General features: G+C 47.5%; 3 protein-coding genes across 5 annotated transcripts; 2 read left to right on the top strand and 1 right to left on the bottom strand.

Annotated features, from left to right (window-relative positions):
* Nucleotides 1-893: 893 nt before the first annotated feature.
* On the bottom strand, nucleotides 894-25,670 carry LOC134401899 (probable flap endonuclease 1 homolog). 3 transcript variants are annotated; one of them, XM_063131239.1, is made up of 12 exons: nucleotides 25,640-25,670; nucleotides 21,183-21,273; nucleotides 20,716-20,818; nucleotides 13,310-13,355; nucleotides 13,089-13,174; nucleotides 11,238-11,371; nucleotides 9,754-9,814; nucleotides 8,531-8,662; nucleotides 7,659-7,810; nucleotides 5,572-5,722; nucleotides 3,824-3,998; nucleotides 894-2,186 (listed from the first exon to the last, which is right to left on the bottom strand). In XM_063131239.1, the coding sequence occupies exons 2-12, from the start codon at nucleotides 21,218-21,220 to the stop codon at nucleotides 2,098-2,100; spliced, it is 1,167 nt and encodes a 388-aa protein (XP_062987309.1). In that variant the 5' UTR covers nucleotides 21,221-21,273; nucleotides 25,640-25,670; the 3' UTR covers nucleotides 894-2,097. The 3 variants fall into 3 exon arrangements, with proteins under 3 accessions (XP_062987309.1, XP_062987308.1, XP_062987310.1); XM_063131238.1 differs by lacking the exon at nucleotides 25,640-25,670 and adding an exon at nucleotides 23,788-24,031; XM_063131240.1 differs by lacking the exon at nucleotides 25,640-25,670 and adding an exon at nucleotides 23,207-23,250.
* Nucleotides 25,671-27,010: 1,340 nt separating this feature from the next.
* TMEM276 (transmembrane protein 276) lies at nucleotides 27,011-30,824 on the top strand. Its single transcript, XM_063131376.1, has 4 exons — nucleotides 27,011-27,055; nucleotides 29,189-29,252; nucleotides 29,519-29,621; nucleotides 30,246-30,824. Exons 3-4 carry the CDS (start codon nucleotides 29,532-29,534, stop codon nucleotides 30,822-30,824), a joined length of 669 nt encoding a protein of 222 aa, XP_062987446.1. The 5' UTR covers nucleotides 27,011-27,055; nucleotides 29,189-29,252; nucleotides 29,519-29,531.
* Nucleotides 30,825-37,757: 6,933 nt separating this feature from the next.
* Nucleotides 37,758-54,221, top strand: LOC134401202 (ras-related protein Rab-26-like). Its single transcript, XM_063129945.1, has 4 exons — nucleotides 37,758-37,946; nucleotides 48,350-48,512; nucleotides 50,651-50,770; nucleotides 54,097-54,221. Exons 1-4 carry the CDS (start codon nucleotides 37,758-37,760, stop codon nucleotides 54,219-54,221), a joined length of 597 nt encoding a protein of 198 aa, XP_062986015.1.
* The last annotated feature ends 1,071 nt before the right edge of the window (nucleotides 54,222-55,292 follow it).

Here is a 55,292-nt window from a genome sequence, read left to right as displayed (position 1 = left end):
CAAACACGTGCTTTGCTTGAGCGGGGGGTGGTGGTGATGGGGGGGTTGTAGAGACCACCAAGGTAGAGACCCAGGGTGGTTTGGGTCTACCTCTCCCACCAGCCCTCACCATTAGGACTGCTGGCTAGAGCTGATGGTAGTTGTAGGCTAAACAGTCTGGAGGGCAGGGGCGGTGCCGGACTATTTTGCGCCCTAGGCAAGGTGAGCTACTTTCACCGCCCCCTCCCCCACGCCCCCCAAAGATGCCAACTTTGATTTTTAAGAACAGATGTTTCCTGGAAAAAATAAGAAGCACAAAACTTGAAACTGCTAAATTTATTTTAAAGTGCAAGAAATACGTCATGCCAATTATAGCAAACAAATTGGAAAGGAACGTCTATGGATCTAAAATGCATTATTTAATAGGAATATCACCTCCAAATCATCCCCCCAACTCACACACGTGCGCACGCACACACTCAGCATCACTGACTCCAAACAAACACGCATGAACACATGCCTTCACTCAAAGACCCCATGCATCCCATGCACCCATACATTCTCTCTCTCTCTCTCTCTCTTCCAGCGCCTTCCGAAGTCCAAACGTGGAGCTGCCCCACCCCCACCCCAGCATCTCGCCCACCCAGGCCCAGCTGAATCCTCAGGCCGGGCGGCTCACAGCCAACGCGCATGAGTGCTGCGCTGTGCCCGGCGCCCCTCGTAGCTTGGCGCTCTAGGCGGCCACCTGAGAGGCCTCTATGGCCCTGCTGGAGTGGCACAATTCCACACACACACACACACACACACACACACACACACACACCCCATAGACTCCTTTGCAGTCTCTCTGGGGCATTGCAAGGAATCTGTATACAGTGTGTGTGTGTGTGTGTGTGTGTGTGTGTGTGTGTGTGTAATTCCATGCTTCTGTGGTTTGCAACCCAGTATGCAGTCTCTGAGAGGGGCAGCCCACTATTTCTACTTGGCAGTAGAGCAGAGGCCGTTGCCACATCCTTGGCAACAGCTGCTCCTCCCATAGATGGGCACTTGTGCAAGGATGGAACTGGGCTGCCGGGAGAGATTCGTCAACTTAACAGTCTTCCAGAATTTAAGAAAGCCATAAAGACTGATCTCTTCCGGCAGGCCTATCCAGTTGAATTTTAAGATGCCTTTTTTTAATAGTGTGCTGCTTTTAATGATGCACTGGCTTTAAATGTTTGAATTAGTTGTATGTATTTTATGGTGTTTTTCTTTGTGTTGTACCCCGCCTTGATCCAGAGGCAGAGGCGGGAAACAAATTATTATTATTATTAATTATTATTATTATTATTATTATCCATCAGCCAGTGTGGCAAAGCTTCCCTTTGCTTGCACACAAAATGCACTTTCCTCCACCTGTGATATGTGGTCCCTATGCCCAAGCGATACCACACCACCAGAGCCCCATGGGAGCCACTACCAACTCCTGTCATTCAGGTGTTAAAAGGTGCAGGATCCCTGTGGGGAAAGAACTTGGCGATTCTGTGCATGGGATTAGCAGAATCCACCCAAAGGTCTCTTTCCTGCTAGAATTCATCCAGTCCAGCATGCGGCTTCCAACACTTCTTGGAAGGTGGCACATGGCACACAAAGAGGCCTGCAGCCAACACCCTCCCCATAGCTCCTTGCAATTCAGAGGTCTTCTGCCCTGGAGAGTATCTGTTGATGGGCCTTCTGGCATCCGACTGGGCCTTATTTAATTATTTATTTATTGCAGTTTTATATCCAAAGCTCTTTGGGCGGTTTACAAAAATTTAAACCATAAAAAACGTTCAAAATATAAAACCAACAGCATAAAAGCATAATATAAAATACAATATAATGACACAACCAAGATAAAATCAAGCAGCAATGCAGAAATTACTACAGATTTAAAATTAAAACAGCAAAGTTAAAATTAAATTGCTTAACTGTTAAAATGGTAAGAAGATAAAAAGGTCTTCACCTGGCGTCTAAAAGAATATAGTGTAGGTGCCAGGCGAACGTCCTTAGGGAGCTCATTCCACAGCCGGGGTGCCACAGCGGAGAAGGCCCTGCTCCTGGTAGCTACCTGACTTTAAAAGCCAGCTAAGTGACTGTTCATTTTGTGGAAGTAAGTCCCTTATTGCAACCCTCCCACTGCAAGGCCTCAGTTGTGATAGTGTTCTCCCCCAAACTGCAATTCTCCCCTGGAAAAGAAGAAAGGCAGGAACTTTATTGAGACAAGCTGGTTTTTAAAATTCTTTCAAGTAGGGTGACCCTATGAAAAGGAGTAATATATAAGGTGCCTGAAAGCATGCAACTACCCAACACACTAGTGAAGAGAGATGATCAACAAGAAACCCATTTATTTACAATTATACAAAAGTTATAAAAAGGCTGATGTATCTCATAGTAGTTTAACAATAGTGGCGTTGGGTACTATATTACAATAACACAATAATTGGAATGTTTTTAACTTTTGTAAACCACCCAGAGAGCTTTGGCTACGGGGCAGCATATAAATGTAATAAATAAATAAACAAACAAACAAATTGTTTCATAGAATCATAGAATAGTAGAGTTGGAAGGAACCTATAAGGCCATCGAGTCCAACCCCCGTCTCAATGCAAGAATCCACCCTAAAGCATCCCTGACAGATGGTTGTCCAGCTGCCTCTTGGAGGCCTCTGGTGTGGGAGAGCCCACAACCTCCCTAGGTAACTGGTTCCATTGTCGTACTGCTCTAACAGTCAGGAAGTTTTTCCTGATGTCCATCTGGAATCTGGCTTCCTTTAACTTGAGCCCGTTATTCCGTGTCCTGCACTCTGGGTGGATCGAGAAGGGATCCTGGTCCTCCTCTGTGTGACAACCTTTCAAGTCTTTGAAGAGTGCTATCATGTCTCCCCTCCATCTTCTCTTCTCCAGGCTAAACAGGCCCAGTTCTTTCAGTCTCTCTTCATAGGGCTTTGTTTCTAGACCCCTGATCATCCTGGTTGCCCTCCTCTGAACACGCTCCAGCTTGTTTGTGTCCTTCTTGAATTGTGGAGCCCAGAACTGAACGCAATACTCTAGATGAGGCCTAACCAGGGCCGAATAGAGAGGAACCAGTACCTCACGTGATTTGGAAGCTATACTTCTATTAATTCAGCCCAAAATAGCATTTGCCTTTCTTGCAGCCATATTGCACTATTGGCTCATATTCAGCTTGTGATCTACAACAATTCCAAGATCTTTCTCGTTTGTAGTATTGCTGAGCCAAGTGTCCCCCATCTTGTAACTGTGCATTTGGTTTCAAGATGGGGGATACTTGGCTCAGCAATACTACAAACGAGAAGGATCTTGGAATTGTTGTAGATTGCAAGCTACAACAGAGTCCAGCACTCTGTTCACACAGTGGCCGACCAGCTGTCAGCCAGGGACTCGCAAGCAAGAAGAAATGAGGACTTCAATAAATTAGGTTCAGCCTGGTGTTATGCAGGTTTCAGGTTATTCCTCGGAGTCTTGGGACAAAGAAGCATGTAATGGAAACCTGTTCTCCACATTTAAAAAAAATTAAAATCCAGTTGTTTTTCAGATTTGTCTCCAACCTTAGGCGAAATGCCCAGGCTGCTTGGTACGCAGAGAACGATGATAAAGAGAGACGTAGCAGTTTTTATATTAACAAAGCTGGAGGTTAATTTTGGGTAGCTCCTAGGGGTGGGGGGGAAGGAAAGAGAAACCAAATTGGGTGGAAGGAAACTATGCCTTTAAAACAAGCGCAGTCTTCTGTTGGCAGAAACACATCTGCCTCCAGTTGTAGGGTCCCACGCTTGAGTGGCTTGTCTTGAGGGACCCTCAGAACTCACAGGCTCCGCCCCCTTCATTAACTTCAGGTGCGTCATCCCTGCAGGCCGCTGTTTTGGGACCTGGGTGGGCTTGGATGTCCAGGGCCTGGCCAGCATGCAGAGGTTGCAAGCCACAGAGAAAGGACTGCTGCTGGGCTTTCTTCTGCCTCTTCCTGCGAGGCTGGGTACTGGGTGCCTGCAGAGAGGAATGGCCAGTCAAAATTAGGGGCACATAGCCCAGCTCAACTTTGCCAACAAGGCTTTCTGCAGGGAACAATTACATGGCTTGGGACCACAATACCTGACGGAACGCCTCTCCCGACATGAACCTACCCGTACACTGCGCTCAACATCTAAGGTCCTCTTCCAAGTGCCTACTCTGAAGAAACTCGGAAGATGGCACCAAGGGAGAGAGCCTTTTCAGTGGTGCCCCCCCCCAATTATGGAATGATCTCCCCGATGGGGCTCGCCTGGTGCCAACATTGTAATCTTTTCGGCACCAGGTCAAGACTTTTCTCCCAGGCATTTAACAATGCTAAGTTTGTTTGTTAATGGACCCCAGAACTGTTGTTTTTAAATGGATACTGTTATTTTTATACTGTTTATGTTTTTGATGGTATAAAATCTTGTATACTTTTTAAGGTTCATTGTTTTTAACTTTTGTAAACCGCCCAGAGAGCTTTGGCTATGGGGCAGCATATAAATGTAATAAATAAATAAATAAATAAATAAACAAACAAACAATTGTTTCATAGAATCATAGAATAGTAGAGTTGGAAGGGACCTATAAGGCCATTGAGTCCAACCCCCTGCTCAATGCAGGAATCCACCTTAAAGCATCCCTGACAGAGGGTTGTCCAGCTGCCTCTCGAATGCCTCTAGTGTGGGAGAGCCCACAACCTCCCTAGGTCAGGGGTTCCATTGCCGTACTTCTCTTACAGTCTGGAAGTTTTTCCTGATGTCCAGCTGGAATCTGGCTTCCTTTAACTTGAGCCCGTTATTCCGTGTCCTGCACTCTGGGAGGATTGAGAAGAGATCCTGGCCCTCCTCTGTATGACAACCTTTTAAGTATTTGAAGAGTGCTCTCATGTCTCCCCTCAATCTTCTCTTCTCCAGGCTAAACATGCCCAGTTCTTTCAGTCTCAAGACTTGGGGCCAGGTTATCTGCCTCCTCCCATATGTACCTGCCCGGACCCTAAGGTCATCCCCAGGGGTCCTTCTCCGGGAGCCCCTGACAAAGGAAGTGAGGCAGGTGGCTACTAGGAGGAGGGCCTTCTCTGCTGTGGCACCCCGGCTGTGGAATGAGCTCCCTAAGGAGTTCGCTTGGCACCTACATTATATGCTTTTAGACGCCAGGTGAAGACCTTTTTATTCTCCCAGCATTTTAACAGTCTATAAATAAATTTTAACTTTGTGTTTTAAATTTGTAATTTTGCATTGCTGCTGTTTTTCTCTGGTTGAGCTTTTATATTGTATTTTATGTTATGGTTTTATACTGTTATTTTATACTTTGAATGTTTTTAATTTTTGTGAACCACCCAGAGAGCTCCGGCTATTGGGCGGTATAGAAATGTAATAAATAAATAAATAAATAAAAATATTTTTTTTAAAAAAATACGCCATTACATGGGCAGTTAGGATATTCAGCCCCACCTTGTGCATTACTTTGCGCTGACACTGAATCCCATCTTCCATTCTCTTTCCCAACACCCAGTTTGGAAAAAAACTCTTTTGACTTGCAGAGGAGGAAAGACGCTCTCTTCTCTCACCTTGGCTTGACGTTTCTTGACCTGGAAGAAGTCAGTCACGCGCTGCTTCCGCCCTCGGCCGCCCTTCGTCACGGGGCCAGGCGACTGGGTTTGGGCTTGCTTCAGGCGGGTCTCTCGCCACTTTTTCATCCGGCCGCGAATCCGGCTCTCTCTGTGAAAGAGGGGCTCAGGTCAAAGGCTCAAGGCAGCAGCAAAACTAGCAAACAAGGGAAATGGATGGGAAAGCCAGGAGATGGAGCTTTTTCAAGGATTGGGCCACGTTGTGCAAAGACCTCCGTGTCCTATTTCAAGTGGTGGCTCCTGTCAAACGAGTCACATCCAAGCCACAGCAACGTGCACACTGCTCCTGTGGCACCAGAAGACGTGTGTTCTAGTGGCTGTTGCATTTCAAAGCATTCTGGAAGGAGACTGAACCCTCTTAAAAAGCAGGCCATTTTAAGGAAGAAGGAAAAGACGGGCTGGTTCGAGTCAAACTTTCATCAAGTCCAGCAGCTACATCATTTGGGGCAAATGCAGCCATGCAAGCCTCCCTGCCAGCCCCCAGCCCCCTGCTTTCTCCTGGGCTCCACCCATCTTTCTCAGCCCCGCCCCTCCACAGCCCCACTTCCCCCTGGCCAGCTGAACAACACAGATGGGTCAAGAGCAGCAGAGGTTTCAGCCTTTCCTCCCTGTGTTTGCAAGGAAGAGAGCGCCTGGGCTTTCAGAGAAGGGAAACTGGGTGCAACTTCCCCCACCAGAGGGGCTGTCAGGGAAGGGGGGCGGTTAAGACGCCATTGCCAAAATTCTCCCCTTTACTCTGTCCCCTGTTCACCACCAGCCAATTCACCACCAGCCTTCTCATCTCAGTTCCCCACTTTCCTCTCTCTGCCTTCTAGCCTGCGGCCTCCTCTGCCAGGGACAGCCGCCGCCTCCTGCTAGTCACAGCCGCCCCCCTCTTTTCAAGAACCTTCGAAGCCAGCCCAGGCAGGCAGCCGCACCTTGCTCCCAGCCGACCTCCCCCCCCCCCTTCCCGGCCCTCATTAGCCATGTTTTCATTCCTGAGCTTCTCGCCTTCATTCTCGCCTTGTCCATCTGACCTGCACCGTGAAGGACTCCGGGTCTGTGTGTCGAGGAAATGTGTGAATGGGCTATTTTATCTGTGCCCACCCTGTTTTGATGTAAGGCCTTTCTATTAGAAATTAAGTTCTATAGCAATTTGACCCAAACTGTAGCCGAAAATATATTGAGTAACACTTGCTCAACCAACAAATGTTGACATATTAGTCAGAGTGTGAGCCTCCGGCGAGGACAGGAAGGGTAGTAACCACAAAGGAACAGATGTTCCAGGATTGCAATACCCATCTACGTGTTGTTTTTCTAGTCTTAGAATTATCTGCACTCTGCAAATGCATAAATGCCTTGTCTATCATTGGTTACTGCATTGCAAAACTGTATTATGATTGGTTTATTATATGAGGAAGTTCTGTTGTTGCTTCTGAGGATGTTACCCTATAAGTATCTTAGCTTTGTCTGCAACTAGTGGGCAGTCCTTCAGATTCTCTAGGGCAGCCTTCCTCAACCTGGGGCGCTCCAGATGTGTTGGACTACAACTCCCAGAATGCCCCAGGCTGGGGCATTCTGGGAGTTGTAGTCCAACACATCTGGAGCGCCCCAGGTTGAGGAAGGCTGCCCTAGGGTTTGCCACCTTGCAGCACTGCAGGCTGCTCGTCATAAAACTTTTCCAAGATGAGAGAAATGGTGTCTTGGGAGTCTTTGACCGCCACTCAGCGAACCAAAGGAACCTGCCCTTTTGGGCTCCTCCACATGTGACACCCTCATTTATGCACAGCCCCTGGCACATGGCGAGTGCTAAATAAGTGATGCACTGGGAACAGGAGCAAGGCGGTCAGATGCAAATGGAGTCAAAAGTGCGGGGGGGAGGGAGGGGCGGCAGAGAAAGAATCCCCGCCGCGGCCTCCGTACTGAGAAGGTGTTGGCAAGACCAGCCGCGGCCTGGGCAAGGAAGCGACGGCCCACCCTGCCCAAAGCCACCCCAGCACCTGCCCAGGCCCCGCCTCACTGGCCAGGCCCAGGGAGGCCGCACTCACTTCATGTGCTTCTCGTGAGACAGGAACTGCACCAGCCCCTCCTCATCGGGCTCTCTCCATTCCAGCACCACCTGGCCCGGCTCGGCCACCTCTGGCTGCAGAAAGAGCCGTCGCGTCTCCTCCAGGGCCCACCTGTCCGGCAGCGGATGTTTCTGCCAAGAAGAACACCGTCAGGACTTGAACAGTCACCAGCGGGAGGGAACGATCCGCGTCCTTCACCCCTCCGCCTGCCTAGGGCCAGGAGTGGCTAAATTAGCCTTCCCCAACATGGTGCCCTCCAGCTGGGTGCCCTCCAGCTGGGTTGGACTGAAACGCCAATCGTTCCTGACTGCAATCCAACCTGGCTGGAGGGCAACAGGTTGGGCTAAATGACCACCTCAGGAACCTGTCAATTAAAACCAGCGACGAAGGCCCTTTTTCAGTTTCCCCCTTCCACATGTGAAGCTAGACAGGTGGCTACTAGAGGGAGGGCCTTTTCTGTGGTGGCCCCCCATTGCTTTAGAGCTTCCATCCTAGGAAGGTTTCTATGTCTGTCATTTAGACACCCTGATGCACAGCGATGGGTCCAGTGAAGCTTTTCCCATCATTTCATCTCCATGCTAGGAACAATCATAGAATCATAGAATAGTAGAGTTGGAAGGGGCCCATAAGGCCATCGAGTCCAACCCCCTGAGGTATTCACTGGCTTCACAAGGTGAAGTTCTGTGATTCGGGCTGTTAAAAGCATAGGAGTGGGGCTAATAAAGTGGGCCCGTGCCCCACAGACTTCTGCAAAAAAAAAAACCCCACATCCTTATCACAGCTGACACTGGCCAAGGGGGAGGATGGAGGTTGTGGGGCTTACGAGGAAGGAAAGACACGACCCCTGGTACCTCACGGCTGGTGTGCTGCAGAATCTCCTCGATGGTCCCGTGTTGCTGCATCAGCTTCAGGGCCTTTTTGGGGCCCAGTTTGGAGATCTTTCCACAGTAATCACAGCCCAGCAGGATGCAGAGGTCCACAAACTGCATTTGGGAAAGGGAAGCCGGGCGGGGAAGGGAGGGGAGGGGATGCCAGGCGCGAGGAGGGAGAATCATAGAATCATAGAATAGCAGAGTTGGAAGGGTCCTACAAGACCATTCAGTCCAACCCCCTGCTCAATGCAGGAATCCACCCTAAAGCATCCCTGACAGAGGGTTGTCCAGCTGCCTCTTGAAGGCCTCTAGTGTGGGAGAGCCCACAACCTCCCTAGGTCACTGATTCCATTGTTGTACTGCTCTAACAGTCAGGAAGTTTTTCCTGATGACCAACTGGAATCTAGCTTCATAGAATCATAGAATAGCAGAGTTGGAAGGGGCCTACAAGGCCATCGAGTCCAACCCCCTGCTCAATGCTGGAGGGAGAAGAGATCAGGTTATCGCCCAGTCCTAGTCCTGCCGTGACCCCCTCCCTGCACCCTGCTCCCAGTCTGTGGAATTCCAGGAGGAAACTGCAGGCGACAATGAAGCAACGCTGCAGATAAGGGCAGGTGACAAAGTGGGAGCAAAGCAACGTCATTGGGTGCCACGTGCGTAAATCTGAGGATTCATTTCAAAGGAACGGCTCAGCCGGCCCAGAGCGAGAACGTACAAAAGGGGGGACGTGAGAGGACCCGAGACGGAGCCTTGTGTCTGCTCCGGTCTCCCATCCACAAAGAGATGCACGGAAGGCCAGCCAACAAGGGGGATTCACCTCGTGAATCGTGGCCATTGTCGATCTCGGCCTGAGACATCCTGGACCAACCCGCCTCCCGAAAACCGGTGTTGGTGAGCTGCAACGCCAGCAGCTTGAAGCATTGACAAGGCCGGTCCTTGCACAAGGGGGAGGGTACATGTGGCCCTCCAGATGGTGTCGGACTGCATCTCCCGTCAGCCCTAGCCAGCATAGACAACCGTGAAGGATGATGGGAGTTGCAGTCCAATGACATCTGCAGAATGGCACACTTCGCATCCCTACCTTACATCAAAACATGTAGAGATGGAGAAACAACAGCCGGTCCAGGAGCGGAGAGGAACAAAGGGGCCATTTTGGGAGGGCGGGAGAAGAAAAGGAGTCCAGCACCCTGAGGCCCCCTCACCTGCTCCTGAGTCATGCTTAGTTTTTGCAGAACCACGGGCAAGGAGATCTCTTCCAAGTCACTAGAAAAAGCAGAACAAACCACAGAGGAGCGTTTTTTTATCTCGGGGAAAGCAGCAGAGACCCCCTGCGTGCCTCCCCTCTACCCTGCAACAGCCAGCCAAGGAAATCCCTATTCCGTGGCTTGTTCCAGAGGGTTGAGCCTTGGCTCAAGAGCCCAATTCCCTGTTGCATTCACCAGCTCAAGAGGAGATGTTACCAGAGGGGACCAGATCAAAACGCACCCCGTTTTGTCTCCACACTACCCCCTTGACGCAAAGGGCTTCCCCGTATTCAGCAGGCTTGGAGTCTTCCTCCCCCCTCCCCCCCCACTTGTTTTTGCTGGTTGCTTCACTTTTTTATTTATTTATTACACTTATATACCACTCCCATAGCCAGGGCTCTCTGGGCGGTTTACAGAAATTCTAAAATTGAGATAAAAACAAGTACACAAAATTTAAAATTTTAAAACACAGAACATATACACATAAAGCATTAAAAACTGTTTAAAAAGTAATCATGTGGGTGATTAAGATGTGCTGCCATATGCCTGGGCAAAGAGGAAAGTCTTAACCTGGCGCCAGAAAGATAGCAGCGTTGGCACCAGGCGAACCTCGTCAGGGAGATTTTTCCATAGTCTGGGGGCCACCACCGAAAAGGCCCTGTCCCTCGTTGCCACACTCCGAGCCTCTCTCGGAGTAGGCATCCGGAGGGGGACCTTAGATGGTGAACGTAGTGACCGGGTATATTCACATATGTTTCCATTTGATCTTCTTGCAGTCCAAGGCACTCCAACACCACAGTTCAAAAGCATCTATCTTCCTTCGCTCAGCTTTCCTTATGGTCCAGCTCTCGCAGCCATAGGTTACTACGGGGAATACCACTGCTTTAACTCTGCGGACCTTTGTTGTCAGTGTGGAGTCTCTGCTCTTAACTATTTTATCAAGATTTGTCATTGCTCTCCTCCCAAGAAGTAAACGTCTTCTGATTTCCTGGCTGCAGTCAGCGTCTGCAGTAATCTTTGCGCCCAGAAATACAAAGTCTGTCACTGCCTCCACGTTTTCTCCCTCCATTTGCCAGTTATCAATCAAGCTGATTGCCATAATCTTGGGTTTTTTGAGGTTTAACTGCAACCCAGCTTTTGCACTTTCTTCTTTCACCTTCGTCACCTCAGCTGTGTCCCCAACATGCCTTGACCGCTCACCTGTAACACCACCATGCTCAGTGATTTTCTCCTAAAATTAGAGATCCTGAGGCTGAAATGTGCTTGGAAGCTACACAATCTGATCTGGAAACCTCTCCCTCTTCCTCAGATCTGTGGGATCTGGTTGTGGTTACTCAGGCGTGAGAGAAAGGCACTCTGTACATGCCCAGGGATTATGTGATTTCTTCTCATGTTCCAAGGCTGAGCCTTGGAACAAATAAACTCATGTCTGGCAAGCTCACCCATTCTTAGCGTTGAGATGGCGGAGCAGCAGCACGCTCCCGAAAGGCAAGGCGTCCATGTCTTCTGTGGCTGTGCAGGACGCGTGCCCGGACTTCACCAGAGCTGCGCAAGTAGCTTCTGCCTCAGCTGGAGCCTAAGACCCAGACAAAAGGAGGGAAAGAAGCCCCCGGTAGTGCAAGTATAGGAACATACTTTATTAGACACACACAAAAGTTCTGTTTTTAATGCCCAATATTCTAACCCAGCAGGTGTCCTTTGCATGCATGCAGCACCTGGTGAAATTCCATCACAACAGTTAAAGCTGCAGGAGCTATACTAGAGTGACCAGATGCAATTGAGGGCAGGGCTCCTGCAGCTTTATTTATTTGTTTTATTTATTTATTACACTTATATACCGCCCCCATAGCTAGAGCTCTCTGGGCGGTTTACAGAAATTCTAAAATTAAGATAGAAACGAATATACAAAATTTAAAATTCTAAAATGCAGAACATACATACATAAAGCATTAAAAACCATTAAAAATAAACATGTGGGTGATTAAGATGTGCTGCCATATGCCTGGGCAAAGAGGAAAGTCTTAACCCGGCACTGGAAAGATAGCAGCGTTGGCGCCAGGTCAGCCTCGTCAGGGAGATCATTCCAGAGTCTGGGGGCCACCACTGAAAAGGCCCTGTCCCTCGTTGCTACACTCCAAGCCTCTCTTGGAGTAGGCACCCAGAGGAGGACCTTAGATGTTGAACGTAGTGACTGGGTATATTCACGTCAGGAGAGGCGTTCCGTCAGGTATTGTGGTCCCAAGCCGTGTAAGGCTTTATAGGTCAAAACCAGCACCTTGAATTGGGTTTGGAAACATACAGGCAGCCAGTGCAGGTGTTATACGGTCGAACCTTCTGGTTCCCGAAATCAATCTGGCCGCTGCATTTTGAACGAGCTGCAGCTTCCAAACCGTCTTCAAAGGCTGCCCCATGTAGAGGGCATTGCAGTAATCTAACTTGGAGGTTACCAGAGCATGAACAACTGAAGCCAGGTTATCCCTGTCCAGATAGGGGCGTAGCTGGGCCACCAACCAGAGTTTGTAAAAGGCACTCCATGCCACTGAGGTCACCTGAGCTTTAACTGTTGTGGTGAAGAAGGAACTTCACCAGGTGCTGCATGCATACTAAGGACGCCTGCTGAAATTCCCTTTTCTATACAACAGTTAAAGATACAGGAGCCCGGTCCTCCTTTCCATATGGTCACCCTAGGGCAGCACCAAAGGCAAAGTGGGTGGGACCAAGGTGTATTTATTACCATTTTTAAACCTACTCAGCAGTAAGGAGGGCTGTATCACTCAACAGGTCTTTCAAATAGAATCAAAACACCAAGACCTCGGCCTGTCTACTCAGAAGAAAGCATGAGCAGCATGTCTACTCACACATAAGCAGGGTAAGCCTCAGAAGCAACCAAGAATGAATCACTCAGCAGCTTGCTCCCTGGACCCTGGCAGGAAACGCTCTCCTCTCCAACAGCTGCTGACCCAGGAGAGCAAAGCCCTGGGAGTACTGCTGAAGCTGGACGCTGGCTTTTTCACAAACTGCCCTGACCACATGAAGGCTCCAGCATCAAAGAAGAGTGTTCTGCCACCAAGGCAGGAAACAGTCTGTTCCAGGCTTCCATCACTATTATTATTATTATTATTATTATTATTATTATTATTATTATTATTATTTTCTATACCATCCAATAGCTGAAGCTCTCTGGGTGGTGACTAACTTCTCCACATAGGAACCTACAAAAAGGGAAAACAGCCCTTCCTGGGGATGTGTTTGCCCCACCCTTCTCTGGCAGAAAAAGGACACCCAGTTGTTACCTGCACACAGGGAACCCCCAAATAACCCAGAAGGGTCTCACAGTCTCGTCTCGGGAGCCGATGTGTAGGCTCACCCGTGGCAGAATCTGAAAGGGAGCAGGAACAGGGTCAGGGGTGGGGTGGGGTGGGGTTGGGTCGTTGTCCCATCACAACACCTTCAATCGTTGAGACACAACAGCTCCCTCCGCAGAGGCACCTGGGAGAGTCCTGAACCCTCTTACCTGCAGCTCTTTTCCTGGCTCCAGAGACCGCTGCTCGTTTGGCCAACTGCAGAGGGAAACCAGCGTTAGAGAGCTCCTTTCCCACTGCCCCGGGGTTCTCAGTCCTTCTCTGCCTGTGTGGCCTGCTAGTCACTAGGGAACCCTGCGCCCTTTCCCGGAGAGACCTCTATCCCCCCAACCTTCCGCCATTGCTCCCCTGCCGGCTGCCACATTTTAACTTTTGTTTGTTTTTGTTTTTGTTTTTTGTTTTGTTATAATTTTTATTAACACAAATTAAAATACATCAACATCACATTAAAACAATCAATCGAAGAGAAAAAAAAGGAAAAAAGAAAAAAAATTACATAGATTTGCTCAACTGTTAACATTTGTAATTTATCATTATTCATAATCAAACATTACAATTGCTCCCCTTCACCCTTTGGGATCTATTCCTGCTTCCAAAATCTCATTACTTCTTCTGGTGGTGGTTTTCCACTTCCCTTAGAGAACACATATACCAGGAACTGTTTCCAAATTCCCTCAAATTCATTCGTATTTGTTATGCCTCTTCTTACTTTTATATTACATGTCAATTTATCATTAATGGCAATATCCCAGATTTCCTTATACCATTCTTCAGTACGATAATCTCCTTGAACCTTCCAGTTCCTAGATATAATTAATCTCGCTGCTGTCAGCAAATTTGTTATCAATTCTTTAATTTCTTTATTACACTTTAAATCTCCATATAATGATAGTAATGCCACACTAGGTGTCTCTTCAATCTCCATTCCAACAATTTCTTTTATCTCATTAAACACCATTTTCCACAATTTTTGTACATATTCACATTCCCACCACATATGTAAATACGTTCCTTTTTCCCCACAACCTCTCCAACAATTTGCTGAATACAGCTTATTTATTTTATTTAATCTCACTGGGGTTAGATACCACCTCCATATAATTTTATAATAATTTTCTTTAATTCTCACCGACATGTTTCTCAACACTCACCAACATGTTTCTCAACACTCAGCTGATGTCTCCATATTCCCTCCCAACTCTGTTGCCCTATCTGTACCATCAAATCTGTTTTAACTTTTGTTTTAATGAATTTTTAATATGGACCTATGATTTAGTACCATATTTCTTTGATTGTTTTTTTTTAAAATTTTTATTCATTTTCAACACTATATAAACATAGATAAACATTACCAAAATATAACTGAAACAAAACACAATAAGAAAAAGAAAAACATCAAATATCTGCTGCATACATATTGAATGATTGTTGAGTACAAATATCAAAAACTATTACATATACCTTATCATACTACAACATCTTCGTTCTTAACATAAAAGTGCACCCCCCACCTCGGGATCATTCTTGAGTCCAAAATCTAATCGTTTCTTCTGCTGGTGGTTTCCCACTTCCCTTAGTAAACACAAACACTAGGAACTGTTTCCAAATTCCTTCGAACTCATTTATTTTAGTTACGCCTTTTCTCCACTTAATATTACATGTCAGTTTATCATTAATGGCTATGTCCCATACTTCTTTGTACCATTCCTCAATAGTATATTCCCCTTGGACCTTCCAGTTCCTAGCTACCATCAGTCGTGCTGCAACCAACAAATTCGATATCAGCTCTATAGTTCCTTTTCCACACTTTATATCTTCAAATAGTGACAGCAATGCTATTTTTGGTGTTTGTTCTATTTTCATTCCCACTATTTCTTCAATTTCTGAGAACACCATCTTCCATAATCTTTGTACATATTTGCATTGCCACCACATATGTAAATACGTTCCTTTTTCCCCACAACCTCTCCAACAATTTGCTGAATGTTGATCACTTATCTTATTCAATCTAACCGGGGTTAGGTACCACCTCCATAGGATTTTAAAATAATTCTCCTTTATTCTTACTGATAAACTTCTCAACACTCTTTGTTTCCATAGTCCCTCCCAGCTCTGTCGCCCTATTTGTATCTTCAAATCTGATTCCCAAACCATTTTCTCTGTATTCTCTCTAAACTCCTTCTCTAACAATATTTTATATATTTCACTCATTAATCCTTTTGAAACTATACTCCCTCCTTTCCCTTCCTCCTTACTTACTACTAATTCTTCAAACCTCGTCATCTTTCTGCACATTCTATTATCTTTAATCCACTTTTTATTCCATTGCTCTAATTGACCATATTCTAGCCAAGATAGCTTCTTCTCCTTTAACAAATTTTCCATATCCTCTCTTGTTTTAATATCTCTTACCCAATCCTTTAATCTTATTTTATTTTTCTCTTTTAATATTTTACATAATCTACCCTTTAGATCCTCTGGGAAATTCTTTAACATTATTATCGGTGCTAAGGGAGAGTTGCTCGGAAGCAGCTTCCCTTTAAATTTACTCCAAATTTCCCATTGAGTCCTCAGGAGTGGATTATCTATACTTCCAACCCACTTTCTTCCTCCGTCTTTAAAAAAAACATTCTCCAAATTCATCTCTACCTTATTTATGGTTTTTTCTTCCATCCAATATAAATCTCCTACTCCCATAATTGCTTCTACAACATGTCTTAATCTATTTGCTACGTAGTATAATTTTATGTTTGGGAGACCCATTCCCCCCTTTTTTTGGCTTAGGTACCAATTATTTTTATTCACTCTTGCTCTCTTTTCTCCATTACAATATTTATTAATAATATTTTGCCAACTTTTTATCTCGGTTTCTGATATTTTTATAGGTAACATTCTAAATACAAAATTAATTTTAGCTAATATCTTCATTTTTATTAAGGCTATTCTTCCGAACCAAGATAAATTTAATCTTTTATATTTCTCCAATTTCTCTAATACCTCTTTCTTTAACCTCGTTAAATTTTCCTTTTCAAGATTCTCTAAATTTTTTGTAATTTTAATTCCCAAATATTTAATCTCATTCTTAACTTTCAATTCCATTCCCTTAAATTCCCAATCCTTTTCTTCCTTCTTGGTATAGTTAAACAACATCATCTCTGATTTAGACCAATTTATTTTTAACCCTGTAATTTCCTCAAATTCCCTCAACTGATATTTAATTCTTTCTAACTTTCTTAATGGATTCTTAATGGTCAATAAAGTGTCATCCGCAAACATGTTTAACTTTATTTCCCTTACCTCTCCAATTCCTTCTAACTCTTCATCCTCCCTTAGTGCCTTCGCCAAAACTTCCATAACCATTACAAACAGGACCGGCGAGAGCGGACATCCTTGTCTTGTTCCTCTGGCTAGTTGTATCTTTTCAGTAAGTCCGTCATTTACCACCACTACCGCCGTATTTTGGGAATATAGCTGTTCTATTACATTTTTAAATTTATTTCCAAATCCCAATTTATCTATAATACTCTTTAGTGCCTGCCAGCTCACACAATCAAAAGCTTTAAAAATATCTAATGCCATAATACCTGCCTTAATATTTGCTTTTTTAATTACATTTATTACATTTAAAACTCTACCCACTAAATTATGCATATGCCTTCCTACCACAAACCCACATTGATCTGCTCCTATATATTCTGCCAAAAATTTATTTAGCCGTTTGGCCATAATAGATGTAAAAATTTTAGCATCCTGATTTATTAAAGAAATAGGTCTATAAGAATCGGGATTAGTCAAATCTTTATCTGGTTTTGGGATCAGAATTATCACTGAATGTTCCCATGATTCAGGTATCTTCTCTCCTGATAATATCCTATTATAAAGTTCCATTAATTTTGGAACTAAACAGTCTTTGAAGACCTTATAATATTCTGGACCCAAACCATCTGCTCCCGGTGATTTACCAACTTTTAACTTATCAATAACCTCTTCAACTTCTCTTTGAGTTATTACTGACTCCATTAACTCCTTATATTCTAATTTTATTCCCTTCTTTATAAACCTTCCAATATACTCCTCCACCTTTTCTTGTTGACTTTCTTTACCCTTATACAATTCCTGATAGAATTCCTGAAAAATTTTTATTTTAGCTTTCATTGCATGACAATAATTCCCTCGGCTATCTTTCAACGTTTCTATCCCATTCCTCCCTTTTTCTTTTTGTGTGAGCTTGGCAAGCAACCTCGAGTTCTTATCACTGTTTTCAAAATATTCCCTTTTCATATACATTAAATTCTTTTGAATCTCTTCTATATTTAAATTTTCTAATTGTTTCTTCTTAGCTTGTATTTCCACTAATTTATATTTATCTTTAACTCGCCAATATCTTTCCTCCAAGTTTTTAATTTCTATCTCTAACTTTTCCTGTTCTGCACGTTGTTGTCTTTTTAAACTACATGTTTCTCTAATACAGATTCCTCTTGCTACAGCCTTCATGGTGTCCCAAATGACTGACCCAGCTGTTCCTCCTTTTTCATTAATTTCCCATGACTCCGACAGTTCCTTCCGAATTTTATCTACTATTTTATTATATTTCAATATCTTTGTATTCAGCTTCCATCTATATGCCTCTTTATAATCTTTCTTAACTGTAAATTCTAGACTTAACAAGGCATGATCAGTTACTTTTATTACCCCCATTTCCATTTTACAGATCCTCGTTGCAAAATCTTTTGAAACAAATATATAATCTATCCTGGAGTATGTATGATGAACTGGGGAAAAGTATGAAAATCCAGGCCTATTCCCGTTAAGTAAACGCCACGAATCTAAATAATCATTTTCTTTTACTAATTTATTCAATATAGTCATATTGTTCCTCTTTTCAGCATTAGTGGGATTTGACCTGTCCCGTTTATTATCCATAACCATATTAAAATCCCCAGCTAATATAGCATACCCCTCCTTAAATTCTTCTATTTCTTTAAACAACTTTATAAAAAACTCTCTATGCCTCTCATTTGGGGCATAAACATTAATCAAAGTATAGACCTTTCCCTCAATTTTACCTTTTAACATAAGATATCTGCCCTTATCATCCTTTTTTACTTCTTCTAATATAAACCCACTTTTTTTTGAAATCAAAGTGGCCACTCCATTTTTTTTCGATGTCCCTAATGACTTTTCATAATAGGCTAACCACTTTAATTTTATCATATTCGAATTCTCGGAGCCTTGGTGTGTCTCTTGGACCATTATAATATCTGATCCCTCTTTATTAAGCATTTGTTCTATTCTCTTCCTTTTCACGACTGCCCCCAAACCTTTAACATTGAGTGTTGATACCTTTATCTTTTTATCCATAATCACCCTTTTGAAATCTCTTCCGATCCCTTGTGCTCAGCAGTTCAAACTTGCTTACATAAAAAAACAAACTCCATACATAAAACCCCCACCCTCCTACCCCAATCCCTCCTCTCCTACCTTCCCCCCCTCCCCACCCCCCCACTCTAATCCCCCCCCCCATATCCCCGTGAGTCTAGTACTCCAGCCATCTACTTTAAAGGGGGGGGGAGGCAGTGCTGCGCCTGGCCGGCAGGTTTCTATATTAGCATTTCTATTTGCAATTATCTCCAAACATAATTAACAATTCTCTTACTCTCCAGATGTCCCAGCCTCATTCCCTCCCCCACCCACTCCAGCCCCATTTGCTTCCCCATCCAGACCCAGCCTCTTCAGCAATTCTTTACCTTGATCCAATGAGGTTACTCTGTGTTCCCTCCTCCCATATGTAAATCTTAAGAAAACCGGGTAACCCCATGCGTATGGAATTTTGTTCTGCATTAACATTCCAGTTATTGGTTTAATACTCCGTCTCCAATTTAATGTATGTTGAGAAAGATCATTATAAATTTGCACTGCTTTGCCTTTATATTGTAACTGGGTCAAAGATCTCAATTCTTTCATGATTTGCTCTTTTTTATAATAGTTACCAAATTTCACCAAAATATCTCTAGTCCCTTTGTAGTTTTGCCCCCCCACGCGGTGGACTCGGTCCAGATCCGATCCATCTATTGGTATGTCAGGCATCAGCTCTTTGAACCAGTTCAGAATGATTTCTCTAAGATCTTCTCCTTGTATCTGCTTCAGCTGCTTTATTCGAATTGAAGATCTACGAGATTGGTCTTCCAAGGCGATCAGACGTAATTCCCATTCCTTAAATTGAATATTTGTTGATTTTTCAAAAGCCTCTTGCTTCTTCTGGTCCAATTCCGCTTTTGCCTCTATCTCTTTGATCTTATCCGAGTTTTCTGCGGTCTTATCCGAAAGAACACGCATTTGTTGTCTAAATTCATTCATTTGCAGATCCATTTTTTTAAAAATGATGATATTATTCTCTACAATAACTGCCTTAATTTCTGCTAGGGAGGGAAAGTTGCTGTCCATTGCTTTTCCCCCTTCAGCCATATTCTTTTCTTTATTTGGTACTGTATCCAAAGAAACTGGGTCTATAACTTCGTCTTCCTGGTCTGTTCCAGGGGCTGTATCTTCCAGGTGGGAGAGGTGGGTTAAATTATGATTTGAAGGTTTCTTTTTTTGTATATTCAACTTTTCCCACTTCTTAATCTTTTTTTTAATGTTGGACATAGGACCCTTCTGAGTAGGGCATAAATCTTAGAGCCCCCACTTCCTTAGCAACTTTTACTGGCTTCTCTTCTATGTGCCAAACACACCACCTTCTTCCCGAGGGGGAGGAAATATATTCAGTTCACAACAGCATTCACTAGAGGGGATCAGATCCAATCATTCACAGTTTCTCAAAATCCCACATCTCCCTCACAGAATGCTGTTTCTTCCCCTTCACCCCCCCCCTTCTCGGCACACCGCAAACAGCTTCCACTTTCCACTTTACAAAGATTACAGCAAACAACTTCAAAGCCAGTATTTCAATCTTTCCAACTTAAGATAAAGGATGAGAAGTGAGGATCGCTGTAAATCAGATCAACGTCTAACAAGCATAAGTTCTTTCTTTTCAAACTGCGACATCAATCATGTTACTTTACTTTCGGTTTTGCCTCTGCAGTTTATAAAGACATTCCGTCAAGCTCACCTCATCCCATCGGCTCTTCTCAACACTTTCCAGCTCCGATAGCTTTTATAATCATTTCCTGTCGTTTGCTCAAAGATTTATGCCCATTAAAAAATAGATAATTGCTTTTTCCGGCAACGCCGCTCAGAGCCTCAGAAGAAACCTGCCACCGCCATGGCTGCCAAGCTCCGCCCCCCATATTTCTTTGATTGTAAGACGCCATCGATTGTAAGACACACACTAATTTCAGTATCACCAACAGGAAAAAAAGCTTTGATTCTAAGAATAATAATCACCCCTGCGATTCTAAGATGCACCCCATTTTTAGAGATGTTTATATGGGGAAAAAGTGTGTCTTAGAATCGAAGAAATACAGTAATGAAGGGCAGTCTATAAATATGATAAATCAGTCAATAGAACACCACCACCACCCCAGCCCTCCAGACAACCCAGGGATTCTCTCTTACGAACCACCGTCTGTTTGAGGTCCGGGGGCTTCCCGTCAAACACAAACAAGGGCTTGATGCCGTTTTCGAGGAGATGCATCGTCCGGTAAAACAGCCCTTGCAGAGCACTGAAATAGAATGCGGGACCATGAGCAGTGGGCCGTGGAGTAAGGCCGGGCAAAGTGGAGCCACGGGAGGAAGAGGGAACGCCAGGAGATGTGGGACGGAGGTCATGCAGGGTGTGGCGTGCAGGGAGAGCTGTGATGGACAAGCTCAGCTGATGTCCCCATGCTTCACTGCCGTGGGAATGGACCAGGCAAAGGGGCATGACGAGGCCTGCCCACCTTGTGGGCAAGGCCCCCGCTGTGGCCACCTTCAAAGCCACAACTGGACCACTAGCCTGGGGCAATGCGGATGGCCTTGGGAACCCCCCCCCCTGCTTAAAGCAACAGAGAGAGGAAGCTGCTCTACCCTCCCCTTGCAATTGCTCACCTGATATTTTCCCCGTGGCGGTTGGAGATCTTTGGCATCGCTGTGAGGAACTGGTAAATGGCCACGGAGGCATCTAGGGCCACCACTTGGCCTGAGCCAAGCGAGAGGGAAGAGAGAAGACAAAGGCCGTTGCCCTTCAAGCCATGCTCAAAGTAGGCTGGGACTGGGAGCCCCGACCCACCCCACGCCTTCTCAGGTGGACGTAACAGAGGCCACCCGGACCATCCCACTTCCTGTTTTATCCCTCCTGGAAGCCATCCAGCTTCCTTCAAAACCACCCCACTCCAGGAACTGCCCCAAAGTTAGAGGTGTACTCTCCATCTCTTCCTGCTGTCCCAAGGAAAGTGGCACGCACCTGCTCCCAGCTGTCCTGACCACTGTTTAGCCACCCAGCTGTGGATGGGACAGCATGGTTAAAAAATGGGGTGATCCATCTATGTTAAGTGATCCAGAGCTCTAGGCAAACAGTGGCCGCTATAACCTATACCAACGTCCATTGTCTTTAAGGCAGCCTCCCTCCAGCTGTGTCGGACTGCAACTCCCACAATTCCCAGCCATAAGAACATAAGAAGAGCCCTGATGCTGGATCAGACCAAGGGTCCATCTAGTCTAGAACTCTGTTCACATAGGGGCCAAAGAGCCATCAGCCAGGGATGAACAAGCAGTTGTTTTTTAAATAGTTTTTATATTGTATGAAATGTTATTTTAGAGAAAACAGCTTAGAGATGTTCTATGGAAGGGGCCATAGCTCAGGGTGACAGGGCCTCTGCTTTGCAGGCAGAAAGGTCCCCGGTTTGATCTGGGGCTTCTCCAGGCAGGGTGAGGAAAGATTCCTGCCTGAAACCCAGGGCAGCTGCTGCTAGTCAGTGTTGACAATACTGGGCTGGATGGTCCTTTGGCCTGACTCAATATAAGGCAACTTCCGATGTTCCTATATCATATTAAGCAATACAGAAGTATTGCAAGTAAGATACGACTGGTTCCTGTTTTTGCTGCCTTCACTTATTGGCCTTCACTTACAGATATTGTAGAGCAGGCTTATTACTGTATTACTGTTATCTGTATGCTTATTATCTGTGTGTGTATGCTTCTAAAAAGTGTTCCACATTTTACTCTTTCTAGATTGTTTTTGCTATAAGTTTATTGTTTCATTATTTCCTTAACTTTGTAGCCACTCACTGTTTAACTTCTGGTTAAGGCGAGCGCCTGTTGTTCATACGTTCCTGTTTTTGCTGCAACAGACTAAGGAGGCTGCTGACCTTCTGGAGAGGAGCCGCCCTGCCCAACTTGTGCCCCAAGAGGGTAAACAGCATTGGGGAAAGTGCAGATTTGGCTCCTTTTTCAATGTTCTGTTACGACTGGAATGGGGGTATTAGAAACCATGTTAGAAACAGGAAACCAAAGAGGGCAGGGTTTTGTTTGTTTGTTAGATGAATTCATCTGGATATTATTATCCTGGTTGCCCTCCTCTGAACAAGCTGGAGCGTGTTCAGAGGAGGGCAACCAGGATGATCAGGGATCTGGAAACAAAGCCCTATGAGGAGAGACTGAAAGAACTGGGCATGTTTAGCCTGGAGAAGAGAAGATGGAGGGGAGACATGAGAGCACTCTTCAAATACTTAAAAGGTTGTCCCACAGAGGAGGGCCAGGATCTCTTCTCCATCCTCCCAGAGTGCAGGACACGGAATAACGGGCTCAAGTTAAAGGAAGCCAGATTCCGGCTGGACATCAGGAAAAACTTCCTGACTGTTAGAGCACTACGACATTGGAACCAGTTACCTAGGGAGGTTGTGGGCTCTCCCACACTAGAGGCCTTCAAGAGGCAGCTGGACAGCCATCTGTCAGGTATGCTTTAGGATGGATTCCTGCATTGAGCAGGGGGTTGGACTCGATGGCCTTATAGGCCCCTTCCAACTCTGCTATTCTATCATTTTTAAGTGTAGTTTTGTAGTACTGAAGCACCGCAATCTTGACCCTGTGCACGTTTAGGTGGAAGTAAGTCCTATGGGGTTCAGTGGGCTTACTCCTAGGCAGTCCTGCAGAGGCCTCCGCTTGCACATCCCTGGGAGCTGTGCTGTCCTCTCTTCCCAACCCTCCCAGGGACGGCTGCTGGAGATGCCTCGCCCTACTCAGGGCTCCCTCCTCATCCAGGCTGCACGTCCTGCGCCCGGCTCCCAGGCAGACCCACTTCCTCAGCGCTCACCCAGATACTTCATTCCCGTCCCCCCCAAATTCGGGCAGCGCACCCACCCGGGACGCGCAGCACAGCTCCCCCCCCCGCACCCCGCACCCCGCGGCCAGAGCCGGGCGTGCTTTGCGCATGTGGGGAAGGGACCTATAGGAACGGCTAGAAAGAAAGGCGCTCTGTATATGCTCAGAGAGGCCGCCCCCTCGTCGCGCATCTGCGCCTTCCTCCAGGAAAAAACGCGAGTTGCCAGCGTAGATCGGCCAGCTCGACGCTTTTGACACGAGTGGGGGCTACTCGCTTGGACCCCCCCTCGCCCTCCCTCCCTGGGGCTGCGATGGGCGCGCCCCTCCCGCTGGGTCGCAGCGGGCGCCTCCCCACCCACGGGTTGGGGCCGCCGGGGGCGTGCAGGGCGCTCACCGCGGTACTTCTCCAGGCGGACGGAGCTCACGGCGTCCGGCGCCTCGTCCTTGAGCAGTTCGGCCAGCCTGACGATCCCCATGGCCGCCCGGGGGCGGCGGCGGAGCGGCCGAAGGAGCAGCCGAGCCGGAGGGCTGCTGGAGCCGGGAGCGCACGGGCGGAGCCCACGAAGCGGCTCGCCCAAGAGGAACCTGCGCAGCGGGTTTCGGTTGCGCAAGGCGCGCCGGAGTGCCTCTGAGCATGGGCAAAGTGCCGCTCGCTCGCTCCACTCCAGCACCCAGCCAGCCTGCGCGTTCTCCCGTGTTGCCCCGTGGCAGGCAGCCAATTCCGACTGTCAGGATGGGGCAGAGCAGCTGAAGGCAGGCAGGGAAGTCTCTGCCCTGACGCGCTTGCCATTATTTATTTATTGCATTTCTGCACCGCCCCATAGCCGAAGCTCTCTGGGCGGTTTACAAAAGTTAAAAACAGTGTTGAAAAACATAAAAAAGCAGAAAAACAACAGGATTGAAATTCATTGCTGTGGTGTCTGCCTTCTGTGAATACATTTATGTTGATAAAGGTTAGGAAGCTTTTTCCACACTCCGTACACAGAAATGGTTTTTCACCTCTGTGAATTCTTTGATGCAAAGTAAGGGTGAACCTACCACTGAAGCTTTTCCCACACTCCACACATTTGTATGGCTTCTCCCCTGTGTGGTTTCTTTCATGCGCGAAGAGAGTCCCTCCATCACAGAAGATTTTACCACACTCAGAACATTTATATGGCCTGGCCTCTCTCTTGTGTGAATCCTTTGATGGGCGTTAAGGGTACTACTATTACAGAAACTCTTTTCGCACTGTACGCACTTATATGGTTTATGCTCCGCTTGGCTACTTCAATGTCGCGCAAGGTGATGGATTCAACTGAATGTTTTTCCACACACCAGGCATTTGTACGGTTTCCCCCCTGTGTGGATTCTGCGATGTCTCTTTAAGGCTGATTTACTTGAGAATATTTTCCCACAGTCTGGACACTCTGCCTTTTGAAGCCATCATGTGGTATCAGGAGATGAGAAGTGGAGGGTTTCCTGCTCCTCGTCTCTGACTTGGTTCCCATGTCCTCTCCGGATCTCCTTCGATTTCCACGCCTCCCTTTATTGCCCTTTGTGTGTGATTGCTTGCAATGATATCTCAGGTGGCTTCCCATAATTCTCATTGTCTTGTGCAGCACCTGTTGATCTCTCCTCTTCCTCAGCACCAGGGACAAATGGATCTTAGAGTCATAGAATCATAGAATAGCAGAGTTGGAAGGGGCCTACAAGGCCATCGAGTCCAACCCCCTGCTCAATGCAGGAATCCCCCCTAAAGCATCCCTGACAGGTGGTTGTCCAGCTGCCTCTTGAAGGCCTCTAGTGTGGGAGAGCCAACCACCTCTCCAGGCAACTGATTCCATTGTCGTACTGCTCTAACAGTCAGGAAGTTTTTCCTGATGTCCAGCTGGAATCTGGCTTCCTTTAACTCCGTGTCCTGCACTCTGGGAGGATCAAGAAGAGATCCTGGCCGTCCTCTGTGTGACAATCTTTCAAGTCCTTGAAGAGTGCTATCATGTCTCCCCTCAATCTTCTCTTCTCTAGGCTAAACATGCCCAGTTCTTTCAGTCTCTCTTCATAGGGCTTTGTTTCCAGACCCCTGATCATCCTGGTTGCCCTCCTCTGAACACGCCTCCTCTCTCACGCAGCCGGAAGATGAGGTCAGGTTTGGGCATTTCTAGAAAAGCCAAATTCTGGTAATTCTCCAACATGACCTCCTCGTACAGAGCTCTTTGGCCTGGATCCTGGAGAACCCACTCCCCGTAGGTGAAATACACCGCCACCTCCTCAAAGGTCACCAGATCCTGAAATGGCCATTGCAATGCCTCTTGTATCCTGCTTTTTCTCTGCTGTCCGCTCCTTTTTCCACATTCCTGCTGCTGCTCCAACCAGCTCCAGCTCTTTGCAGCCTTGTCTGCAAAGTTGCAATTCTCAGAACTCTACGGAACTGCGTCGATACTTCCGGCTCCTGAGCGAACGTGGCGCCTCCTTGGTGAGCGCCCCAAGGGACAGGAGGGGGGGCGGCACCATAGAGCTATGGCTGATAGAGCAGCTCCTGCTGCTGTGCAAATATAGAAAAAATATTTCTATATTTTTTAGACGAAGCTCTATGGGTGGCTTACAACAATTCATCAAATAAAATACAGCATAGTGATATAAATTCACAAAATTTAAAACAATCCTCCCAGAGTGCAGGACACGGAATAACGGGCTCAAGTTAAAGGAAGCCAGATTCCATGTGGACATCAGGAAAAACTTCCTGACTGTTAGAGCAGTACGACAATGGAATCAGTTACCTGGGGAGGTTGTGGGCTCTCCCACACTAGAGGCCTTCAAGAGGCAGCTGGACAACCATCTGTCAGGGATGCTTTAGGGTGGATTCCTGCCTTGAGCAGGGGGTTGGACTCGATGGCCTTAAAGGCCCCTTCCAACTCTGCTATTCTATGATTTTATTCTAGACCGCTAAAAAACGGTTTCAAAGGAATACTGGACCTGTTTAGATGGCTGGCCGGCATAAATGTCCCCCCCCCACACACACACACCTATTTGCCCGTCCCCAGAATACACTTTCCTTTCAACACGCTTTGAAGAGGAGAGATCAGCTAGCAGGCTGCTGGGATAACTGGCCAGAGCTTGTAGATCTCCAAAAGCTTCCCCACATTTTGATCTTCATTTGCATCATTTATTTATTTTTAAAGCCTTTCCGGGACTTCCACGCTCGAAAGCTCCCGGTGGGCATCCACGCAGGACCCCGCCGCGCTCTGATTATGGGCAACCCGAAGTGTTTTGTGGGCCACGACGTTGGCTTTTCTCTATTGCCAGGCGCTACTGCGCGTGCTCAGAGCGTTCTGCGACTGCGTATTGGCACCCACTGAAGCACTTGCCCTTACCTTGGAATCTCCAGTCCCGTTTTAAAATGTGGCCGACAGGAAGGAAGGAAGGAGAGAGGGAGGGAGGAGTGGGTAGAGATGGCTTAAAAGGATCTAATACACGTGATGGGAAAAGTCAGAGAAAGTCTTCCACTGTAAAGAATCTCTCTATCCACTATTAGGCTTTCAGTCTCTATGGCTCAGTGCTGCCGCTCTAGCCAATGCCGCTCTATGGCCCCCTCTGGGCTCTCGCTGTGCCGCTCTAGCCGAGGGGAGCTCGCTGTCGGAGGCTTGGAGGACCGCTCGCCCGTAGCTGGAGAGACGGGCAGGGTAGGGAGCCGGGCTCGGTTGGGGAGGGCAGGAGGCGCATGGCTGCCCGCGACCCGAAAGGGCACCCATCACCCTCGCCTTTGGGCTTCTTGCCCTGACTTGCCTGTGGTCCCATAGCGGGAACCCCCTCTCTGCTGTGCCCATCACCGTGGCCTCTGGGCTGCTCCCGCAGTTGAAGCAAGGAGCGTCCTTTCTTTCCCCTCTTCTGACCACACAGCCTTTAACTGTGATGCGCCCATCGCCGTGGTATGTGGGACACGTGTGCTGAAATGAGCAGGGGTTGGACTAGATGGCCTTAGAGACCCTTTCCAACTCTACTATTCTATGATCTGTTCTATGTTGCAGTGTCCCACACTAGAGGCCTTCAAGAGACAGACGGACAGCCGTCTGCCAGGGATGCTTGAAGGTGGATTCCTGCATTGAGCAGGGGTTGGACTAGATGGCCTTAGAGAACCCTTCCAACTCTACTATTCTATGATCTGTTCTATGTTGCAGTGTCCCACCTTAGGCTTTTAAGAGGCAGCTGGACAGCCGTCTGCCAGGGATGCTTGAAAGTGGTTTCCTGCATTGAGCAGGGGGTTGGACTAGATGGCTTTAGAGACCCCTTCCAACTCTAATATCCTAGGAGTCAGGCCGCTAAATATGGCCTTTTCTGACTAGCAGCAGGTCTCAATTGTTTCAGGGAGAGAATTTGGTGCTTCCCAGATTCTTTTAATGGCGGTGCAACCAGGGATTGATGTTTGGTCCCTCTGCACGCCAGGCAGGTGCGCTACCGCTGCAGTTACTGGGCCCTCAGGAAGAACAGGCACAAATCAAATGCACCAGGGCTGAAGTTGCTGGTTGTGCAGCACATCCCATTTGGAAGGAGCTCAAATTGTGGGGTGGATGGGTTGCAGGCCAGGGGCTTTTGTGAAACCTATAAGCCGCGTCCCCTGATTCCCCTACTCCATCCCAATTGCCTTTTAGAAACAATAATGGGAGGTCATAAGAAAAGGTAACTTGAGCACCAAGCCAAGGGCATAAGCATTCCACGCCCTGCATCCATCAATCACAATGAAATCATAAAATGTCCAGAGCAGGAGGAATTGGGTTCATGTTTGCACAGCAGCTCCTCTCCCTGCTCAGAGATCAGCGATCTTCGCATACTCAGTGCTTTTCAGAGAGGGAAATGGGGGTTCATTGCTTGGCGTGTGTGTGTGTGTGGAGGAAGCCTGGTAGGAAGCAGTGGGGTTATTTTACTGCAGAACAATCTCCTCCAAATTACAGAGCGACCTTCCTCAACCAAGTGCCCTCCAAGACTGCATCTCCCACTATCAAATTCACCACAATCATCACCTTAAAGCAGCCTTCCTCAACCTGGGGCGCTCCAGATGTGTTGGACTACAACTCCCAGAATGCCCCAGCCAGCATTCCAGGTTGAGGAAGGCTGCCTTAAAGGATTTAGATGGGCAAAAAGGGCCTGTAGCTCCCAACGTTCGCCAGACAGCAGAGGCTTTTTTTCTGTCTGAATCATAGAATCATGGTTGGAAGGGGCCTACAAGGCCATCGAGTCCAACCCCCTGCTCAATGCAGGAATCCACCTTAAAGCATCCCTAACAGATGGTTGTCTGGCTGCCTCATAGAATCATACAATCATAGAATAGCAGAGTTGGAAGGGGCCTACAAGGCCATCGAGTCCAACCCCCTGCTCAATGCAGGAATCCACCCTAAAGCATGAAGATGAAGACCTCTAGTGTGGGAGAGCCCACAACCTCCCTAGGTCACTGGTTCCATTGTCGTACTGCTCTAACAGTCAGGAAGTTTTACCTGATGTCCAGCCGGAAGGTGCATAGGGTTGCACCCTTAGCCAATCCTCTTTCTCCATGGATTTCGTCTCATCCCCTTTAGAGCTAAGGGTCTCCAGCATCCCACGTCCTGCGCCAGGCACTTCCATAAACTGATCGCTCCTACTTTGCCTGTCCAGGAATTCCTGCCAACCAGTTTCATGGGGTGACTGCCACGTTCTAGTATTATGAGAGAGGAAGAATAAACTTCCTCCCTTAGGACAAGGGCTGGCTGAGCAGCCGCGTCGTCCCCTGCTACAGGGTCATGTAACAATACACTTTATCACATGCGAGGATTTTCTTTTGCCAGGGCGGCCAGTTTGACACAATCAGCAGGACTCCAGTATCTGCAGACTTACTTTTGCCTGAAATAGGTGAGATTCAAAGACACCCCTGTCTTTGTCCCTTGTTGGTTTTCTGGCGACATCAGACAGGCTCCAGGGCCTGGGTCTCTGGGGGGAAAGCAAAGTGGTACAGAGTGCCCCTGCCTCAGTAAACCAGGGTGAATCCTGCACTGCCAATGCCACCTGAACCGTGTGCAGCTTGGTTGGCGCCTTAAACGGTTCCCTGCCCCAAATGACTGGCTTGTGGCTCCTTCCGACGGGGCGGGCGCTAACCCTCTCCCCGTTTTCCCTTGCAGAGCTGCTACCCCGATGCCTGGCTGGTCTGACGTGGCGACCGGGCTGCTCTCCAACCTCCTGCTGTGTGCCGTGTGCCTTGGCTCCAGCATGCAGACCTTGCAGGTGGGAAGAGAGTGATGGGGGTCCTACCCTGTGGGGTGCTAGCCATGCCCGGCCTCTTGCCTTCCTTGGCTTTTGCTAGAGGGACGTTTTGGAATGGGACCAGGAAATTCTCACTCTTTCTCTATCGCAGTCTTTACCAGCCCGCCCGCCAGCCTCTGCGCTTGCCCTCTGCCTTGGCTGTCCCCCAGAGGTCCGACCTATGACATCCCACCGAACGGGGAGTTGTAGTCCCAACACCTGCCTTGGAGAAGGCCGCTCTGAGATAGAAGCAAACGCTTCCCTACGCCGAGAGCTTTTAGACAGGAGAGAATCCTGGAAGATGGGAGCAGGCTTGTGAATGTGACACAATCCAGAGCACCTCTACTCCGAGGGTGCAGCAGCAGCTGCTGGGACAGTTAGGGGTATCGGAAGCTGCCTGGCACTGAGGCAAGCCTGCCTTGGTCCACCTAGGCCAGTACTGTCGACACGGGCTGGCAGCAACGGCTCTCCAGGCTGTCGGGCAGGATTTTTTCCCAGCCCTACCTGGAGAAGCCAGGGATCCAAGCGGAGGCCTCCTTCTGCCGCCGACCTACACACACACACCCTGTAGTCGCCTGCCACTCAGCTGCCTCCCTCTCTTTGCAGATCCACCGCGGGGCAGCTGCTGGGTTTCTCCTCCAGGCCCTCGTGGCCCTGTTGGAAACGGCCGTCCTGCTCGCTGCTGCCCTTGGGCTGGGTTCCGCGCCCGCTGCGAGGCCCCCGGACGCTGCCTGGGTCTCCACGGTGGTTGGCCTCCCCTTGCTGGTGTTCGCCTTCCACTGGCTGAGCGGCGACTGCTCCACGGCCAACATCCTCTTGGGAGGGGCCCTGCTGCTGGCTGGAGGCTGGGACTACTTCACAGAGGAAGGCAAGGCCATGGCGGCCCATTCCATCACCATGGTGGCCTCCATCACCATCCTGATCATTTCGGTCTTCACCGGCAACGCCTACGGGGTCCTGGGCGGCCTCCTGGTGGGCACGGCCGGCCTGCTGGCAGGGAGCCAGCTGCAGCTGCTGCTGGCGCTCAGCAAGAGGGACGTCCGTCACGGCCTCATGGCGGCAGCAAACCTGACCCTGCGATGGGCTCTCCAAACGCAGCACCAGGAACTGGGGCGAGGGGGCAGGGGGCTGCAACCGTGGACTGACGGGGGAGACCCTGCGGATCATTTGGTGGAGGGGAGCTGAAGAGGCGGGCCCCGGGAGTCGCTTCAGGGTTTCAGGAACTGCTGGTGCCCAACTCTGGGGGCACGTGCATCAGCGCTTCCAATGTAGCAAGAGAGAAGGGGGCACCCAGGTGGGCCGTGGCTCAGTGGTAGAGCTCCTGCTTCTCCAGGTAAGGCCGAGAAAGACTCCTGCCTGAAATCCTGGAGAGCCATTGCTGACAGTCCGTGCCAACAATACCGGGCTAGTACAAACCAAAGGTCTGACTCAAGTGACCCAATTCGCACAATCAAAACAAGCAATAATGGCTTCTTTTGGGCCGTGGCTGGTGCCAGACATCATTTGCCTGATTTGTTTGGTGTGTCATCTGGACCTGTGGGGCTGGGGTAGAGAAGCAGAGCCCTGGCAAGCCACGGAGGGTGACGACGGGCCCGCTGGAGTTGCCTCCCCGAACCTGGTCATACGAGGGCCAGAGATGCAGTCCTGCAATGCTTCAGGTAGCGCATCCAAGCAGGCTGACTCGTGCAGCTTCTTGCAAAGCCTGCCTGGCGCCCATAAGCTGGGTCCATAAGTCCTACGTATAGCAAAGGATTCTGGCTGCAAGTTCACCTGGAAGTCAGGGCCAAGCCTCTGGTCATTCCATACCCACGTAGGCATGGCTTTGGCTTCCTGCTTTCCGGCATGTCTCTGAGTGACAGGTTTACCTGGGATTCATTTAGGGTGACCCTATGAAAAGGAGGACAGGGCTCCTGTATCTTTAACAGCTGTATTGAAAAGGGAATTTCAGCAGGTGTCATTTGTATATATGGGGAACCTGGTGAAATTCCCTCTTCATCACAACAGTTAAAGTGCAGGAGCTATACTTAGGGTGACCATATAGAAAGGAGGACCGGGCTCCTGTATTTTTAACAGTTGCATAGAAAAGGGAATTTCAGCAGGTGTCATTTGTATAATAGGGGAACCTGGTGAAATTACCTCTTCATCACACCAGTTAAAGCTGCAGGAGTCCTGCCCTCTTTTAAATCTGATCAGTCTAGTATAGCTCCTCAAGCTTTAACTGTTGCAATGAAGAGGGAATTTCACCAGGTTCTCCATATATACAAATGACACCTGCTGAAATTCCCTTTTCTATGCAACTATTAAAGATACAGGAGCCCAGTCCTCCTTTTCATATGGTTACCCTAGTTCATTCTGCCAGGTTTCTTGGGGGGCAGGGCTGAAAGTCTCGGCTGATGATGATGATATTTCTTACCTGCCTCTCCCTCTGGTTTGAGGCGGGGAACAACATTAAATACAATATAATACATAAAACTAGTTATAACAGCATATAAAACCAATACAATATTAAAATAACAATCACAACATCTTAAAATTCTTAGGTTTAAAATTCATCTGGGTAGGCCTGCCGGAAGAAACTAGTCTTTATGGCTGTCTTAAACTCAAGGGAGAGTAGTAAGGTGCCGAATCTCTCCCGACAGGCCATTCCACAGTCTGGGGGCGGCAAAGAAAAGGTCCTCTGGGTAACAGTTGCCAGCCTAGTTGTGGCTGACTGGAGTAAAGCCTTCCCAGAGGAACTGAGTGTGCAGGGCGGATTGTATGGGAGAAGGCGATCCCACAGGTAACCTGGACCCAAACCATGTTGGGCTTTAATAACCAATACTTTATACTTTGCCTGGAAACTAATTGGCAGCCAGTGAAATGTTTTGGAAGTTGGTGTGATATGGTCACCCCTAGGTGTACCAGTGACCAACCTGGATACTTGGGGTCTATGTTAATGTCCAACCGGGATCACCGGGCACAATCCGGCAAGTGATTCTCCTGCACAGCTCTCCTTGACATGAACAGGAATGGCACAGGAAGCTTTTCTCCAGCTGGGCTTGCTGGTTCCCCAGATTATCTGTGGCAGAAACCTACAAAATCTAGGGAGCAGAGGGATTGATCTACATTTCCAGTGAAATCACAAAAGGCCGGGTCACGATGGCAGCTGTTCTTGTTCTTTATACCTGACTTCATAGACCACCTAGCAAATACACTTGGTGTGTCGCAGCTGTTAAACCTACGGGTCCCTGCCCCCAAGCGGCTTACACTCCAGAACAGGTCCGCACCGCTGGGGACCCGCCAAGCTGAATACAGCTCACCAGCCATCTTTCGGGGTGCTTGACACCCACCCTGTTTGTGCCGTCCTGGGCAGGCAGCAAAAGCAAAGAGCTTGTTGAGCTCCGGGTGCGGGTGTCATACAGGGTGGGGTGGGTTGCGAGTTGCCCCTTGAAATGTGGCTGACATTGGAGGGGGCTGGTGCTTCACACGTAAACATCTTCCACACAGATGTTGCTGCCTGCATGGAAATCTCACGTGCGTGGCAAACACTGTGCCTGCAGCCTCCGTGCAGATTTCCCAGGTAGGAAGTGGAACACACACAACAGCCCTGAGCTCTCGGTTCGGCCGCTCCTCAGTTGCTCCCCTCTGGCTCTGCCACTTAACAGCCTCGAGGGCCCTCAGTAGTACTCTGGACTCCAGCAATTTCTGGCTCCCAAACTCTGCCTTTCTCAGCTCAGAAACGAGCCACGGCAGAGCAAAGTTGTACATCTAAAAAAAACCCAATAAATAAAATCCAGTTGGTGCAGTGGAGCCCTTGAAGGTTGTCCTGCTCCAGGCCATTTGCTGTCAGAGGCAGGAAACTGGGCTGGATCACAGAAGGGCGGGCAGAGCCACCCTGGCAGTGACTGCATCTTTCCACGCCAGAGGCTCGTGGCCTCTTCAGATATCCCCCAAGGAGGTCAGATGGACCAATTCCCTCCCCGCCCTCTCCGTGTACTGAGAGCCAGTGTGACTTGCATGTGACTCCCAGGATGAAGCGACGGCCAGAGGGCCAGACCAGGGATCCCTTGGAGCAGGGAGCCTCATGCCAAGGCGAAGACTGATTCCAGAGGTGCAAGGACCCCAGGGCAAGGTAGACGACCGGCTGCCTGGGCCAGCAATGCCGCTTCACTTGGCTGTTGTATGTTGAGCAAGAACCTGGAGGCCCAAGGTGGGTGGGTGATGAATGGTCAAGGATCCGGGATGGAGTGGTGCCTCCTCATTTTAGCCCTCAAAACCAAGGAAAATCCCTTTTGGGGTTCTGTTGGACGTCTTCCTCCCACTGCCAGAAGGAGAGGTGATGTCTTCTTCTTCTTCTTCTTCTTCTTCTTCTTCTTCTTCTTCTTCTTCTTCTTCTTCTTCTTCTTCTTCTTCTTCTTCTTCTTCTTCTTCCTTGTAAGGCCTCTGGGTTGAGGACCACGGTGGGACAACAGGCCGAGCAAACCAGCAGCTGATTGGTAGGTTTGGGACCCCACATGTGAGCTCTCGCCTTTTGTGAAAGGTACCCGGGGGCCCTTTGGAGGTGCACAATGTTTTGCTGCATATGGCTTTGGGGAGGTTTTGCTGGTGGTTTTGCTGCATATGGCTTTGGGGAGCGTCTGGGGCACCCCCGTCTCTTCTTGCATTGGCAGCATGGTGACCCTCGCATGCAACATCTTCACCCCCGGGGAAGATTACTGGTGTTAGAGCAAGTCTACAAAGGGGGTCTGAGCGCCAATACTTTGAGAAACAATTGAATTGCTTCATTCTCCAGGGGGTGGAAGGAGCAGTGTGTGTGGTGTGTCTGTGAGTGTATGAATCGCGTCGGGGGGGGGGGGGCACATGCATAGGTGTGCGCAAGGGGTGTGCTGGATGTGCCCAGGCACACCTAATGTCTCAAGCAATAAGCAGCGAATTGAGGGGACCATTGAGTAGGGGGATCCAGGCACAGTGGATTTTTGTGAACCGCCCAAAGAGCTTCGGCTATTGGGCGGTATAGAAATGCAATCAATCAATCAATAATAGTGGGAATGGTCCTCCAACTGCCCTCTGGCTGCTGAGTTGGGCATCAGTGCCTACAGTGTTTAATAAATGAATGAATAAAAATAATGTCCTTTATGATTGGTATTCAATAAATGTTCGCCTTTAAAAAGTATTCCCTGGGTGCACACCCTAATGACATGTGCTGAGCATGCTTAATCTTTGTAAACCGCCCAGAGAGCTTCAGCTATAGGACGGTATATAAATGCAATAAAGAAATAAAATAAAAATGATGGGCACATGACAGCACCCACTTTGGGAAATGGCCCCACTCACTGCTGGCATGCAGCCAGCCCTGCTCCATGCTTGCCTGGGGGTAATTTGGCTTTCTGGTCAAAACCCAGACACCACCAAACCTTCCTCCATTCCAATCTACTCGACACAAAGCTCTGTGCAATCCAGAAACCTGCATCGCCATCAGAATGCGATCCCAAAAACCCACAAGTGTATGATACTTTTTGGAAAGCCTTTCCCCTGTCTGTGTTGCATGCGCTCTCCTCCCTCGTAAGAGTGGGGAGAGGGTTGATGGAGTGTCGTATTGCAGGAATCCCAGAACACCAGAGAAAAACACTTAAGGCACCCTTCCACTAGGAAGTGCTTTCCTGGCTGAGGATTGTGGGATTTGTGGTCCAAGCCTTAAGGAAGACAACAGGCTATTCCAGGCACTCACTAAAACTGAAACTAAAAGCAACCCAGACTCACTCCACATAGGGCACACCTGCCTCTTCCTTCCACCTCCTTTCCCTGACAGGGTCCCTTTTCACCCACTGAGACAACTCCCAGCATGCAACTCCGCTCCTGCACCAGCACATGGAGCCAGAAGTGACTGTTGGACCGACTGGCAGGTTGGGGAGTTCTCTGCTGTGGGAAATAACAGGTAAATGAGCCTCAATGACTAGGAAATAGCCAGATGCTGCTCTAGAAAGGGAGGGGAGGGCCATTTTGCCAAAGGGCAATGCCTTTCTCCACTGCCACCGTCGCCTGACCCACTCCTGCTTGCTGATATTCACGTCACACAAGCCTAAAACAGATCATGGTTGTGCGAGGATTGTTCAACCCTTGCATAATCTATGCATGCCAAGTTTGCATGACACAACCCCTGAGCGGAGTTTGCATATTCAAAAAGTCAGCCGCACAGATTCCACCATAGGTTAAATAACCCACAGCTGACATATTATGTGAACAGCCCCAATGGGTTGCGTATGGGTTGCTGTCGAATCGTGGGTTGTCATTACGTGCAGACCCCGCACTATGATTTAACTTTGGGTCGTTAACCTCAAACCTGGGAAGAGAATCCGTGGTTTGTTGTTGGGTTGTAAACTCTGGATTGATGGTTAACAACCCATAGTTAAACCATAGTGAGGGTTCACATGTAGCAACAACCTACAATTCAACAACAGTCCATGATACTCTCTGGGTTGCTCTTACATGCAAACCAGGTTGCTGTCATCTGGGCATCTCTATGTCAGCCTTCCCCAGTCTGCCATGCTGGGTAGGGATGATGGGAGTTGCAGTCCAACACAGCTGGAGCGCACTGGGTTGGGGAAGGCTGCCCTATGTGGAAAAAGAAGTGGACACGGCAATGCTGGCCCAGGTGAACCAAGAGCCTGAAGTGATAAAAGGCAGGTGCCTGCGTTCATGCTTGGGTTCTTCAGCAGGTGTGCAAGACCCACAGGTCAACTGATATGGTAGGCTAGGGGTGAGCCATTTCTGGGGGTCAGGGGCTGCATTGCTTGACTCCCATAACTCCCTGGGGGCTGCACCCCCTCCCCAGAGGCTTCTAGGAGCATGAGTCAGCTTGCAAAGAAGGTACGCACAGCAGCACACCGGGTCGATATTCTCATTGAGCTCTCTGACACAACCCCGAGATCCTTTCCTTGGTCCGTCACCACCAGTTCCGTCCCCACCAGTGTCTACGTGAAGTTTGGGTCTGTACTGGGTGTGTGGGGTGCCTCGCCTCTCAGAAGCCCTGTGCAGCTGCCTCCTCAGTTGAGTTGAATTACAAAGGGGGTTGGGTGCGATCCCAGGGGGCTGCCTGTGCCCCACAGGATGCTGTACCTATGAGGCCCCCAACGATAGCGTTAGATTCAGGGCAGCCGAGAGGAAGGACCTCTTCACGCAGCACGCGAGGAATCTAATGTACGGAATTCACAGCCACAGGATGTGGTGAAGGCCACTGGCTTGGATGGGTTTAAAAGGGGATCAGACAAATGGGGGGGTCTATTAAGAGCCATTAGCCACAATGGCTACATGAAGCTTCCATGTTCAGAGGGGGCAGTCCACCTTCAAATACCAGAAACCAAAGACAAATAACGGCACAGCACATGTCTTTTTGACCTGCTTGTGGGTTTTCTAGAGACATCCAATTGACTACTGCTGGAAACTGGACTAGCTGGAGTGTATTCAGAGGAGGGCAAGGAGGATGATCAGGGGTCTGGAAACAAAGCCCTAGGAGGAGAGACTGAAAGAACTGGGCATGTTTAGCCTGGAGAAGAGAAGATTGGGGGGAGACATGATAGCACTCTTCAAATACTTAAAAGGTTGTCACACAGAGGAGGGCCAGGATCCCTTCTCAATCCTCCCAGAGTGCAGGACACGGCTCAAGTTAAAGGAAGCCAGATTCCGTCTGGACATCAGGAAAAGCTTCCTGACTGTTACAGCAGTATGACAATGGAATCAGTTACCTAGGGAGATCGTGGGCTCTCCCACACTAGAGGCCTTCAAGAGGCAGCTGGACAACCACCTGTCAGGGATGGTTTAGGGTGGATTCCTGCCTTGAGCAGGGGGTTGGACTCGATGGCCTTGTAGGCCCCTTCCAACTCTGCTATTCTATGATTCTATGAGATAGCTCTTTGGGCTCAGTCTGGGGTCTCCTTGGGCTGGGCCCCATAAATCTTGCCAAAGCCCCCACTGTGCACAAATCTTCTCCTTCTTCTTTCAGTTGCATGTTTGCAAGAGCCACCAACCCGCACTGCTGGGAGAGACCCATCGCCTACTTGGCCAAGATTTCTCCAGCGCACCAGGAAGGCCCCACCCTCCTGGCTAGGAGTGCTGTGACGAACCCAGGGAGACCTTCTACCAATGGCAGCTTCCACCACCCTGAAGTTCAAGCTGATCCTCCTTGGGGACTTTGGGGTGGGGAAGACCACTCTCTTCCATCGCATCCGGACGGGGCGTTTCCTGGAGGGGGCTCATGCCCTCGGCCAGCACATGTGCATGTGTGAGAAAATGCTGCCACTGAAACATAATCGCAGCAGCCTCCAGGCACAGGTAGGAGCCAGAGCCCCAAGGTCTGCCAACTGGGAAACAACTTTTATCTTTCTCCAGAAGCCCAAGGCCTACCAACTGGAACCAGGTGCGAAATAGTTATGTGGGGGTGGAGCTAGATGCAAAATGGTGGCGCAGGGGGAGGAGTCAATTACTGCACCTCAGGCATTAGATAGGGTGACCATATGAAAAGGAGGACTGGACTCCTGTATCTTAACTGTATCTTTAACAGTTGCATAGAAAAGGGAATTTCAACAGGTGTCATTTGTATATATGGGGAACCTGGGGAAATTCCCTCTTCATCACAACAGTTAAAGCTGCAGGTGCCCTGCCCTCTTTTAAATCTGGTCACTCTAGTATAGCTCCTGCACCTTTAACTGTGGCAATGAAGAGGGAATTTCACCAGGTTCTCCATATATACAAATGACACCTGCTGAAATTCCCTTTTCTAAGCAACTGTTAAAGATATAGAAGCCCTGTCCTCCTTTTCATATGGACACCCTACATTAGAGCTCATCTTCACGTACAAATTTGAATCTAAATCTGAGTTCATGCAGATCGCAGATTCTAACAGTGTAATTTAATAATTATCAAACAATTTTTTGATCTCTTCTCCATCCTCCCAGAGTGCAGGACACGGAATAACGGGCTCAAGTTAAAGGAAGCCAGATTCCAGCTGGACATCAGGAAAAAATTCCTGACTGTTAGAGCAGTACGACAATGGAATCATTTCCCTAGGGAGGTTGTGGGCTCTCCCACACTAGAGGCCTTCAAGAGGCAGCTGGACAACCATCTGTCAGGGATGCTTTAGGGTGGATTCCTGCATTGAGCAGGGGGTTGGACTCAATGGCCTTGTAGGCCCCTTCCAACTCTGCTATTCTATGATTCTATGAATTGGGACCCCAAAACTCTGCAAACTGGTAGTTCTACCCTTTGTTGTAACTAAACATCTTTACTTTTCCCATAAGGAGCTCTTCCCATGAGCTACATAAGGCACGCTCATGACTGGCCACTCACTAACGTTTACGGGTCCTTTTGCAGACATCGTCACCTGCCTTCCCCCAGTTATTCCATTCTTAAAACACACACCTGGATATCCCAAGTCTTCTGAAATAGCGAGGGATTTCTTACTGTGTGCAGCTGAAGCTGCGCTGCAAAGCACCCACTAGAGGGCGCTCCTCATTCAAGGCTATGAGCTCCGAGAGGAAGGGAAAGGTTTCGATTATAGACAACATTGTTGTCTCTCTCCGGCTGTATAATGAAGCTCATTACAACTGTGCAAGAGAGGCAGGAAGCAAAGCCCTGGTAAGGAACGTGATTTCCCCTTTATCTAAAGAAGCCCTAAGAATGGTTGAATGGCACCCATTTACTTCAATGGAACAAAGTAAAAGTAAGGTACTCAGGGATGTCATTGCAGTGGGAAAAACTGCCCCTTGCCCTGACCCTAGCAATTGCAGTATTTTGGAGCAAGAAGCCATTTCTCCACTGTATCCCATATAGTGGTGTTGTTCCATAGACCTGAATGGGAAACATCAAGAACTGAGCCCATCCCTGTTGGCATAATTCCATCCTCCTGGGTTCTTGTTCTTGGGATCTGTTTGAGAGTAATATAGAGGTGGAACCTGGCTTAGAAAGAAAGATATTGTCTGGAAAGTCAAAGAGAGAGGATTCATCTTCCTCACTCTCACTCAAAATGCTGGAACTTGGGGGTCATCGAACGATACTGGTTCATAGAAATCATAGAATCGTAGAGTTGGAAGGGGCGTATAAGGCCATCCAGTCCAAGCCACTGCTCAATGCAGGAATCCACCCTAAAGCATCCCTGACAGAGGGTTGTTCAGCTGCTTCTTGAATGCCCAAGAACAGCCTTCCTCAACCTGGGGCGCTCCAGATGTGTTGGACTACAACTCCCAGAATGCCCCAGCAGCTGGCTGGGGCATTCTGGGAGTTGTAGTCCAACACATCTGGAGCGCCCCAGGTTGAGGAAGGCTACCCAAGAACCCTTTTGCAACAAATAGTTAGTGAGCATGATTAAACCGTGGTTATATAGCCAAGCCATGGTTAGGAATGGTTCACATGACACACTTCATTATTATTATTATTATTATTATTATTATTTATTTATATAGCACCATCAATGTACAAGGTGCTGTACTTCGCCATAAAAATGCTAAACCCCCATGGCTTAGCGTGTCATCTGAACAGGGTCAATGACCTCCTGGCCCCAATTAAAGTCTGCCTAGCCCATCCACACAGGAGAGCCAGATCCACCATGCCTTAGTCTGAGTAACCTTCAGTTCTAGAAATTTGAGCCAGGAAGATACAATCCTATAAATTGGTGTTTTGTACCTGAAAGTGACTAAGTGAGAGAGACGGCTCTCTATCATTATTATTATTATTATTATTATTATTATTATTATTACCGCATTTCTTTGATTCTAAGACACACTTTTCCCCCCATATAAACATCTCTAAAAACGGCTTGCGTCTTAGAATCGCGAGTGCGTTTATTATTTCTTAGAATCAAAGCTTTTTTTCTGTTGGTGGTACTGAAATTAGTGTGCGTCTTACAATTGATGGCGTCTTAGAATCGAAGAAATACGGTATATTTATTTGTATCCCGCCTTTTGCCCAATACTGGGACACAAGGCGGTCTTACAAAGTTTAAAACATTCATTGTAAAACCTAGGAAAAGAAATGTAAAAAAAAAAAAAAGTTTAAAATACACAACAAAATTATAAGATATTAACATAGATGAAGGACCAAATTACTCTCCAAAGGCCTGCTGGAACAAACAAGCTTTAGCCTGCTTCCAAAAGCCCATCAAGGAGGGAGCCGGTCTAGCTTCCCCGGGAAGAGAGTTCCAGAGCACTGGAGCAGCCACCGAGAAGGCCCTCTCCCATGTTCCCACCAAGCACGCCTGTGAAGATGGCGGGACTGAAAGAAGGGCTTCTCCAGAAGATCTTAAAGCACGGGCAGGCTCATAATGATCAGGGGTCTGGATGATCAGGGGTCTGGAAACAAAGCCCTATGAAGAGAGACTGAAAGAACTGGGCATGTTTAGCCTGGAGAAGAGAAGATGGAGGGCAGACATGATGGCACTCTTCAAATACTTGAAAGGTTGTCCCACAGAGGAGGGCCAGGATCTCTTCTCGATCCTCCCAGAGTGCAGGACATGGAATAATGGGCTCAAGTTAAAGGAAGCCAGATTCCAGCTGGACATCAGGAAAAACTTCCTGACTGTTAGAGCAGTGCGACAATGGAATCAGTGACCTAGGGAGGTTGTGGGCTCTCCCACACTAGAGGCCTTCAAGAGGCAGCTGGACAACCGTCTGCCAGGGATGCTTTAGGGTGGATCCCTGCCTTGAGCAGGGGGTTGGACTTGATGGCCTTGTAGGCCCCTTCCAACTCTGCTATTCTATGATTCTATAAGGGAGAGTACGGTCTTTCAAATAACCTAGATCCGAGCCATATAGGGCTTTAGATCACTGCACCAGCCTCTGATACCTTTAATCCAGTTTCTGTGGGCTGAATCACTCGTTACCAGTTTATCTGCCTTGCAGCATGACTGGGACTGACAGGAGTAGTTGTGCAACCTGTAGAGGTGCAGAAGATTTGACAACGTCATTCAGCTACCTGGGCTGCCCACTGCCAGCCAGGGAAACTTCACATGACATATCACATTTCCCCTGCACAGGCAAGGGCTGGGGGAGACACCTCAGCCCTTACCTGTGCAGGAAAAATGTGAGGCAAATATTTATTTGAGGGAAATATTTACTTTGCCACGAAAACACAGAGATAGAAGCAGATGCATGCAGCAAAATAATCGCATGAGCTGGCTTCACACGAGATGGCTTGTGTTTATTTATTTTTTAAATTTCTCTACTAGTTCCCCATAAAGCCAGACTCAAGGCAGTTAAAAATAATAGAAGGAAAGATAAATTAACATACATTCAACAATAACAGAAAGAGACAAAATGCAAAAATTGATGTCCAAATGCTAGCCAAACACAAAGCACCAGGAATAAAAAGTTTTGGAGAGGTAAGGAAGTATAGCATTCTGGAGCACGAGTGGGAGGGTGCTGTGGCGTTCACGTCCTGCTCTTCCCACGGGTCATAGAATCATAGAACAGCAGAGTTGGAAGGGGCCTACAAGGCCATCAAGTCCAACCCCCTGCTCAATGCAGGAATCCACCCTAAAGCATCCCTGACAGATGGTTGTCGAGATGCCTCTTGAAGGCCTCTAGTGTGGGAGAGCCCACCACCTCCCTGGGTAACTGATTCCATTGTCGTACTTCTCTAACAGTCAGGAAGTTTTCCCTGATGTCCAGCTGGAATCTGGCTTCCTTTAACTTGAGCCCGTTATTCCATGTCCTGCACTCTGGGAGGATCGAGAAGAGATCCTGGCCCTCCTCTGTGTGACAACCTTTTAAGTATTTGAAGAGTGCTATCATGTCTCCCCTCAATCTTCTCTTCTCCAGGCTAAACCTGCCCAGTTCTTTCAGTCTCTCTTCATAGGGCTTTGTTTCCAGACCCCTGATCATCCTGGCTGCCCTCCTCTGAACACGCTCCAGAGCATTGGTCTCTTGATTCTGTCTTATGGAGCCCAATCCTATGTGCGTTACTTCCAAGTAAACATGCTAACTCGTTCTCATGGAGCTAAAGGGGCTTCCTTCCAAGTAAAGCCCCGTTTGATAGGATTGCTTGCACCATTAGCCAAAGATCCTTCCTTGACAGCCATCCTTACTTTTCAGAGTCTTAAATTAAAAAAAAACTCTCCTGTCCCCGTTGCCCATTGCCACGCAAAATCTGCTTGGGCCAGTCTACATGTGGGGAAAGCCCCAGGGTGGCTCCCCGGCGGAGCTTATACGACACAGCAGCCACCCCGGGGCTTTCCCTTGAAGCTCTGAAGTTAAAAAATGTCAGGGCCCTTATCTTCACGCCATCATTGCTAATGCTGCACACAGCAGCGTGAGCCGGGGCACAGTTGCACTGACGCAGAGCCTTGCTCCAAGCTAAAAAAAAGTCTGGGTTAGTACCCAACTTTTTTAGAGCGGGACTTTGCCCCTGGATTGCATCGGAGTGGCGACTGCATCATGGAGACCACCTGCTGCCACTCCAAAGCAATCCAGGCACAAAGCGCCCATGTGATGAGCCCAGGGACTCACCCCGACCTTTTTCTCCAGAGCAAGGTGAGGAAGGCGCATTCGCTGTCGATCACCACTCCGGAACATTAGAACAGAAGAAGTGCCCAGATGCTGGATCAGACCGAGGGTCCATCTAGTCCAGCACTCTGTTCACACAGGGGCCAACCAGCCATCGGCCAGGGACCAACAAAGCAGGACATGTTTAGACTGGAGAAGAAAAGATGGAGGGGAGACATGAGAGCCCTCTTCAAATACTTAAAAGGTTGTCACACAGAGGAGGGCCAGGATCTCTTCTCCATCCTCCCAGAGTGCAGGACACGGAATAAGGGGCTCAAGTGAAAGGAAACCAGATTCCAGCTGGACATCAGGAAAAACTTCCTGACTGTTAGAGCAGTACGACAATGGAACCAGTTACCTAGGGAGGTTGTGGGCTCTCCCACACTAGAGGCCTTCAAGAGGCAGCTGGACAACCATCTGTCAGGGATGCTTTAGGGTGGATTCCTGCCTTGAGCAGGGGGTTGGACTCGATGGCCTTGTAGGCCCCTTCCAACTCTGCTATTCTATGATTCTATGATTCTACGATGGTGCAACAGCACCCTCCCGCCCATGTTCCCCAGCAACTGGTGTGTTAGATCAATGTTCTTTTCACCCAAGGACGAGATCCAAACAGCCCTTAAGCACGACTCCACCATTCCAGCGACAGAGGGTTCAAAAGCGCTTTATTGATTAGTAATCAAGGCCTGGTCTCTTCAAAGGGAGCAATCAGACAAAAGACATAGGGAATATGGTACAGTATTAAAGCTTTCAAGGGGCAGGGCCCAGTAGCAGCATTAACCAATCAGAACATAACACTGAGGCATAGCTAATTATGCTAAACAGTCCTGTTAACAATACCTTTGGCCTGACAGTAAGTTACAGAGAGTTAACTTCGACACAGACAGCTGGAGCCAGGACTCTTGTTTATATTAGATAAGAAGGATACAAGGATGCACACAAGGAGACATTCTCATACAAGGCATCATGACATTTTGCTTGGTGTGCAATGGAGATTTTACAGTTTCCTGTTAAAAATGGAGGTGGTTATGCTAACATTTCCCCCCTTTAAAGCAATTCAAAACTTAAGCTTGCTAGCTTCTTTTAGATCATCTGTGGCTAAGGCTTCACAATACAAATACATTTGCTGGTGGATTACAGATTTTGCAAGACTTTTCATAAGAGACAAAATACAGGGAAGGCAAAAAGCAAGGATAAACAAAAATCATTACAATAGAACAAAATACAATGCAAAAAATCCCTCTTTTAACTACTCCATATTGGATAACTAGTGAGCCATCTAAATAGATCATCAGTGGGTGGTTCAACTGCTTAATGAGGAAAGTAAATTGATAACAGACAACAAAGAAAAGGCTGAAGTGCTTAATTCCTATTTTGCCTCGGTCTTCTCCTAAAAGCTGGTCTATGACCCCCTCCTGGAAAAAGTGAAGCAGAAGTTGAGGAGGCAGGATTGCAGTTTGAGATTGATAAAGAAATGGTCAAAGAACACCTAATTTCCCTGAATGAGTTTAAATCTCCAGGGCCCGATGAACTGTATCTAAGAGTAATGAAGGAGCTAGCAGAAGAACTCTCAGAACCCTTGTCTATTATCTTTGCAAAATCATGGAAGACGGGTGAGGTGCTGGACGACTGGAGGAGGGCTAATGTTGTCCTTATCTTCAAAAAGGGCAAAAAGGAGGAACCTGGGAACTACAGACCAGTCATCTTCTGGGAAAATTCTGGAGCAGATTATAAAGAAGTCAATCTGTAAACACCTTGAAATCAATGCAGTGATTACTAGAAGCCAACATGGATTTGTCAGGAGGTGTAGGGAACGCTGATCAAATTTTCAGATGACACAAAATTGGGTAGGATAGGTAATACTCTGGAAGACAGAAACAAACTTCAAGGTGATCTTGATAGACTGGAGTGCTGGGCTGAAAACAACAGAATGAAACTTAATAGGAATAAATGCCAAGTTCTACATTTAGGGAATAGAAACTAAATGCACAGTTACAAGATGGGGGACACTTGGCTGAGCAATACTACAAACAAGAAAGATCTTGGAATTGTTGTAGATCACAAGCTGAACACGAGCCAACAGTGCAACACGGCTGTAAGAAAGGCAAATGCTATTTTGGGCTGCATTAATAGAAGTATAGCTTCCAAATCACGTGAGGTACTGGTTCCTCTCTATTCAGCCCTGGTTAGGCCTCACCTAGAGTATTGTGTCCAGTTCTGGGCTCCACAATTCAAGAAGGACGCAGACAAGCTGGAGCGTGTTCAGAAGAGGGCAACCAGGATGACCAGAGGTCTAGAAACAAAGCCCTATGGAGAGAGACTGAAAGAACTGGGCATGTTTAGCCTGGAGAAGAGAAGATTGAGGGGAGACATGATAGCACTCTTCAAATACTTAAAAGGTTGTCACACAGAGGAGGGCCAAGATCTCTTCTCAGAATGCAAGACACGGAATAACAGGCTCAAGTTAAAAGAAGCCAGATTCCGGCTGGACATCAGGAAAAACTTCCTAACTGTTAGAGCAGTGCGACAGTGGAATCAGTTACCTAGGGAGGTTGTGGGTTCTCCCACACTAGAGGCATTCAAGAGGCAGCTGGACAACTAACTGTCAGGGATGCTTTAGGGTGGATTCCTGCATTGAGCAGGGGGTTGGACTCGATGGCCTTGTAGGCTCCTTCCAACTGTGCTATTCTATGATTCTTTGTTAACTTTCTTTTACAACTAACGTATGCTCTAAAAATCCTTGGGTAGAATCATAATATGTGTACACAGTTCTGAACCTTTAATGATCTTATATTTTGGCTTGAGTGGTGACCACAAGCTTTTGCAGGGCAGGAAGATAAGCGTTTGCAAAGAACATTTGGCAATTGTGGAACGAAGCCAAGTCACTTATGAGTGGTAAAAGGCACAAATCCTTTCTTAAAAACATTTGCTATGGCAATTAAAGAAACACTTGGAACTACTTAAAGTAAGAATTATCAAAATTACAGCTACACAATCTTCACACACATGTAAGCTCATTAGTTTATCGAATTTAACTTTAGTGTCCTTTAAATGTTGGGCTGAGTACTTAGGTTGCTCCATGCTTCGCCTGTGTTGCTGGTGGCTTCCGGTGCACCAGAAGGCAGATGACCTTTGCTTTGCCTGTGTCCTTCTGGCACGCGGGGCCAGGGGAGGCCTTATTTTAGAACAATGTGTCCATTTATCTGTCTCTTAATAATTTCACTTACAAGTACAAAGCAGCAAGGGCTTTCTCAATTCTGGGGTCCTACTTTTAAGCAGGTACAATCTCTGGAACAATCTCTGGAAAGGTGCAGGTAACGATGGAGCTGAAAAAGAGAAAACTACAGGGCAATTACATATTCTTGGAATAAAACATTTCCCAATTCCTATTCAATTCTTTCTTGTTCCCCCACTAAAAACTGAGAGGAAAAGCCAAACATTAGCTCAAAATGTAACAATTTAAGACCTTTTTCTAACTTTAACAATGCAATTGGAAATACATCCACCCATTTCAAGGAAATTTCTAATTTAATTTTTGCTAGGGTCTCTTTTCAGGGTCCTATTAATTCTATCTGCCTTCCAGACTGGAATCTTCATTGAGATGCCAGCCTATTTTTAGGACAAAAGTGCCATATTCTACACTACCTAAGAAGTAAAATAGCTTTTTAGATCTGATTCTATGGTTTCAGGCAAGAAAACCTGAACAAAAACAAGTAGGTGTTCAAAAAACCTTTTACATTTCAACAAAGTCAGTCTGGATTCTAAAAAAAAAGATAACAAGTCCATGTCTGCAGGGGCTTTTTTTTTTTGATGCATTTACAAATGAGGCCAGTAAAAACAATTCACTGAGCATTTATATTCCTTGGCTGATTCAAAAAAGTCTTTCAGTCATTGAAGAGTCTGATCAATGTCCATCTTGTGAGGTCTTTAAACACCTGGTCTTTAAACAGGGAGGTCATGATGATTCTTGGCTTCAGGGCTTCTAACAGATCAACTGTTAATTCTCCATGGATCACTGCTTCATGGGCAGTCACAAATCTTCTTTCTTTCCAAATCTGTCCATGTGATATTTTGAATCAGTAAATACAGTCTTTTGCCTGAAACAAGCATCAGGGCTTCCGTGCATACTACAAGTTCAGCTGCTTGTTGTACAATTGTAGCTGGATCCATCAGTAAACAACTCGAGGTCATCATATAGGTCTGGGCGAGGTTTGGTGCCAAGTTGCAAGACTCCAAGGCATTCATACTCTGGAACTTCTTTGTAGTTCAGGTATCAAGGTGGCAGGATTCAATGAGGCAAGCCTTGGGTCCACGAGGAGGTTGATCTCATATCTGGACTGGCAGGCAGGGTTCAGGTGTCAGCTTCTTCCACTGTACTTCACTAGTCTGTGCCACGTTTTTGGCACAGCACACCTGAGGCTGGTAGTGCAAACCCAGTAATGCAAGCTGGAGTTTTTAATTGCTTTAATCATTTCACAAGTCCATTTTTTAAAAAGCAATAGCTGTATTCTTCTTCTGGCTTCTAATTTCAAAGGATACTGATGCAAGAACACAGGGGTGCTTTAGGCTTCAATTGTAGTTGCATTTAGGGCTCAGACTCAGGGCTCAAAGCATTTCAAAAGTTCTATTAGGCCAAAGGAAATTTGGGCCCAACTTAGTCAGAATATCTCTGCCCCCCCAAAAAAAGGGCCACTGGGCAATTTTCAGAACACAACGTTCAAAACACACACAAAAATATAGCAATTCAGTATTTCCAATCTTCGTCAGCAGAGGACGCAAGATTGTCCATTCACTAACTTTTTCAAGGCAGGGCTTCTTCACCCCCCTTTTCCTTCTGGTCAAAAACCATGCCACGTACACTAACCTTCAAACACTTTCCTTTTTTCTACGTTTCAACTTCTTCACCTCTTCTCTTCTATTCACATACACTTTACTCTTCTTCAAATCAACTTCACTTCAAATCAACATCTTTTCAAAACAACCAAAACAACCTTTTTAAAAGTCTTTCAAACTATCTCTTCTGCACAGCCTTCTCTCTCTCTCTCTCTCTCTCTTTCCTCTCCTCTCCACTTTCTCTGCACACAGGCTTACTGCCTCGGATACTGGAGGTAGCACACAACCATCAGGGCTAGTAGCCATGGATAGCCTTCACCTCCGGGAATCCAACCCCCTTTTAAAGCCATCCAAATTGGTGTGTCTACGCAGATCTCCCTGTGGGACACAGCTGGCGAGGAGCGGTTCCTGTCTCTGAGCAGCTGCTACTACCGAAGCACGGACGCGGTGCTGCTGGTGTACAGCCTCCAGGGCCTCCTCTCCTTCGACAGCCTGTCGCACTGGCTCCACGTGGCGAGGCATTACTGCGCAGATGGTATGCAAGAGGGAGAGACAGGAGGGTGAGAAGAATAATGGGTGGGATTGGTTGCCACCGCTTTTCTCTGCCTCTGCTCCAGTGCTGTTAATAGCAAGCGAGCACACAGATATTTAGCAGGGATGGGGTTATTTTTGTTTTGTTTTTTACAGCTTAACCTTCATATCAGGGGGAAAAATCCTGCTGTATTTCTATGTTATTAAGAGCAGAGGCACCACACTGACAACAAAGGTCCGCATCGTTAAAGCAGTGGTATTCCCCGTAGTAACCTATGGCTGCGAGAGCTGGACCATAAGGAAAGCTGAGTGAAGGAAGATAAATGCTTTTGAACTGGGGTGTTGGAGGAAAATTCTGAGAGTGCCTTGGACTGCAAGAAGATCAAACCAGTCCAGACTCCAGGAAATCAAGCCAGACTGCTCACCTGAGGGAATGGTATTAAAGGCAAAACTGAAGTACTTTGGCCACATAATGAGAAGACAGGATACCCTGGAGAAGAGGCTGATGCTAGGGAAAGTGGAAGGCAAAAGGAAGAGGGGCCGACCAAGGGCAAGATGGAGGGATGACATTCTGGAGGTGACAGAGTTGACCTTGGGGGAGCTGGGGGTGGCGATGGCCGGCAGAAAGCTCTGGCGTGGGCTGGTCCATGAAGTCACGAAGAGCCGGAAGCGACTGAACGAATAAACAACAAACAAACAAGGCATAAGGCCAGTGGGAGAGAGAAACACCTGTACTAGATTCAGAATCTGCACGGATGAGTTCAAAATGCAGTATTTGAAGCCGTGCAAAATGTGGGATTACTTCCTACCCACACATGATGAGCGAGAACATCAGAAATGCCCTGCTGCTGGATTTTAATCCAAGGGTCCATCTAGTCCAACACTCTGTTCACACGGTGGCCATTGGGTTGGATCCAAATTTAGAGTCCTACTTAGAGCAGACCGAATGAAATCAGCGGAACACGTTAGTTATGCCTAGTTTAGGTCCCATTGATTTCAATGGGTCTGCTTGAACTACGACCAAGTCTGGATACAGCCCAGGGCTGAAGGCAAGATATTGATATGTGAGGGAGGAGAAAGAATAGATTGGGGAGGGGTGACATAAAGATAGGGGGGATGAGGAGGAGTGGGCAAGGCACAGGTGCGCCACCCACAGATGCTCTGCCCAGTAATGGAGCCGTCTCAATAATAATAATAATAATAACAACAACAATAATATTTATTTGTTACCCGCCTCTCCCTCCGGATCGAGGCGGGGTACAACATAAATGCAAATGCCATAAAATACATGTAATTAAAACATTTAAAACTAATACATTATTAAAAGCAGCACATTATTAAAAGGCATCTTAAAATTCAACTGGGTAGGCCTGCCGGAAGAGAACAGTCATTATATCTTTCTTAAAATCTGGAAGACTGTTTAGTTGACAAATCTCTCCCGGCAGGTCATTCCATAATCTGGGAGCGGCAGAGGAAAAGGTCCTCTGGGTAATAGTTGTCGGCCTTGTTTTTGTTGGCTGGAGTAAATTCTTCCCAGAGGACCAGAGTGTGCGGGGCGGATTGTACGGGAGAAGGCGATCCCGCAGGTAGCCTGGACCCAAACCGTGTAGGGCTTTAAAGGTAATAACCAACACTTTTTACTTCGCCTGGAAACTAATTGGCAGCCAGTGAAGAGGTTTTAAAACTGGTGTAATGTGGTCCCCCACTAGGTGTACCAGTGACCAGCCTGGCTGCCATATTTTGAATTAATAGAAGTTTCCAGACTAGGCACAAAGGTAGCACATTGCAGAAGTCGAGCCTCAAAGTTACCAGCGCGTGCACGACCACCTTTAGGTCTTCCAACTCTAGGAAGGGGCGCAGCTGGCGTATCAGCCGAAGCTGATAGTAGGCACTCCTGGCCGTCACATCTATCTGGGCTGTCATTTGGAGCAACATCCCTGTATACTTTGAAATGCATCTCCCCAATCATGAGAGCTGGATTTTAACATTCTGGAAACAGAATTTGAATTCAGTAGGGGCCAGGGTGTGTATGTGTAGCACAGTGAACACACACACATCCTTGCTTACTGTATGCAGAGTTGCCAGTACAGAGGCTTTCTGCCATGCGTCCCTCAGTTTCCTGTATTTTCTCCTCATCCCCAGCTGACATCTTCCTCCTTGGTAATAAGAGCGACCTGGAGAGCTGCATTCCAGAAGAGAAGGCCGAGAAGTTTGCTGTGGAGCACGGCACGTCTGGGCGGTTCAAAGTGTCAGCCAAGACAGGTAGGAACCCAATGGGCCATGAGAATCCTGGCACAACCCCCCCACCCCGCCCACATCAGTCCACAGAAGCCTGGAGTTAGGCTAAGCCTGCCTATTCCACAGCCACACTCACTCCTGTTCAGTGTGACCCACCCCACGCTGGCTAGGAATGATGGAAGTTGCAGTCCAACACATCTGGATTGGGGGAGGCTGTTTTATTCAGTATTTGTTAGCTGCCATGGACCTTGTATCCCAGTGATATAGGGCGGGATACAAATTATTATTATTATTATTATTATTATTATTATTATTATTATTATTATTATTTATTACATTCATATACCTCCCCATAGCCAAAGCTCTCTGGGCAGTTTACAAAAGTTAAAAACAGTGAACATTAAAAACAAATATACAACATGTAAAAGCATTAAAAGCATAAAATACAAACAAAACCAGACAATATCTATTTAAAAACAACTATTCTGGGGTCAGTTAAAAAACTCAGCATATGCTGTTAAATGCCTGGGAGAAGAGAAAAGTCTTGACCCGGTGCCGAAAAGATAACAATGTTGGTGCCAGGCGAGCCTCATCGGGGAGATCATTCCATAATTGGGGGGCCACCACTGAAAAGGCCCTCTCCCTTGTTGCCATCCTCTGAGCTTCCCTCGGGGTAAGCATTCGGAGGAGGACCTTGGATGTTGAGCGCAGTGTACGGATAGGTTCATATTGGGAGAGGCGTTCCATCAGGTATTGTGGTCCCAAGCCATGTAGGGCTTTATAGGTTAAAACCAGCACCTTGAATTGGGCTTGGAAACGTATAGGCAGCCAATGTAAGCGGGCCAGAGTGGGTCTTATATGCTCAAACCTTCTGGTTCCGGTTATCACTCTGGCCGCTGCATTTTGCACAAGCTGCAGCTTCCGAACCGTCTTCAAAGGCAGCCCCACGTAGAGCACATTGATTTAATAAGTAAATAAAAATAAATTGTATGCATCTGCAGAATTTGTCATCAAGCGCCCTTAACCCAGTGTGACAGGCAAAGGGTGGGGGTGGGGTGGTTCCAGACTCCTGAAGGAATGTGCGTGTCTCGGGGTAGTAATAATGAAAGGGTGCAGAACAGGTTCTATTTCTGGACCGACAAGCATCAACAAAGAGAAGGCTTTGCTGCTATTAATAATAGCATGTTTTCCTGCAGAGTGCATGGGTGGGGCAGAGATTGCTCTGTGTTGATGTTGTAGTATGTTCCTGCCTTACATTCTGAACCAACAACCCGTCCAACTCAACAAGATGATCTGTTCCTGAGCTTGCAGGAGAATTAGGCAAGTCACTTCTCATCCACCTGTTACTGTTGCTGCTGCTGACTTCACAGAAAACGTGTTCAGGAGAAATCTTTGGAATAGCCTCACCATGCCTTCACGTTGGCAGCTCTAAGACCCCTTCGTCTGGAAGCCCCCATCTCTGTGAGAAAGTGGAACAGGGACCTCCTCGTTGCCCCTGGAAGTCTGGGAAGCTGATCCTTCCCAGCTTGAGAGAATTTTGCAGATAAATGGCAGAAGCGATGGACCGAGAGCGGGAATCCTGGTAGCCAACCTGAGTTGATCAGCTCTGTACCTCTTGCAAAACTTGCCACCAGATAAAAGACAGGCTTTTAAGAAGGCCTTAAAAACATTTGCTTTTCATAATTGAATACTGTTTTGCTACTGTTGCCCTGGCCCTTTCATTACTAGTTTTTAATGTTAGCTTTTAGTGTTTCAATTGATGTTTTACTTTCTATGCTTTTATAGAATCATAGAATAGTAGAATTGGAAGGGGCCTATAAGGCCATTGAGTCCAACCCCCTGCTCAATGCAGGAATCCATCCTAAAGCATCCCTGACAGGTGGTTGTCCAGCTGCCTCTTGAAGGCCTCTAGTGTGGGAGAGCCCACCACCTCCCTAGGTAACTGATTCCATTGTTGCACTGCTCTAACAGTCAGGAAGTTTCTCCTGATGTCCAGCTGGAATCTGGCTTCCTTTAACTTGAGCCCGTTATTCCATGTCCTGCACTCTGGGAGGATGGAGAAGAGATCCTGGCCCTCCTCTGTGTGACAACCTTTTAAGTATTTGAAGAGTGCTCTCATGTCTCGCCTCAATCTTCTCTTCTCCAGGCTAAACATGCCCAGTTGTTTCAGGCTCTCTTCATAGGGCTTTGTTTCCAGACCCCTGATCAACCTGGTTGCCCTCCTCTGGCCAGATTTTGCAAATGAATGTTTGGACTTAGAAATCGTGACTCTGTGATAGTGCTTTTTTCAGGGAAGCGGAACATCTCTCCAAACAGGGCTGTCTGCCTTCCAGGTGCACATTCATATGCGCTACACATAAAACTGCCGTCTCTCCTCTCTTGGGCAGGCAACACCCCCCTTTTATTTATTTATTTATTTATTAAATTTATATACCGCCCCATAGCTGAAGCACTCTGGGTAGTTTACAAAAGTTAAAAACAGTGAACATTAAAAAAGTATACAAAATTTAAAACCATCAAAAATATAAAAACAACAGTATAAAACAACAGTATCCATTTAAACAAAAACAGTTCTGGGGTCCATTAAAAAAAAAACTTAGCATATGTTGTTAATGCTGTTAAGTGCCTGGGAGAAGAGAAAAGTCTCGACCTGATGGCGAAAAGATAACAATGTTGGCACCGGGCAAACCTTATCGGGGAGATCATTCCATAATTGGGGGGCCACCACTGAAAAGGCTGATCTCAGCCTTTTCACCAGGCTGGGCTTGGCCTTCTATTCCTCCTGTTTTCATCTTGGTTTCTTGATATGGATAGGGTGACCCTATGAAACGGAGGACAGGGCTTCTGTATCTTTAACAGTTGTGATGAAGAGGGAATTTCACCAGGTGCTATTTGTATGCATATGCAGCACCTGGTGAGATTCCCTCTTCATCACAACAGTTAAAGCTGTAGGAGCCCTGTCCTCCTTTTCATAAGGTCACCCTAGATATGGACCAGCACAGCTGCCTGAAATTTTGGACTCTCCTTAGGGGAGTGGGCAGTGGAAGGCTGGTGTCTCCGATGTCACCATGTCCTGCTTGTTCATCCCTGGCCGATGGCTGCCTGGCCACTGCGTGAACAGAGTGCTTGACTAGATGGACCCTGGGTCTGATCCAACATCCGGGGACTGATTATGTTCTTATGTCAGTGGGGCAGTGAATCCACTCCAGGTTTCAGTCGGAACCCTAAAGGCACTCTCCACCTCAGAATCTGCCACCACACTGCTGCGTGCACATCCACCGGCCGGCCTCACCCCTCTCTTTTCCTCTCACTAACCTGACTGGGGCTTCCTCTCATACCTTCCCTTCCAGGTGAGAACGTGGAGCGGTGCCTGCAGGAGATGATGGAGCAGCTCCTCCTCAAGAAGGAATCCCAGCACAGCGGCCTCCACGCACCGTTACAAGAAGCCTGTTACTACAGCCACTGTGGGTGCTGAGCAGAGCAGAAGCCCACCCTTTTTGCGAGAAAGGAACCTCAGGAGCGCTGCAGTTTGAGAGAATGCTCCGAGAACCTCAGAAACCACACGTGTCGTGGATCCCCAGGGGGTCTTGCTCCGTGTGCTTGGAGATGACCAGGCTTAGTAACATTAGGACTCCTCTCTGACTTGAGGGGCCGGGCAGTTTTCAATGCCCCAGTGGTGCTGAGGCCCTTGGCTGGAACTCCTCTTGGTGGCCTCTCATGGTTATCACCTTCAGAGACATGCTGCTGTCTGCATCGGTGTAGGCCATTTCCTGTTGGATGCTGAATAGCAGCCTTCTCCAATCTGGGGCTCTCCAGAGGTGTTGGACTACAACTACCAATATCCCCCAAGCCAGCGGGGTTTCTGTAGCTTCTGAGGGCTTATGGAACCCAGGATCTGAATGTGAAGGTGGAATGCTTGCCCCATTCCTGCTCAGTATGAATTTTCCCCACCATCTATATTCCAAACACGCAGGCCAGGATGTACTTTGCACACAAGTCTTCCTCTCTTAGGTCATACCTTCTTCACACAGCACAGAGTTAAATTATGGAACTCATTATTATTATTATTATTATTATTATTATTATTATTATTATTATTAATTTATATAGCACCATCAATGTACATGGTGCTGTACAGAGTAAAACAGTAAATAGTGAGACCTTGCCGCATAGGCTTACATTCTAATAAGATGTAGTGATGGCCACCAATCTGGATGGTTTCAAAAGGGTGTTGGATAAATTCCTGGAGGCAAAGGCTCTCAATGGCTACTAGCCCTGATGGTTGTGTGCTATCTCCAGTATTCGAGGCAATAAGCCTGTGTGCACCAGTTGCTGGGGAACATGGGCGGGAGGGTGCTGTTGCACCATGTCCTGCTTGTTCATCCCTGGCCGATGGCTGGTTGGCCACTGTGTGAACAGAGTGCTGGACTATTATTATTATTATTATTATTATTATTATTATTATTATTAATTTATATAGCACCATCAGTGTACATGGTGCTGTACAGAGTAAAACAGTAAATAGCGAGACCCTGCCGCATAGGCT

This window comes from Elgaria multicarinata, chromosome 7 (assembly GCF_023053635.1).
Source record: "Elgaria multicarinata webbii isolate HBS135686 ecotype San Diego chromosome 7, rElgMul1.1.pri, whole genome shotgun sequence".
NCBI lineage: Eukaryota > Metazoa > Chordata > Lepidosauria > Squamata > Anguidae > Elgaria > Elgaria multicarinata.
The sequence above is the reverse complement of the archived record's forward strand: the minus strand, read 5'-3'. Positions and strand labels throughout refer to the sequence as shown.

Excerpts from the sequence above, each read along its gene's own strand:
- TMEM276 (XM_063131376.1), top strand. The coding sequence starts at position 29,532 with ATGCCTGGCTGGTCTGACGTGGCGACCGGGCTGCTCTCCAACCTCCTG. Across the intron at positions 29,622-30,245 it reads CCAGCATGCAGACCTTGCAG|ATCCACCGCGGGGCAGCTGC; the intron begins GTGGGAAGAGAG and ends CTCTCTTTGCAG.
- LOC134401899 (XM_063131238.1), bottom strand. The coding sequence starts at position 23,869 with ATGGGGATCGTCAGGCTGGCCGAACTGCTCAAGGACGAGGCGCCGGAC. Across the intron at positions 21,274-23,787 it reads CCGCCTGGAGAAGTACCGCG|GCCAAGTGGTGGCCCTAGAT; the intron begins GTGAGCGCCCTG and ends CGCTTGGCTCAG. Across the intron at positions 3,999-5,571 it reads TCAAGAAACGTCAAGCCAAG|GCACCCAGTACCCAGCCTCG; the intron begins GTGAGAGAAGAG and ends TCCTCTCTGCAG.
- LOC134401202 (XM_063129945.1), top strand. The coding sequence starts at position 37,758 with ATGGCAGCTTCCACCACCCTGAAGTTCAAGCTGATCCTCCTTGGGGAC. Across the intron at positions 37,947-48,349 it reads GCAGCAGCCTCCAGGCACAG|ATCTCCCTGTGGGACACAGC; the intron begins GTAGGAGCCAGA and ends GTGTCTACGCAG. Across the intron at positions 48,513-50,650 it reads GAGGCATTACTGCGCAGATG|CTGACATCTTCCTCCTTGGT; the intron begins GTATGCAAGAGG and ends CCTCATCCCCAG.